General features: G+C 34.1%; 1 long non-coding RNA gene across 1 annotated transcript; it reads right to left on the reverse strand.

Annotated features, from left to right (window-relative positions):
* Window positions 1-24,371: 24,371 nt before the first annotated feature.
* On the reverse strand, window positions 24,372-26,474 carry LOC126659996 (uncharacterized). Its single transcript, XR_007635177.2, has 4 exons — window positions 26,375-26,474; window positions 26,227-26,280; window positions 24,937-25,010; window positions 24,372-24,534 (listed from the first exon to the last, which is right to left on the reverse strand). It is a non-coding gene; the product is annotated as an uncharacterized LOC126659996 (long non-coding RNA).
* Window positions 26,475-72,089: the final 45,615 nt, after the last annotated feature.

Below are 72,089 nucleotides of genomic sequence, written 5' to 3' on the forward strand. Positions count from 1 at the left end.
TATATAAGACAAACGTTTACAAACGCTATGAAAAAAAACCCAAACATTTCACCTTTTTAGTAATTTAAGCCAAACGTTTAAAAACGTTACGAAACACATCCAAACGTTTCCCCATTATAGCAATTTAAGCCAAACGTTTAAAAAGTTAAGGAACAAATCCAAACATTTAATCTCTTTAGCGATTTATGCCAAATATTTACAAACGTTACGAAACAAATCCAAACGTTTCACCTTTTTAGCGATTGAAGACAAACGTTTACAAACGCTACGAAACAAATCCAAACGTTTCACCTTTTTAGCGATTAAAGCCAAACGTTTACAAAGGTTATGAAACAAATCCAAATATTTTACCTTTCTAGCAATTTAAGCCAAACGTTTACAAACGTTACGAAACAAATCCAAGCGCTTCATCTTTTCAGCAATTTAAGCCAAACGTTTACAAACGTTTCGAAACAAATCCAAGCATTTCACCTTTTAAGAGATTTACGCTAAACGTTTACAAACGTTACAAAATAAATCTAAACGTTTCACCTTTTTAGCGATATAAGCCAAACGTTTACAAACGTTAAGAAACAAATCCAAACGTTCCTCCTTTATCTATTTAAGCCAAACGTTTACAAAAGTTACGAAACAAATCCAAGCGTTTCACCTTTTAGCAATTTAAGCCAAACGTTTACAAACGTTACGAAACAAATCCAAGTGTTTCACCTTTTGAGCAATTTTAGTCGAACATTTACAAACGTTACGAAACAAATCCAAGCGTTTCACCTTTTTAGCAATTTTAGCCAAACGTTTACAAGAGTTACGAAAAAAATCCAAATGTTTCACCTTTTTAGCTATATAAGACAAACGTTTACAAACGCTATGAAAAAAAAACCAAACATTTCACCTTTTTAGTAATTTAAGCCAAACGTTTAAAAACGTTACGAAACACATCCAAACGTTTCCCCATTATAGCAATTTAAGCCAAACGTTTAAAAAGTTAAGGAACAAATCCAAACATTTAATCTTTGTAGCGATTTATGCCAAACATTTACAAACGTTACTAAACAAATCCAAACGTTTCACCTTTTTAGTGATTGAAGACAAACGTTTACAAACGCTACGAAACAAATCCAAACGTTTCACCTTTTTAGCGATTAAAGCCAAACGTTTACAAAGGTTATGAAACAAATCCAAATATTTTACCTTTTTAGCAATTTAAGCCAAACGTTTACAAACGTTACGAAACAAATCCAAGCGCTTCATCTTTTCAGCAATTTAAACCAAACGTTTACAAACGTTTCGAAACAAATCCAAGCATTTCACCTTTTAAGAGATTTACGCTAAACGTTTACTAACGTTACGAAATAAATCTAAACGTTTCACCTTTTTAGCGATATAAGCCAAACGTTTACAAACGTTACGAAACAAATCCAAACGTTTCTCCTTTAGCTATTTAAGCCAAACGTTTACAAAAGTTACGAAACAAATCCAAGTGTTTCACCTTTTTAGAAATTTAAGCCAAACGTTTACAAACGTTACGAAACAAATCCAAGTGTTTCACCTTTTGAGCAATTTTAGTCGAACATTTACAAACGTTACGAAACAAATCCAAGCGTTTCACCTTTTTAGCAATTTTAGCCAAAGGTTTACAAGCGTTATGAAACAAATCTAAACGTCTCACATTTTTTGCTTTTTAAGCCAGACCTTAACAAACGTTACGAACAAAACCAAATGCTTAACCTATTTTGTGATTTAAGCCAAATCTTCAAAATATTACGAAATAAATCCAAACTTTTACAAGAACAAAAACAAATGTTTCCCATATTTAGCAATTTAAGCCAAACGTTTACAAACGTTGTGAAACAAATCCAAACGTTTCACCTTTTTAGCTATTGAAGCTAAACGTTTATAAACGTTTCGAAACAAATCCAAACATTCAACTTTTTTAGCGATTTAACCGAAACGTTTACAAACGTTACGAAACAAATCCAAGATTTTCACCTTTTTAGCGATATAAGCCAAACGTTTACAAGAGTTACGAAAAAAATCCAAATGTTTCACCTTTTTAGCTATGTAAGACAAACGTTTACGAAACAAATCCAAAAATTCCACCTTTTTAGCGATTTAAGCCAAACATTAACAATCGTTACGAAACAAATGCAAACGTTTCCCCATTATAGCGATTTAAGCCAAACGTTTAAAAAGTTAAGGAACAAATCCAAACATATAATCTTTTTAGCGATTTATGCCAAACGTTTACAAACGTTACGAAACAAATCCAAACGTTTCACCTTTTTAGCGATTGAAGATAAACGTTTACAAATGCTACGAAACAAATCTAAACGTTTCACCTTTGTAGCGATTAAAGCCAAACGTTTACAAAGGTTATGAAACAAATCCAAATATTTCACCTTTTTAGCAATTTAAGCCAAATGTTTACAAACGTTACGAAACAAAACGAAACGTTTAAAATGTTACGAAACAAATCCAAACGTTTCACATTTTTAACGATTTATGCCAAACCTTAACAAACGTTACAAACAAAACTAAACGCTTAACCTATTTCGTGATTTAAGCCAAATCTTCAAAATATTACGAAATAAATCCAAACTCTTACAAACATTACAGCACAAAAACAAACGTTTCCCATATTTAGCAATTTAAGCCAAACGTTTACAAACGTTACGAAACAAATCCAAACGTTTCTCCTTTTTAGCTATTGAAGCTAAACGTTTATAAACGTTTCGAAACAAATCCAAACATTCAACTTTTTTAGCGATTTATGCCAAACGTTTATAAACATTACGAAACAAATCCAAAGGTTTCAACTTTTTAGGTATTTAAGCCAAAAGTTTACAAATGTTATGAAACAAATCGAAACGTTTCAACTTTTTTTGCGATTTAATCCAAACATTTACAAAGGTTATGAAACAAATCTAAATATTTCATCTTTTTAGCAATTTAAGCCAAACGTTTACAAAGGTTACAAAACAATTCCAAGCATTTCACCTTTTTAAAAATTTAAGCCAAACGTTTACAAACGTAACGAAACAAATCCAAGCATTTCACCTTTTTAGTAATTTAAGCCAAACGTTTACAAACATTGCGAAACAAATCCAAGAGGTTCAACTTTTTAGAAATTTAAGCCAAGAGTTTACAAATGTTACGAAACAAATCCAAACGTTTACAAAGGTTACGAAACAAATCCAAACGTTTCATCTTTTTAGCGATTTAAGCCAAACGTTTACAAACAATACGAAACAAATCCAAAAGTTTCACCTTTTTAGCGATTTAAGCCAAACATTTACAAATGTTACGAAACAAATCCAAATATTTTACCTTTTTGGCGATTTACACCAAACGTTTACAAACGTTACAATATAAATCCAAGCGTTTCGTGTTACATCCCGCATTTTTCTAACTTGTTCCATTAAGCCTATACGGTACCTTGGGTTTGTTTGAGTGGTCCGACCACTTAGAAGTAATATCAGGTTTGGAACGTTTTCGATTTCAATTTCAAAATCTCAAATTTTCATCGGAGGCAGTAGCATCTCGCGGGCGCGACATGCATGAATCACGGGCGCGATTCGTGTTTCGCGGGCGCGAAGGAGGTGTAGCGGGCGCAACGCGTGCACTGTGCAGTTCGCTGATTTCTATTTAAACTCGCCTTAACTCGACCTAAAACAGATTTTAAACACTTTTAACTTCTCTAAAAATCCTAATTCGGCTAAGGCTCTATCTTAGGTCATTCCTCCATCATTTCATCTCAATTTTGATTCTTGGTAAGTGTTCCTAATCAATCCCTTGTAATTTCATCTATAGTTCATAAATTCTAGGATTCTAAATCCTATAGCCTATATGTGTGTCATTGTAGGCTGATTTGGGTTGGTTGATTTCTGAGTTTTATTGTTATTAGCCTAATCAAGAGGCATGTGGTTCAATTTCCTTGTTTTGATTTGTAGAGATTGCTATATATTCAATTGTTTCGATACCTTGGGTGATTTGATTATATTTTCTGTTTTGTATTAATCTAAAATCTTTAAACAATCTTGCTATGTCGTTTTTTGTTTGTGTTTGGTGTTTGTTTCTTGGGTGGATGGGTGTAATCTTTATAATTGAAAGACTAATCAAATTGTCGGAATTGTGATGGAGTATTCTGTTTTTATGATTAAACTAAAATCTGGAAATTTCAAAGAAATGGATCATAGAGTATTAGGTGATAAACAATACATTGGGTGGCTTTGAGAAATTGTTTAAATGTAATAGTGTATCGTTTGGTTAACATTTGAATCAAAATTATGTTTTGAACTTATTACTAAAAGCTGGAATTGTTCTTTGATAATTAAAAGGGTTGTTAGATAATCACTCCTACCTTGGGTGATTTGAGATAAATTAACCAAAGCTAAATCATAGATTAATTAAGGTTTTACGAAGGTTAAATTCGCTATTTTGAATAAGTAACTTTGCTGGAAACTATTTTTAAAATGGTTTAAAACTTGTTAATGGAATGCTAGTTCATCTTAGGTTGTGGTTTAATGTAAATTGAATAATATAAAACATACAAGGTGTTATATGTCATGTGGGGTTTCGGTTGAACTATTTTAGCTTCAAGTTAATACTTGAAAGGTGTTGAATCTTATTGATTCTATTTGAGATGACATAATTAAATGTACTTGGGGTGCTAATTGCTAAGTGTTAGCAAGCTTAATTGTTTATGACATTATTAAGTTACGGTGTGAGTTCTTATTTAAAAGTGACTTTGGTTTCATTTTAGTTTTGATTAAAGACTTTGGTTTTAAACTTGGTTTATGGATGGGTCGGGTTAGACGTGGTCTCCCAACATGTTGTGTTGAGCTATACTGCACTAAGGCTAAAACACTACTTTGAGAGCTGTAATTGTTTTGTAAATACTATTTAAGTATTTAAGTATTTTGGTTTCGTTTTAAAAGATAAGAACTCACCTAAGCTTAACTTGCCTTATTTGTTAATTAGTTATATGGATACTTGGTGGTATTTTGATTACCTTGTTTGAATCTTTGGTTGTGTTGTGAAATGCTAGTCCTATGTGGAGTCTAGTATTCTTAGAGTTAGGTGTTGTTCGGATTTTGACTTATATAATGTTTTAGACCCGTCGACTGCTCGTGCTTCGGAGTCTATGCAGGGTTAGCTATTTGCCAAGATTCACGTGGACAAGCAAGCAGTGAGTTTATAGTGTTATTTACCGCTTTATTAAGTACCGCAAGTTATTTTAGTATATCAAATGTTTGTGAACTGTTTTAAGGATTATGGATCTGGATTGAAATGAGCTACTCGATAGGCTTGTATCGAGACTGTGTGCACCGGTAAGTACTTTGGGATTGGCTTACCAATGTTTGGCCTACTTTGGGAATCGATGAGGATTTGTTCCCATCTACTTTGGGTTAAATACTTTGGGATTTCATTTCAACACTATTTTCAATAACCAAGTATATATATTAGCATAAAAGGATTTGTTTTAAGGGTTTTAAACTTAATAAATGTAAATAGCATTATGCACTCATCTCAGTATATCTGACCCCGTTGTTTTCCAAACTTTCCAGGTTTATGATTTTGAGAGCGTTGGTCATCTCCGATCTTTTGATTCCTCTGAGGTCTTTTATGTTATCAAACTAGTTTACTGTTTTACTTCTTAGACCGCAGTAGAACTAGTTGTCTTTATTATTGCACTTTGGTTTGTCGTAGTGGTACGGCTTTTATATAATTGTACTTTGGTATGTTACATTGGATTATTTATTATATGAGGCATGTTTCATAGTTTCGAATTGCTATCAAGTAATTATATTAGAACTGCTATATAAGTTGTTAGACTTAGGCTAAAGTCTCAATCGCCCCCGAGCATTGGTTTTCTTACAGGTTTATATTGAATATAAGGTTTTCCGCGAGGCTTGCTACGGGTTTCGGTACGACCATACCCATACCCTAGCGCCGGTCGCGATCCATGAAATTTGGTCGTGACAAAGTTGGTATCAGAGCTTTAGTTTCGAACTAAGGCCAAATTTTTGTGTGTTATGTGTTTATCGCTTTAAAGCATGTTAAGTGTTACGGTTGTGTTACATGATCTACTGCGGAATTAGGATTCAAGTCTTGTCTTTTGAAACATTATCGTTCTTTCTACCTTCACCTTTAGGGATGTTTGAGTCGGTCTTATGTGTCACTAAGACAAACGTTTACAAACATTATGAAACAAATCCAAACATTTCCCCTTTTTAGCGATTTAAGCCAAATGTTTACAAACGTTACTAAACAAATCCAAACGTTTCACATTTTTAGCGATTTAACCCAAACATTTACAAACGTTACGAAACAAATCCAAGCTTTTCACCCTTTTAACGATATAAGCCAAACTTTTACAAGAGTTACGAAACAAATGCAAACGTTTTAACTTTTTAGCTATATACGACAAACGTTTACGAAACAAATCCAAAAATTTCACCTTGTTAGAGATATAAACCAAACATTAACAAACGTTACGAAACAAATGCAAGAGTTTCACCTATTTAGCAATTTAAGACAAACGTTTACAAATGGTATGAAACAAATCCAAGCGTTTCAGCTTTTTAACTATTTAATCCAAACGTTTACAAAGGTTACAAAAAGAAATCCAAATGTTTCAAGCCAAACGTTTGACCTTTTTAGCAATTTCAAGCCAAACATTTCAAGCCAAACGTTTGCCTTTTTTAGCAATTTAAGCCAAACGTTTCAAGCCAAACGAAAAAAAATCCAATCGTTTAACCTGTTTAGCAATTTAAGCCAAACGTTTACAAAGGTTACGAAACAAATCCAAACGTTTCAACTTTATAGCAACTTAAGCCAAATGTTAACAAACGTTACAAAAAAATCCAAGCGTTTCACCATTTTAACCATTTAAGCCAAACGTTTACAAAGGTTATGAAACAAATCCAAACGTTTCCCCTTTTTAGCAATTAAAGCCAAACCTTTACAAACAATACGAAACAAATCCAAAAGTTTCACCTTTTTAGCGATTTAAGCCGAACGGTTGCAAATGTTACGAAACAAATCCAAACGTTTCACCTTTTTAGAGACTTAAGCCAAACGTTTACAAACGTTACGAAACAAATCCAAACGTTTTGCCTTTATAGCTAGTTAAGCCAAACGTTTACAAACGTACCGCAACAAATCCAAACGTTCCCCCTTTTTAGCGATTGAAGCCAAATGTTTACAAACTTTACGAAAGAAAACCAAACGTTTAAAACGTTACGAAACAAATCCAAACGTTTCACATTTTTAACGATTTATGCCAAACCTTTACATACGTTACGAAACAAAAAAAAAGCATTGCACATTTTTTGCAATTAAAGCCAAATGTTTATAAACGTTACGAAACAAATCCAAGCATTTCACCTTTTTAGCATTTTACGCCAAATGTTTACAAACATTTCAAAACAAATCCAATCGTTTCTCCTTTTTAGTAATTTAAACAAACGTTTACAAAAGGTACGAAACAAATCCAAGCGTTTCACCTTTTAAGAGATTTAAGCCAAACGTTTACAAACATTACGAAACAAATCCAAGTGTTTCACCTTTTTTGCGATTTAAGCCGTACGTTTACAAACACTACGAAAAAAAAACAAAACATTTCACCTTTTTAGTAATTTAAGCCAAACGTTTACAAACGTTACGAAACAAATCCAAACGTTTCCCCATTATAGCGATTTAAGCCAAACGTTTAAAAAGTTAAGGAACAAATCCAAACATTTCATCTTTTTAGCGATTTATGCCAAACGTTTACAAACATTACGAAACACATCTAAACGTTTCACCTTTTTAGCGAATGAAGACAAACGTTTACAAAGGTTATGAAACAAATCCAAATGTTTCACCTTTTTAGCAATTTAAGCCAAACGTTTACAAACGTTACGAAACAAATCCAAGTGCTTCATCTTTTCAGCAATTTAAGCCAAACGTTTACAAACATTTCGAAACAAATTCAAGCATTTCACCTATTAAGAGATTTAAGCTAAACGTTTACAAACGTTACGAAATAAATCTAAACGTTTCACCTTTTTAGCGATATAAGCCAAACGTTTAAAACGTTACGAAACAAATCCAAGCGTTTCTCCTTTAGCTATTTAAGCCAAACGTTTACAAAAGTTACGAAACAAATCTAAGCGTTTCACCTTTTTAGCAATTTAAGCCAAACGTTTACAAACGTTGCGAAACAAATCCAAGCGTTTCCCCTTTTGAGCAATTTTAGCCAAACGTTTACAAACGTTGCGAAACAAATCCAAGCGTTTCAACTTTTTAGCAATTTTAGTCAAACATTTACAAACGTTACGAAACAAATCCAAACATTTCCACTTTTTAGCGATTAAAGCCAAACTTTTACAAATGTTACGAAACAAAACGAAACGTTTAAAGCGTTACGAAACAAATCCAAACGTCTCATATTGTTAGTGATTTAAGCCAAACCTAAACAAACGTTACGAAACAAAACAAAACGCTTAACCTTTTTCGCGATGTAAGCAAAATCTTCAAAATATTATGAAATAAATGCAAACTTTTACAAACATTACAGAACAAAAACAAACGTTTCCCATATTTAGCAATTTAAGCCAAATGTTTACAAAGGTTACGAAACAAATCCAAACGTTTCATCTTTTTAGCGATTTAAGCCAAACATTTACAAAGGATACGAAACAAATCCAAAAGTTTCACCTTTTTAGCGATTTAAGCCAAACATTTACAAATGTTACGAAACAAATCCAAACATTTTAACTTTTTGGCGATTTAAACCAAACGTTTCGTCTTTATAGCGATTTAAGCCAGACGTTTACAAACATTACGCAACAAATCAAAACGTTTCCCCTTTTTAGCGATTGAAGCCAAACGTTTACAAACGTTGCGAAAGAAAACTAAATGTTTAAAACATTACGAAACAAATCCAAACGTTTCATATTTTTAGCAATTTATGCCAAACCTTTACACACGTTTCGAAATAAAAGAAAGCATTTCACCTTTTTAGCAATTAAAGCCAAATGTCTATAACTGTTACGAAACAAATCCAAGCGTTTCACATTTTTAGTAATTTAAACCAAACGTTTATAAACGTTACGAAACAAATCCAAGTGTTTCACCTTTTTAGCAATTTAAGCCAAACGTTTACAAACGTTACGAAAAGAAATCCAAATATTTGACCTTTTTAGCGATTTAAGCCGAACATTTACAAACGTTACGAAACAAATCCAAGCGTTTTACGTTTTTAGCAATTTAAAACAAACGTTTACAAACGTTACGAAACAAATCCAAACATTTCTCCACTATAACGATTTAATCCAAACGTTTAATACGTTATGGAACAAATTTTAACATATCACCTTTTTAGTGATTTATGCCAAACGTTTACAAACATTACGAAACAAATCTAAACGTTTCACCTATTTATAGATTGAAGCCAAACGTTACGAAACAAATCCAAACGTTTCACCTTTTTAGCGATTTAAGCCAAACGTTTACTGTCACGACCCAAATTATTTTGCCGCGATCGGCGCTAGGGAATGGGAGTGGTAGCTCCAAATCTCGTAGCAAGCCTAAACCATTTTAAATTTTTTGCATTTAAAAATATAATATTATATATAAAACATTTTCGGAGAAACTTAAATGAATAAATACTTCTTTATAACAAATATCATTTATAAATATTATCAGAGTTTATTATACAAAATACTGTTTGAAATTACGTTCTTAATTTAACTCTAATACCTACTTACTAATGCAGCTCTAAGGACTTGGACTTTGTGCAAGTCAGAAGACTTCCAACACAAAGGGGATGGTCTGTCTGATCCGACTCCAATCACCTGAAACAAAACACTGTGAGGGGGTCAGTATTTTGGAAAATACTGAGTGAGTTCATATATTTACTAAAAAGTTTAGAATAAGGCAATAGCATTCAAACCTAATGCAATCAACTAAAGGGTCCGATTGAAATCCTAATCCTCAAGCATGCTAATCAAATATCATTCAATCAAATCATATAATCACAAAATCGTGAGTCCAACTCACTGATGGGTCCAACCCACTAGATACGAAACTTCAGGTTACACCGTAATCGAGCCGTATCGAATTCATTTCTCAAAGTGTGAGTCCAACTCACTGGTGGGTCCAACCCACTAGATACGGGGACTTCAGGTTACACCGTAACCGAGTGCTCACTCGTATCTCATTCATAATCGAATTCATATCAAAATATTGCGTTGAAAGCATTCGATTCAAACACAAAGCAATATCTAATATTTGCTTATATAAATACTTTAAAAGTAAATTGTATAAACTCACAGTGACCGCTTATCCAGAAATACTCTGGTGCTCAGAAACGTCTAGCTTCCCGAGGTCCTTGTCCAGCGGCTCCATGCCTCGCACGATCTAACACTATTTCAAATTGATGTACCCACGTAAGAATCCTATTCTAGGATTGACTCTAAATTCGAGACAGGACACATTACTCATCCCTTATCTAACTCGTTTACGGATCGTATCTATTTCCTAACTCAATTCACGTTTAACCTCATTAGGTTAACGATTTAATCATTCGATAATCAATCGATTTTAACCTCAATATGCGAATACGAAAAGATGTCTCAAATCAAAACGATAGGGCAAGGGAATCTAGGTGAACGTTCGTGCCTTGGGGTGCACGATCGTGCACGTCTTGCTGGTGCACGGTCGTGCACCTTGGTGCACGGTCGTGCACCATATATTGGTGCACGTTCGTGCACCTCGTGTGCACGATCGTGCACTTTCGTGCACGATCCCCGGAATCCGTTTTTCGGGGCTTCCAACGTGCTATCGATATAGAAACGCTCCCAGCACTTTAAAAACACTAAGTTTAAACTCAAAAAATCCAAATACGATTCCAAAACCGTTTAAAATGATAAAATTGTTTCTTGGCCTAAAACTTTATCTCCATATAACTCCAAATATATTCATTTACACGGTAATACGACAAGCTTAACGTGATTGTCTGTTGAAATACGATCAATTCGAGCTATAGAACGTCGGAAACGGACGAGAAAAGGCGAAGCGGCGGTGAAGCGGGATCGTTCGCCATTTCTCTCTTCTCTGTTCTCACTTTCTTTCATCTTCTGGATCATTCATAAGAATGATCAACCTATATATATATTTGGTTAATTTGCCATTTCAATCCTTCATTTCTTTAACTTAAACCATTTCTCTTTTAAACTTTAATAATTAACCAAATGGTTAATTATTCCCTTTAACTCAATTACTTACGTATTATTTATATCCAAATAAATAATACGATTTCAAAAATTATTAATTTCCGCTAAAAATCTTTTAATTGCTATTTTTGAAGCTTAACTGGCTAATTTGCACTTTAGCCCTTAAACTTTTAAAAAATTGCACTGTAGGCCAAAATGCATCCGCGTCCAAATTTTAAAAGGTCTCCGATTGACCTGAAACTTTTACCACAGGTATTATAAAATATTTTGCGGACCTTGGCGAAATAATTTTCACCTCGGGATTTATAGGGCTAAATTACCACATTAGTCCCTGAACTCTAGTTTGGGACTTTTTTTAACATTTTTTCTTTCTACTTCTAATTTCAACTTTAGAACTAAAATATAATATTAAATCTCTCACAATAATCCTTTCGAAACCGCCCCACTAAAATTTTATCTATCTTAATTTCTCGGAAATCCTTCCGATATTGCCATTCCGGCGACTCAATACTGGACACATGGTCCAATTAGATACTTAAATATTTTGGGGTATTACATCATTCCCCCCTTATAAAAATTCGTCCTCGAATTTTCATATAACTTCTTGACTTATCTTAAATTCCTAACCTTTTGAACTTCATTCATAATCGGTATCTCATAATTATCTTACAACACTTGACAGAGCGTGGAATTATTATTCAGTTCTATATCTTCTGTATAATAACGTTAACCGTAGTTGACTATCTTTATATTATTATCTCCTTGATCTTATATACCTGACCTTTTTATATGTCCTTTGTCTGACATTCCATACTATAAACTCGTGTCCTTGCAATTAAACTTTCAGTTCTTTTTAATATCCAATGGTAGTTCGTTCCAATGATGTCTTATCATTATAGATGATATGCTCATCTTTATAATCAAACTTTTAGTTCAATACTGATATCCAAGGGTGATTTGTTCTAGTGATATATTATCACTAGGAACGATGATTCTCATTATTACGCTTCTTCATTTATCGTTGAATGATATAGACTATCCATTAGCTCATACTTCTTAATCCTCTTTGTCTGGTCGTTGTCACGACTTGCTCTTATTCTGAGACATCTTTTCTTATGACAGTATCAGTCATATTTACATATACTTATGATCCTTTGTTTATGATTCTTTCCATTTTTGTCCAATATATTTAATCCCATAATCTTTCCTTGTTGAATGATGTGGACATTCAAATAACTCGTGCTTCACTACTTACGTAGTCTCTTTCGTATTGCTGTTGTCACCACTCGATTGCTTTTCGTCGGGGTGTTGGGAATCGAATCTCATTACCTACCATCCTCTTTTATCTCATTATTCCACTTTTCGTACGAAAATTCTTTTGCTATCGTCACTTTATCTTGGTCCTTCATGAGGTGAATTCTCATGACGTGTCCTCATAAGGGTTTTGCTTTCTTTGTAAGGGTTGCTAAATCTTGTTTTTGCGTCTTTACTTCCCGTATACTCCTTTACTTATTGTATATTCATTAATCAACTTCCTTTTCTTAAGCATGATGCACGGTTCTTAAAACTTCTAGTCTTTTCTTACTTCACTTTGATCTGTTTCTTCTTTCATTCGTTACAATCTTGGATAACTATCTTTGTTATCCCGTCATCTACTTCCTCTTATGATTATTGCTAACATCTTTTAAAGATTATTAGTCTTACATTATGTTTCTTTATACCACAGTTGCCCGTACACTAATGCTTAATATCCTATAGAAAAGAGATATTTAATCTCTTTACAAACTTTCTTGGTTTTGGCGAAGCTATTGCGTATACGATCTTCGTACTAGGGGAACAATGATTGTTGCCGCGTTAAAGTTTTATTTCCGAATTAATCCAATGTACTTCGTTTCCTCATTCCTAATGAATATCCTTGATTCTTTCATCTGTTGTCGTCATGTATTGTCTTTAACAGTGTTATCAATGTAATCATCTTCATTTATCACGTATATCTTCCACTAATTTTCTAATTCGTTAATACATTCTCTTACTTGCCCAATTTCTATTCGCACTTTTGCGAAATCCTTTGCTTATACTTATTACAAACGTAAACAATCCTTTACGATATTCGAATCCTAGTTGCCCTATTTGGCACTTAACGACCATTTTACCCTAATCTTCTTTCGATATCCCTTCCTCCTTTTAGTGAATATCTCACTATCGGCCTCATTGCAGTCCATCTTTTGAAACTTAAATGTTGACCTTAGTATTAACCCTTAGATTATACTCGTCTTTAGCTTCTTATTTACATTTTTATTTCATCTCATCTTATTCTTCCTTTTGTCGTCTTCTTGACATCGTTCATCTTCCAATCCTTTAAAGATGTTTTTAGCATTCATCATCACAATTCACTATTCTTTTCCATTCTTACTTTCTAATATCGTATCCTGGTTTGACTCTTAATTCCCAAACTATTTCTCTTTTTCATATTATAGTGTGAAATTTACCTTTTTACCGTTCAAAGTCTTGTTACTTCTACATCGTTGCTTCTTTCTTTTATCTATACCGTAGATATATTTCTTCATGCTTCTTCTTTGACTTTTTATTCTTAGTCAACCAATAGGATTAATAGTCTTAATGCTATAACCATATGGTACCCTTCTCGTATTCCACACTCATGCTCTTATCATGTTTCTCGATCACTTACGTCTTATCGTGCTTTTACTGACACCTTGACTGTCAGTGAAACCGATCCTATGTTCAAATCGCCTTTATTCCTTTTTTCGTTTCTATGTATCCGCGACCACATAGAGCTCTATTTCTTTTATCTCCTTGTTCGTTCTCCACGCAATTTCTCTTTTCCTTACCTCGATCTCTCTTATAGAATTCCCTGCGACATACGCAAGCTATTCACACTTTCTTAATGCTTATTATCTTAAATGATTTCTTAATATTCTTAATCCCTTCTTTAATTCTCATCGAATGTATGTTTTATACCTTTAGCGTACCTTACTTTCACTTCTTATCTTCTCGTTCGATTTATCTGATATTACTTCCTTTCGTATGGCTCAATTCCAACATTGAGTCTCTTCTTTACATTCTATCACTTATTTCAACATACTAGACTTTAATAGTATATCTGACACTTTCGATGTTATATACCATCTCTTAACCGTTCATATATTATATCTACGCCTTCCTATAAGGGTTACTATTAACCTTCTAGATCAATCGCACTATTCACTTTACTCCTTATTAGTCAAACTCGAAACTTAGGATCCCGTGCTTCACTTACATCTATCATACTTATATTTATTCTGATCTTTTCATTTGCTTTATAATCACAACCTGTGGTGGAGGTTCCAACTTCTAATTCACTTATTGCATCACTTATCGTCTATCTCTTGATCTTTCTTATCGTATACCTCCAACTATTCATTCTCATACAGGGTTGATGTTGGTTGTATTCAGCAAGCCAAATCTTACACTTTAAACTATTTAATCCCATGTAACTCTGACGTTAACTGTACCTAGTTAATCAAATTCTATACTCTGTCTTTCGTATTCTCGTCACACGCCCTCTTGGCTCGTCATCTTAATCCATATATATCTTCCATTGATACTTGTATTAAACTAATTCGAGCTCTTAATTCAACAATCGCAGTGATTAATACTTAGGTAATCGTCTTAAAAACATCATATTCCGATATCAACCTTATCCAACAGCTCAATTTAAAGTCATCGCAGTTTTACTAAACCTTTATAGGTATCTCTTTCTTCACGCTAATATTGTCTTTGTATCCATCGTCTTATTATTGGCACACAATTCCTTATATCAGTTGCTTTACGGCTAACTGATTCACAATGACGTTGGGCTACTCCGGCACTTCTGATGCCTGTATGTTCCCACTTTACTTTGCTAAGTTCCCGTTGACCTTTATCTCGTCTCTGGCCTTTACTGGACAATTGAAGTAGGTTGCATTCGCTTTGGTTACCTCGATCTTCTTCTTGCGCCTCATATACTTGCTGTGCAACAGCACACATTCACGCAGTTCTTTGCTCATAGTAGAGCGATTATATAAAGGAATACTAACAAATTCCTTAAAATATAACACTCACTAATCATCACAATTGATATCTGTCCACATACGTTGGACTTTAGAAACATCTCCTTCCTTTTGACCTTCTATGATTACGTATCTTATTGCTAGTCTTCTGAGTGTTCTACCTCATTGTAGACTTAGAAAATTATGAAAACATATACTCATGTTGTATATGTTATACGCATATTACTATCGTAGCTATATGTAATATCTCGTAAAAGTTTTATTTTATTTTGTTGATCTCCGATAAATAATTCGAGAGTCGTCATTCGCTCGTTTTCTCTCTGAGAATTAACGCTGAAAACATCCTTCAAACTTGCTGCCTTGGTAAGCTTCGTTGTTCTTGTGATTTCAGTTTTGGTATTATGAACGGCGTTCCGTAAATTGATTCGTTCTCCTTCGTTTCTTGATCGAATCCAGTTTCGTTTTGTCCTAGAGATTGTAGACTCACGCCTCTACAATTCTCATCTTTGTTTTTGCCAAAACGGTACGTAATTCTATACGATATAGTCGCTGTCGTTTCATCGTAATTTTACGTGGTGTTGTTCTGTTTTACATTTAAGTTGCTGTTGTCTTCTATGTTATTTTTGGTTATGATATATGTGTCTTATATGATCATGTAACTCATAGTTCATTGAGTGTTAATGGTTTAACCTTGCTTAAGCTCGCGATTGTTTCCGTTTCGTCGCCGTTTCGATTTCGCCGTGACATGTTCTATAGCTGTCGTTTCTTGTACTAGTTGCTACTATATGTTTACTGTTGATAGATAATCGTTTTATTGTTTTGCTTCACGGATGCGACACTGTTTCGTTGTTTAAAATGTTAAATTTCGGCTGCCATTGATTTGCTCCTGATACTGTGATTCGTTTTTGTATAATAGGTTAAGTGGGTGGTTGCTGCATTGGGCAGGTTGGGGTTAGAGCCAATTGGTATCTTTGAATTAAAAGAGATGGTTAATTATCATGTATAGTCACCTAGTTGTTATATTGAAATCAATTGAATCCTTTAAGTTAGTTTTACCTATTGAATTTGGTTTCGATAATAACTTGAACTAGTTTGAATTTAATAGACAATTTGATTACGTTAAATATTTTATAACTTAATTTAATTACTCGGGTAATTATATTTAATTTTAATCGAAATGTCAAAATTGGCTAATTTGCAATTTAGCCCCTAATATTTCTAAAAACTTATTCAAGTTAAGTTTTATCTTTGGATCTTTGTTTTGATTGATAATTTAGTAAATTGAGAATAAATAATTAATTTTAATTTCGAATATCAAATTGGCTAAAGTACAGTTTAATCCCTAATTGGCTAAAGTATAATTTAGTACATAATTTGCTAAAGTACAGTTTAGTCCCTAAACTTTTATAAACTTAAAATGGTTAAGTTTTAGGTGTAACTTGGGTTACTTGGAATCGAAGTTATTGAGTTCTGCTTTTTAAATGGATTATTATTTTATCGAATTATTTTATAAATATAAACTCGGGTTTATATTTGATAAAAGTTTTGAGTCGGGTTAGACTTGGGTCACCCGACAAGTGAGGTTAGCTTGGTAGTTATTGGTAACTCGGCTAACCCACTATTTGGAAATTAATTATTATTTAAATATTATTAAATAATATTTGTAAATCGGATTTTAAGCGAGAACTCAATAGACTTGTAATAATTTTGCATTGTTACCTTTTGGGTATTTTTGTGTTGTTTGGATATTACGACATGTTATTTGTGCTAGTCCTATGTGGTGTCTAGTACTCTCTAGAGTTAGGGTCTGTTTTTAATAATTATTTTATTTGTCTAGACCCGTCTACTGTTCGTGCTTCAGAGGCGAACAGGGATTGGTTGCTTGCCGGTTATCACGTGGAATAGCAAGCAGTGAGTTTGTACTTACTATTTACCGCTTTATTAAGTAAATTGTTATTTTAATATATTAAATATATACTGTATGTATATTTCAAACTATTTTTATATTATGACTCTTAGTTGGAACATGCTACCTAATGGGCATCATTAGGACTGCGTGGGCACCGGTATTGATCTGGGTAAGGTATATATGGAAATGTGGTAACTCGGTGTGAGCATAGCTCTCGGGACCAAATAGAGTAACTCGGTGTAGCACAGCTCTCGGGACTCTGGATATGGTAAAAGTGTGGTCAGTGGTAACTCGGTGTAGCTCAGCTCTCGGGACCAGGCCTATTGGATTATGTTATTATTTAGAATTGTGGATTACGGTTCCAACTATTAAACATAATGTTGTTATTAAATTATTTAGGCGGTTATAAAGGTTTTCTACTTGATAATTGTAAATAGTGGTATAAACTCATCTCAGTATATCTGACCCCGTTGTATTCCCAATTTTCCCAGGGTTATGATCTGAGAGAGTCTGGTGATCTCCGTATTTACTTTCCTCGGAGGTTTCATTTATTTTAGTAAAACTATTAAACTGTTTTATTCTTAGACCGCAGTAGTTGACTAAACGTCTTTATTTTATTACAGTTGTTTGTCTTATTGGTCCGACTGGATATATTGCTTTGGCATGTTTATAATGTTTATTCTGTTTATTTTTATGCCATATTGGAGACTCGTAGTTGAACGAGTATTTTTTTAACTTAGATGTTGAATATTATAACTACTTGAATTAGGCTGAAGTCTCGGTTGCCCCCGAGCATTGGTTTTCCTGCAGGTTTATTATAATTGTATGTTAACTGAAAGGCTAGCTACGGGTTTTGGTACTACATTACCCATACCCTAGCGCCAGTCACGATTCATGAAAATGGGTCGTGACAAACTTGGTATCATAGCTTTTGTTTCAAACCAAGGCCTTATGCGTGTTACATGTTATGTGTTTTTGGCATGATGAGTTGATTTCTTGTCATAGGAACTACTGCAGAATTAGGATTCGTGTCTTGTCTTTTAAAACGTCATCATTTGTTTTCAAACTTTCAGCCTACATCCTATAGGTGATGTCTGTCAGTCTTTATTTTGTATTGATGTTATGTTTGACAATTAAGTTCACTTGGATGTTATGTTACTTGCTGTGTCTTATCATGTTGAGTTTATTTCACTTGGGTGATTTTAATTGCTTCTGATTTCTCGGGAAATCTTTTGTTAATGATGTTTTCTAAACTCATACTTGGGTATGATGTTGTTTGGTAAATTTTGGCATTCAAGCCTGATACGGTTTAGAATATATCGAATGGTTACAGTTATTTTACATGATGCGTTGAACTAATTTTCACTTATTAATAAAGTGCATCTTGGCTTTGGTCGCAATTGTTGACTTTAAATGTGAGCGTATGTTGGGTGTTAGCCTTATTTTTCAATAAAAGAGATTTTGGGTTAACTTTAAAACGTGTTTTGGTGGTCATACATTACTTTGACAACATGTCGTTTAAAAATATTCATTGAGACTAACTGTTTTATCTGATTTGTGTGTAGACACAGAATCATAAGAGAAGTTTGGTTTTAAATTCTTAAAAGTTTGATTTTTGGTTAAGTTACCAGTAAAAAGAAATTCTGGTATTTTGAAATATTATGTTAGGCTTGGTGTTAACAAGCGATGATTTCAAAATAATATTCTTATGTGATAATTCATTGTTTTGAAAATTTTAACGTTGAATTTATTTTACCATGTTGTAGTACATAAACATTTTAATTTTTGGGATTTACGAAATGTAGCTGTGAGATCAAAGATTTCCCACTTGAGATTTTAAATTACCGTTTAGCGGTTGGGTTAAGTTGATCTCTCAATTTTGAAAGGGTGGAAATTTTATAAATTTTTTGTTTCGGTTTTACAAATATTCTGGATACGTTTTATAAAAAGTTGTTTTGGGTTAGACTTGGGTCACCTTTAATTAAGAAATTGGGCTTGGTAGTTGTAATGACTCGGCTATCTCGATGAATTTATGGGTTGAGATACTTGGGTATCCGTTTTTTTTAAAGAAATGGATAAATAGAGAGGCTTTTACAGATAGTGACTTTGTTTTAACCGTGGGGCTCAACTAAAATTTTGGAAGTTCTCGTATTTGACTTTAAAATTTCAAAATAAAATTTTGAAGCGTTTTCTTGAGAGATTAAATATTACAGAATGATTAGCTACGAAAATTCAAGCTTGTTGTGGCACGTCTTGTTTTTGTCTTTTAAGTATGCTTGGGGTAAATTTTTGCTTTATGGCAACGCTTAGGTGGTTGATGATTGTAGCAATCATAATATTTTTGGTTTTGATTTGCGCGGTATAATTCGCTTACATATTGAACTTAGTTAATTGTTTTGTTTCACCTATTCATGCGAAGTAGCACGTGGGATGATTTATTTCATGCAGTTATGGTAAATATCTGATTTTTGGTTTGATGGTGAGTCGAACTTTTGTTCAGACCCTATTTTGATATAATATCAACTGCGGATAAGTTGGGTTTGCCATTTTGTTGTTGGATCGAACTCTTTGGGTTTCGATATCGAGAAAGACGAGGGAGGTATTCCCTTTAGATTGGATGATTATTTTTGATTATCCTAGAACGGATATTGGAAACTCAAAACCAAGAAGATAGATCAGTGTGTTAATACACTGGTGTTTCCATCTAGTCTGATGATGCGATGCGGGAGCTGGCGGTAAGTTTCGTAAGAACGTATTGATGTGTTATTTCTTTGGGAATAAGCTCAGTCTGAATTGAGATTAGTAGGATATCTTATATGATAGAGTTATTGATGTGTTATTTCATCTTTTTAGCAATTTTAGCCAAACGTTTACAAACGTTTCGAAACAAATCAAAACGTTTCACATTTTTAACGATTGAAGCCAAACGTTTACAAATTTGAAAAAATAAATCTAAATGTCACCCATATTTAGCAATTTAAGCGAAACGTATACAATCGTTACGAAACAAAACCAAGCGTTTCACCTTTTTATCAATTTAAGCCAAACGTATACAAACGTTACGAAACAAATCAAAACGTTTCCCCATTTTAGCGATTTAAGGCAAACGTTTAATATGTTACGAAACAATTCCAAACGTTTCGCCTTTTTAGCGATTTAAGCCAAACGTTTACAAACATTACGAAACAAATCCAAACGTTTCACATTCTTAGCGATTGAAGCAAAACGTTTACAAACGTCACGAAACAAATCTAAACGTTTCCCATATTTAGCAATTTAAGCCAAACGTTTATAATCGTTACGAAACAAAACTAAGTGTTTCACCTTTATAGATATTTAGGCCAAACGTTTATAAACGTTACGAAACAAATCCAAACGTTTTCCCTTTTTATCGATTTAGGCTAAACGTTTACAAACGTTTCGCCTTTTTAGCGATTTAAGCCAAACGTCTGCAAACATTTCGAAACAAATCCAAACGTTTCACATTTTTAGCGATTGAAGCCAAACATTTACAAACGTGACGAAATAAATATAAACGTTTCCCATATTTAGCAATTTAAGCAAAACGTATACAATCGTTACGAAAAAAAAACCAAGCGTTTTACATTTTTTATCAATTTAAGCCAAACGTTTACAAACGTTACGAAACAAGTCCAAACATTTCACCTTTTTAGAAATTTAAGCCAAACGTTTACAAACGGTACGAAACAAATCCAAACATTTCACATTTTTAGCGATTTAAGCCAAACATTTACAAACGCTACGAAACAAATCCAAACGTTTCATCTTTTTAGCAATTTAAGCCAAACGTTTACAAACGTTACGAAATAAATCCAAAGGTTTCACCTATTTAGCGATTTAAGGCTAACTTTTGCAAACACTACGAAACAAATCCAAATGTTTCACCTTTTTAGCGATTTAAGCCAAACGTTTACAAACATTACGAAACAAGTCCAAACGTTTCACCTCTTTAGCGATTTAAGTCAAACGTTTGCAAACATTACGAAACAAAAACGAAAAGTTTAAAACGTTACGAAACAAATTCCAACGTTTCACATTTTTAGCAATTTAAGCCAAACGATTACAAACGTTGCGAAACAAAACTAAGCGTTTCACCTTTTAGCAATTTAAGCCAAACGTTTACAAACATTTTAAAACAAATCCCAGTGTTTCACCTTTTCTAGAAATTTAAGCCAAATGTTTACAAACGTTACGAAACAAATGCAAGCGTTTCACCATTTTAGCAATTTAAGCCAAATGTTTACAAACGTTACGAAACAAATCCAATCGTTTCACCTTTTTATCGATTGATGCCAAACGTTTACAAACGCTACGAAACAAATCCAAACGTTTTCACTTTTTAGCTATTTAAACCAAACATTTACAAACGTTACAAAACAAATCAATGTTTCACCTTTTTAGCGATGTAAGCGAAATGTTTACAAACGTTTCGAAACATATCCAAACGTTTCACATTATTAGCGATTGAAGCCAAACGTTTACAAACGTGACAAAATAAATCTAAATGTTTCCCATATTTAGAAATTTAAGCCAAACGTATACAATCGTTACGAAACAAAACCAAGCGTTTGACCTTTTTATTAATTTAAGCCAAACGTTTACAAACGTTACGAATCAAATCCAAATGATTCACCTTTTTAGCGATTTAAGCCAAACGTTTACAAACAGTATGAAACAAATCCAAACGTTTCACCTTTTTAGCGATTTAAGCCAAACGTTTACAAACTCTAAGAAACAAATCCAAACGTTTCACATTTTTAGCGATTTAAGCCAAACGTTTACAAACGCTACGGAACAAATCCAAATGTTTCCCCTTTTAGCGATTTAAGCCAAACGTTTGAAAACGTAACAAAACAAAACCAAACGTTTAAAACGTTACGAAACAAATTCAAACGTTTCACATTTTTAGAGATTTAAGTCAAACGTTTACAAATGTTACGAAAAAAAACCATGAGTTTCACCTTTTTAGCAATTTAAGCCAAACGTTTACAAACATTACAATACAAATCCAAGTGTTTCACCTTTTTAGTAATTTAAGCCAAACGTTACAAACGTTACGAAACAAATCCAAGCGTATTACCTTTTTAGCAATTTAAGCCAAATATTTACAAACGTTACCAAACAAATCCAATCGTTTCACCCTTTTAGCGATTGAAGCCAAATGTTTACAAACCCTACGAAATAAATCCAAACTTTTCACGTTTTTAGCGATGTAAGCCAAACATTTGCGAAGGTTATGAAACAAATCTAAATGTTTCACCTTTTTAGCAATTTAAGCAAAATGTTTACAAACGTTACAAAACAAATCCAAGCGTTTCACCTTTTTGGCAATTTAAGACAAACGTTTACAGAAGTTTAGAAACAAATTCAAACGTTTCACCTTTTTAGCAATATAAGCTAAAAGTATACTAACGTTACGAAACAAATCCAAACGTTTTACCTTTTTAGCGATTTAAGCCAAACGTTTAAAAACGTTACAAAACAAATCCAAACGTTGAACCTTTTTAGTGATTTAAGCCAAACGTTTACAAACGTTACAAAACAAATCCAAACGTTTCACCTCTTTAGCGATTTAAGCCAAACGTTTAAAAATGTTACGAAACAAATCCAAACATTTCCCCTTTTTAGCAATTTAACCCAAGCGTTTATAAATATTACAAAACAAATTTCCCCTTTTTAGAGATTTATGCTAAAATTTTACAAATGTTATAAAACAAATCCAAACGTTTCCCCTTTTTAGTGATTGAAGCCAAACGTTTGCAAACGTTACGAAACAAATCTAAACATTTCACCTTATTAGAGATTAAAGCCAAATGTTTACAAACGTCACAAAACAAATCCAAACGTTTCACCTTTTTAGCGATTTAAGCCAATCGTTTACAAAAGTTACGAAAACAAATCCAAATGTTTCCCCATTTTAGCGATTTAAGCCAAACGTTTAAAACGTTACAAAACAAATCCAAACGTTTCCCCTTGTTAGCGATTTAAGCCAATCGTTTATAAACGTTACGAAAACAAATCCAAACGTTTGGATTTGTTTCGTATCGTTTGTAAACGTTTGGCTTAAATCGCAAAAAAGGGGAAACGTTTGGCTTAAATCGCAAAAAAGATGAAACGTTTGGATTTGTTTCGTAACGTTTGTATATGTTTGACTTAAATTGCTAAGAGGAGAATTGCTTGGATTTGTTTTCTAACGTTTGTAAACGTTTGGCTTAATTTGCTAGAAAGGTGATACATTTGGATTTTTTTTATAGTTTATAAACGTTTGGCTTAAATCGCTAAAAAGGTTAAACATATGGATTTTTTTGTACCGTTTGTAAACGTTTGGCTTAAATCACTAAAAAGGGGAAACATTTGGATTTGTTTCGTAACGTTTGTAAACGTTTGCCTTAAATTTCTAAAAAGGTGAAATGTTCGGATTTGTTTCGTAACATTTACAAACGGTTTGCTTAAATTACTAAAAAGGTGAAATCTTTGGATTTGTTTCGTAACGTTTGTAAACATTTGGCTCAAATTGCTAAAAACGTGAAACATTTCGATTTATTTCATAACCTTTGTAAACGTTTGGCTTAAATCGCTAAAAAGGTGAAACGTTTGGTTTGTTTCGTATCGTTTGTAAACGCTTGGCTTAAATCTCTTAAAAGGTGAAACGTTTAGATTTGTTTCGTAACCTTTCTAAACATTTGGCTTAAATCGCTAAAAAGGTGAAACGCTTTGATTTGTTTCGTAATGTTTGTAAACGTTTGGCTTAAATAGCTAAAAATGTGAAATATTTGGATTTGTTTTGTAACGTTTTAAACGTTTGGTTTTGTTTCGTAACGTTTGTAAACGTTTGGCTCAAATCGCTAAAAAGGTGGTTTGGATTTGTTTTGTACCGTTTGGAAATGTTTGGCTTAAATCACTAAAAAGGTGAAACTTTTTGTCACGACCCAATTTCATGAATCGTGACCGGCGCTAGGGTATGGGTATGGTTGTACCAAAACCCGTAGCAAGCCTCGCAGAAATCAAATAAACATTTAAACCTGCAAAAAACTGCTCGGGGGCAACCGAGACTCCAACCTAGGTCTAGCAATTTATAATACAGTTCAAATATAAATAACTTAAATATCTTAAATGTTCAACAACATGCCTTATATATAACAATATCGTAATCCAGAGTAATCATGCCAAATATAAATAATCGAATATATCGACAATTCCAAAGTGTAATATCAGATGTAATAAATAAACTAGTTCTACTGCGGTCTAAGAGTTCGAAAACAGTAACTAGTTAAATAACATAAAAACCTCCGAAGAATCAAAAGAATCGGAGTGGACCAGCTTTCAAATCATAAACCTGGAAAATTTGGGAAAACAACGGGGTCAGATATACTGAGATGAGCCCGCAATACTATTTATATTTATTAAGTTTAAAACCCGTAAATCAAAACAGTTATACTAATATAGTATGATTATGGAAAACAGTATTGAAATGATCCCAGCGTAAGTATGACATAGCATACCGATAAACCCAGAGTGGACGGGAACAAATCCTCGTCATATATATATACCAGCGTAAGCAAGACTTTAGTCTGCCGTTTTCCAGAGTACTTACCGGTGCACACAGTCTCGATACAAGCCTATCGAGTAGCTCGTTTCAATCCAAATCCATAATCACTTAAAACAGTTCAAAAGCATTTATAATATTAAAAATAAATTGCGGTACTTAATAAAGCGGTAAATAGCACTACAAACTCACTGCTTGCTTATCCACGTAAATCTTGGCAAACAGCTAACCCTGCGTAGACTCCGAAGCACGAGCAGTCGACGGGTCTAAAACAATGTATATGTTAAAATCTGAACAACCCCTAACTCTAAGATTACTAGACACCATATAGGACTAGCATCTTAACACAACCAAAGATCAACATTCGAAACACAGTAATCCCAAAGCCAAAGTACATACATATCCAACCAATACAATAACTAGTTAAGTTTAGGTGAGTTCTCGTTTTCAAAAAACAATCCAGAGTAATATAATTCAGCAACACCTTTTCGAAATCCAACATATCCCAGAGTAGTGTGTTAGCCATATATCAACTATATGATTAACACAACATGTCGGGCGACACAAGTCTAACCCGACCCGACCAGAGTAAAATCCAAAGTTAAATCCTTTAAAATGAAACCAATGTATTTGAAAATAAGGAACTCACTATAAGCTTAACCAAAATTCAAACCAATACCACAAATAGCAACAATAACCAATAGACTGTCAACACTTGACAATTCCACCCGGAGTTCATATTTCTCAATTAAAACACATTAAGTGTAAATAAACATGACTCCAAAACACATTGAAATGATAAACTCAGATCTGAACCGCACACTTAGATAGCCTTTAAAACCATTGTAAAATAATTCTACCTTAAATGCCATAACAACAATTTGTTATCCAAATAACCCAAGGTAAACAAACATCCTTTATATACTCAAATGATTTCCAGTCATATGTAAATATTCTTAAAACAACGTTTTACTCCAATTAAAACAACCTTTAACATATAATCTAGCCTTAGTCAATTATATCCAATCACCCAAAGTAGGAATTTCCCATTAACAATCTTTTAACCTTCAAAATAACATTTTCAGCTTTTAGTTTAAAGTTCAAAACAGAATTTCATTCCACAACTTAACCAAAGTGATACATTATTTCATTTAAACGATTCCTCCAATCACCCAATGTATTGTTAAACATCTAACAACCTATGATTCATTTACTTTGAAATTTCCAGATTTTTAATAAAGGCTTAAAACAGAATTATAAATCAAGAACGACAGCAACTCCATATAAACCTTTAATCAAACAAGTATTCCAATCATCCAATGTATAGCCAACATCAATAAATCACAACCAATACACATAGATTATTTCCAGAATTTCAAATCAAAGCAAAACAGAAAATATAAAGCCAAAACACTCAAGTATAGATTCATACAACAATTTAGCAATCTCTACACCATATAAGAAGGAATTAGAACCACATACCTCTTGATTAGACTAAGAACAATAAAACCCAGAAATCAATCAACCCAAATCAGCCTACAACCACACACATATAGGGATATAGGATTTAGAATTGCTAGAATTGAAGAACTAGAGATAAAACCACAAAGGAAAGATTACAGACACTTACCAAGGATTAAAATTGAGAGGAATGTTGATAGGAATGAGTTAGAATATGACTCCAGCCGTTTTAGGGTTTTAAAAGTCGAAGGAAAAGAGTTTAGGTCGAATAAGGGGTCTTTAAATAGAAAAACAGCAAACTGAACAGTGCAAGTTCGCGCCCGCTAAGTATAGTTCGCACCCGCTAACTTCAACAGCATTAGTTAGCAACCGCTAACTATAGTTCGCGCCCGCGAACGCAATAAAAACACAATCCGACCAACCAGATTTTAGTAAATCCTCTCAGGAACAACATATCCGAACGGCGGTCCGATCCGACGGTGCAATTGGGAGATATGGACATTTTACTAAAGCATATCATATCAGGAAAACACATAAACACTTATTCGATAAGGCTCAGAACCTAATCAAAACAACACACCGAAGGTTATGAAAACCAAATCATGGTTTCAAGGAACCAAACCACCAAGGACCAACCCGAAACACATCGAAAAAATCATCGGAACAAGCCGGAAAAACACGGGGTATTACATTCTCCCCAACTTGTATAAAATTCGTCCTCGAATTTAAAACATAAAAACAACCCACGTAAAACATAACATAATATTACATAAAAGCCGAACAATAAAAAAAACGCACATCACCAACATGAAAATGCATAAACAAGATACCCCAAGTAACCAATGAAGGTAAAATATAACAATTCAACAAAACGAGTTATGTCTCCCAAGTAGATTTCTCAAATGAGTGATCAACCCAACTGGACCATAGCAATACCTTTACTCATCAACTTATGCACTTGCATAAACACAACTTAACAAGTTGTACCTCAAAAGATAACTCAAAACACCACTTACATAAATCAACAAACTCAAATCAACACAACGCACATGTGCGCAAAATTATAAATTTGGCAGTTCGGTGCTCCAAACTATTACTTGATTAAATAAAATATAAACCTCCAAGATTATTTAACTATAAACATTAAACATGCTCACAAAGGAGGTTACCAAAACTCGCTTGAGTTTTAACAGCTATCATAACAACCTTAACAATGTGCAAGGACAAGCTCGAAACTCAAATTGTAATTCTTACAATACTAAAATCTAACACTTCAAAATGGAAATCTTGAAATCCTCATTAATAACATCAAGCAACTCTCGCCACCTACTTAACATGCCTACACCTATTATCCCATATCAAAGCATATAATTAAACTCGTTATATCAAACAAGCGATCTAGTCCAAAACTAATTAGATAAGGTTCTCGCCAAAATATACCAGCAAACTTTAAAACATCATGCGAATCAAGCTGTACACACGACAAGGACTAAACTCGACAAAACCATTAACCTTAACGAATCCATAAACACGTACTATATAATGACATTCCAAGGAGTATATCACTTTAACTAATGATAACAAAATCTTCAAACTACATACAAACCAACTCATTTAGAAAAATTCTTCCACTCATACCATAAGCAAGCATACATCCCGAAGTTACCTAAGGTAATTAAATACCAACATACATACCAATTTTGTACAAACCAAATTTTATTCTGCACACAAAAGGTTTAACAACCAAATGAAACGATATCCCACTTTCAATAGCAAAAATTTACAATCAACAGTATTGATCAATCAACCTTTACTGTCGAAACCTACTCATTAGAATTCACAAATCAACTAACTCATAAATCCGAACCAAACTGAAATTCTCAAAATTGTTTCACCAAATATAAATATAAATTTGCTAACAAGAGATCACCTAAATCACATTCACCAGTAATCGGGTCATTGGTTATGCTCAAAACCAAACTTATAGGGAAATAATTCAAATTACAAAACATTTCCCTCTTCTCTTTAAAAGACAATAATATCTTATAACTCCTTTTATATTTAAAACCAAAATACTTTTACTGTTGGGAAAACTCCAGTTTTGAGAACACATTAAAATTTTAAAACATTCGTATTTGAATTTACAGTTACACGTTACTTTCAAATAAGTTTTCAAATCTATAAAACTGTTCAACTAACAAAATTTTTATTCTCTTTAATTAAAACTTGATAAAATTTTATCCTTTGTCAAAATGGAAAAATAAATTTATATTGAAAATATCCTCGCTCGCACAATATTCTATTTAAGTATATCAAAATGTTTAAACAAAATGGAACATGTAAAAACAAAACTTCTTTTAAAATGACAATATATACACACACGTGGAGCATAACCAAATCCCATAATCCAACAACTCTCAAATTACAACTCGGAAGTTAGCACGTAAGCCTTCTAATCTGACCTCAAAATCCTATCATACATATTACAACAATAACTAGAGTGCAACCTTATATCCAATACTACTTCCTACGAAATACAAAATTATGATACTACAAACCAATCAATCATAACGTAATCATCAATTCAGCACCATCATCACAGAGTATTTGTCTAGCTACATTTCGGTAACAGTTTCAAAATCATTTAAAATACATTTATCCCAAAGTGACTCGCGAGTTTGTTTCAAAATATTTTCCTCAAAACACTTTATTGATAAAATCCATTTTACGTAATTGTGCGCCAGGGTGATGACATCTCTCATCCCCAAAGAGTTGTATCCAACTCTAATCATTTCTATGCACGTGATGCATGTACTATTATGCATGTATCAATTATTAATTTTCTTTTTATTTAGTGAACATACTCAGTGCTCAATGCAATTTCCTATTCGTGACATACAAAAATGCATGTTCATAGTATGTCTGGGCACAATTACGTGATAAAAACATTTCAAATACTTTAGCAAATAAACATTTGAAATCAATTTCTCAATAAACATTTGCTAGACATTACACTCTATGAGATGTGCACTCGATAGCCTCGAAATATTTCACAAATTACATACTTGCAACCACCAAATCATATGATACTAACATAACATATCAAAATGACTACACCACTAAATTTCCTTATGCGAAAATAATTTCCAAATTAACCTCAACCAAACTGAAATTACACTTCAATAAAAACGACACATACCATAATTATCTACGAAACTTACTTTCAGTTTCGGCATCGCGCCGTCCAACATAATATAAGCACCAGTGTGATAATACACCGATATATCTCCCCGGGTCAGAATTTCCAATATCCTTATCTAGGATAATCAGGAACCACCAACCGTTCCAAAGAAATACTTTCCTCATCTTCCATATCAAAACCCAAAGATCTCGACCCATAAACAAAATAATAAAATAAAATATAAGGGCTAAACAAAAGTTCGACTTAAATATCAATACCTGTAATATCCCGTAAAATTTTAAATTTATTTTGTTAATTTCCGACGTGGTTCCGGATGTGTTTTGAGGGGTATTTGAAGTTTCGTAGATTTTCGTGGTTCGATTCGTTTTGGTTCGGTTTTTTTTTTAAAAAAAAAAAAGATTTCTTCTTGGTTTGTGGTTCAACCGTAGTGGTTGAACCACTTCTGGTTAACTCAGGTCTCAATCGAGACCTGAGAATTTAATTTTGGTTCTCGTTCGAGAATCCAAGGATTCTCGAACGAGAATCCATTTGCAGGCCTGGTCTCGTTCGAGACCAGGCCCTTTCTCGAACGGGATCAGGCCAAAAAGGGCCATTCCCGTTCGAGAACAGCTTGTTCTTTTGGACCCCTTCGCCCAGCCCACTTCCAACCTGTTTTCGACCTACTTCCTCTCGTTATATCAGCTCGACTTCTAAACAGAATATCTTCACCACTCATCACTGAAACCCTAGCCGTTTTCCTCTTGTTATTTCGCTGTATATCGAAGCTGTTATCATCTTCCAAAGATCGCTGTTCGGTAAGTTTTCTGGTTCTTCTGATTTCCAGATTTTGCTCTTGAACGACTTTCAGTTAATTGAGTCGTTCTCATTCGTTTCTAGGTCGAAATCAAAACCGTTTGATCTCAGACGTTCTAGACTCAATTCCCTACGTTTCTCTATCTCGGTTTTGCTAAACGGTACGTAATCGATCTCGTTTCAATCGCCGTACGGTTTCCGTTTTAAAGCTTTATATTTTCTGTTTTAGTTTTCTGGTTTCTGCCGAACCATTTTGCTTTCCTTTGGCCATGGATTTGATTGTTGGCTTATATATCTCTTGAGTTATTTGTTAGTTTATGATTTCGTGGAGTTATCAATCCATTTTCCATTTTCGTATTGAGAGTTTGGGGTCGGCAGTAAACGTTTGTTTTGTTCTTCGTGTTTGATGATTATGGGTGTGTAGCAGTTGTGTTATGTTGATTTGGATTGATTTATGGCTATTGGGTTGCTTTGGTTTTGATTAGATTGATGAATGAACTTAGTTTTAGAAACATTAAAATGGTGAATTGGTTGTTTAAGGTTGGCGGGTTTCTTTTGTTTTGAAAGGAGGAAGATGGTGAAAAGACTCCTTTGACCACTCAATTGTTTTGCCTAAATCAAATAAATTCCTTAAGTTAAACTTTACCTATTGATTTGATAATACCTTGGATTTCGTTATAATTTATAAGTGATACTTGTAAACGATATTTTTATAATCTAAATTAACATAATTAGTCGGGTAATATTGTTATGTTCCGAGTTGGTAAAAAAATTGGCTAAATTACAATTTAGCCCTTAAACTTAATTTATAACTTGTTTAAGTGGATTTTAATTAATAGCTTAGTATTTGGTTTTGATTATAAACAAAAGGGATTAAATTGATTTTAAATATCTTTTTGGCAAAAGTACAGTTTAGTGCCTGATTGGCTAAAGTGCAATTTAGTCCCTAATTGGCTAAAGTACGATTTAGTCCCTAAAACTTTTATTCACTTAAAATGATTAAGTTTTGATTTGTAACTTGGGTTACTTAGAATTGAAGTTATTGAGTTCCGTTTTCTAAAATGGATTTTATTTTGCTATTGTTTTATGTATATAAACTCGGGTTTATATTTGATAAACGTTTTGAGTCGGATTAGACTTGGGTCATCCGACAAGTGAAGTTAGCTTGGCAGTTAGTGATAACTCGGCTAACCCACTATTTGGAAATTATTTATTATTTAAAGTTTTTAAATAATATTTATATATTGGATTTTAAGCGGGAACTCAATAGACTTATATTAATTGGGCTTTATTACCTTTTGGATATATTTGTGTTACTTTGGATTGTTTATTTACTACGTGTTAATTGTGCTAGTCTTATGTGGTGTCTAGTACTCTCTAGAGTTAGGGTCTGATTTTAATAGTTATTTTATTTGTCTAGACTCGTCTACTGTTCGTGCTTCAGAGGCGAACCAGAGTTAGTTGCTTGCCGGTATTTCACGCGGATTAGCAAGCAGTGAGTTTATATTTACTATTTACCGCTTTATTAAGTAAATTGTTATTTTAATATTAAATATATATACTGTACGTATATTTCGAACTGTTTTTATATTATGGCTCTTAGTTGGAACATGCTACCTAATGGGCATCATTAAGACTGCGTGCGCACCGGTATTGATCTGGGTAAGGTATACGTGGAAATATGGTAACTCGGTGTGAGCGTAGCTCTCGGGACCAGGAAGAGTAACTCGGTGTAGCTCAGCTCTCGGGACTCTAGTATAAGTGTGGTTAGTGGTAACTCGGTGTAGCTCAGCTCTCGGGACCAGACCTATTGGATTATGATTATTATTTTAGAATTGTGGTTTAGGGTTCCAACTATTATCTGTAATATCGTTATTAAATGTTTTAAACGTTTTAAAGGTTTTCCACTTAATAAATGTAAATAGTGGTATGAACTCATCTCAGTATATCTGACCCCGTTGTTTTCCCTATTTTTCCCAGGGTTATGATCTGAGAGAGTCTGGTGATCTCCGCATTTACTTTTCCTCGGAGGTTCCATTTATTTTGATAAACTGTCAAACTATTTTATTCTTAGACCGCAGTAGTTGACTAGACGTCTTTATTATTATTACAGTTGTTTGTCGGATTGGTCTGACTAGTTATATTGCTCTGGCATGTTATGTAGTTATTTCGGATTATTTATGTTATGCCTATTTTTAGACTCAGAATTGAATAAGCATGTTATATTATCTGTTGAATATTATATCTGCTAGATTTAGGCTGAAGTCTCGGTTGCCCCCGAGCATTGGTTTTCTGCAGGTTTATGTGTTTATGTGTTAAATGATAGGCTAGCTACGGGTTTCGGTACTACATTACCCATACCCTAGCGCCGGTCGCGATTCATGAAAATGGGTCGTGACAAACTTGGTATCAGAGCTTTGGTTTCAAACCAAGGCCATTGCTTGCTATGTGTTTACTCTGTTAAGTATTGTTGTGTCTTAGGAACTACTGCGGATATAGGTTTCTGTCATGTCTTTTAAAACGTCATCTTTTGATTTTAAAAACATTCTGCCTACACCAATAGGATTGCGTCGAGTCAGTCATTGTATGTTGATTTGATGTTGTTAAATGTTCATTTTATTTCACTTGGGTGAACTTTTATTGCTGTTGATTTCTTGGGAAATACTATATGTTGCTTGTTTTGTTCATACTTGGGTATGAAATATCTGTTATTTAAATTGTTGTCGTTCAATCTTAGGATATGGACAACGTTATTCGTACTCGTGCTCGTGCTGCGGCAGAGCAAGAAGCTGTGGCTGATGATGCGATTTCCATGGAAGTCGATCAGAACGTACCACCTGTTCAGGCTAATGCTGGACGTGGTCGAGGTGGAGGTGCTGGCAGAGGTAGAGGTGCTGGTAGAGGCAGAGGAGCTGGTGCTGGTAGAGGTGGAGCTAGAGGACGCGGTGCAGCAGGTGTTCAGGCACCGAATGTGCAGCAGGCACCAGAGGTGCAACAAGCACCAAATATGCAGAACAATCAGGCTGGCGTTGTCGAGATGCAGAACAATCAGGCTCTACTGCAGAATCAGTGTAATATACTGGGTCAGTTAGCGCAGCAACAGCAACCTCAGGTTGGTGCTGTAGCTGGTATTGGTGGACTTGCTGGTGTCGGTCATATTCCAACAGACATAGAGTTGGTGATGACCTACTTGAAGTTGAATCCGACTTCTTTTGATAGTACTGGGGATGCTCTTGACTTTTTGGAGGAATTTGAGTACAACAGTCAGAGGATTCAAGCTTCTGATCGTCAATCAGTGATGCTTGTGGAGATGTCGCTGAAGGGTCCAGCTAAGGACTGGTATCGTGATAACATCAGGCCAGTTATGGATACCTTGTCTTGGGCTGATTTTGTGATCAGGTTCAGAGGTTACTATCTACCCTTCTCTGTTACTGAGAGTTTCAGAGAAAAGCTGCTAAATTTGAAGAAGGGGGATAGATCAGTGACAGACTACACTACTGAGTTTGTACGTTTGGGGCGGTTTGCTACAGATCTACAGGGTGATCAAGAGCGAGTGAACGACCGTTATGTTAGGGGTTTAGGCTCGGAGTTTCTTCCTTTGCTGATAGGGACAAACATGGAGTTTGCCCGGTTAGTGGATAGTGCGCGACGGATGGAGAATTCGATGGTTCAGTTTGGGACGATCTCTGACCCTTTCCAGAATCAAAAGGGGAAGAGTGATCTTCCTAGTGGGGGGCAGAAGGCCCCAGTGCAGCATAGTAGTGGGAATTACTACAGTGGCTCTTCTCAGGCCAACAGGGGGAGTCGACGGACTCACAACAAAGGGAGGCATAGTGCCAGGAGTGCTCCGTACAGTTCCAGTAGCAGTGGGAGCAACCGTGGTTCAGGACGCGGGTACAGTGGTGGATCGAACATTCCGTTCTGCCAGAATTGCAGACGTAGGCATTATGGTCAGTGCCAGTTAGCTCCTGGAGGTTGTTTCACTTGTGGCCAGCCGGGTCATTTTTCTAGGGAGTGTCCGACATCTGGGCAGCAGATGTCTAACTCCAGTGTGGCGCAGTCATCTTATCAGCAGCAGAGACCTGCGTTTACATAGTCTGTAGGGTACTTTCAACCTGCAGCATCTTTTGGTGGCCAGCGGGGCCGTGGTTCTGGTGGCAGAGGCTTTGGTGGCCGTGGTAACGGCGGTAGAGGTTCCAACGGTTATGGTACTGGACAGAGTTCGCAGCAGCAGCCGCAGGGTCAGGCCAGAGTGTTCGCACTTAGTCCTCAGGATGCGCGTGCATCAAATGCTGTGGTGCAAGGTACCATTCCGATTTCTTTTATAGATGCTTTAGTGTTATTTGATGCGGGTGCAACCCATTCGTTTGTATCTACATGTTTTGCTGGGAAATTGGGTATGGCACCATCTGTTTTGAGTGAACCTCTAGCTGTGTCTACACCTATGTCTGAAGGTGTAGTAGTGGACGTTGTTTATCCTTCGTGTCCAGTGGTTATTCAGGGTAGAGAATTATGTGCTGATTTGATTGTACTTGACGTTCTTTCTTTTGATGTTATCTCGGGGATGGACTGGTTGTCACGCCATTATGCTTCTATTGACTGTCGAGGGAAGTCAGTCGAGTTCAAGATTCCAGGTGATCTACCTTTTTCCTTTCAGGGAGAAAAGGCAGAGACACCTAAGAATCTGATTTCCGCCATCAAGGCGAAGCGGATGTTAGGCAAGGGTTGCCAGGGTTTTCTTGCTGTGGTTCGTGATTTGGAGACTAGTAGTGGTGATATGCATAGTGTTCCGATAGTGAATGAGTTCACTGATGTATTTCCAGAGGAATTGCCTGGATTACCACCTAATCGTGATATTGAGTATTGCATTGATGTGGTTTCTGGTACAGCTCCGATTTCGATACCGCCGTATCGGATGGCTCCTGCAGAGCTGAAGGAGTTGAAGGACCAGTTACAAGAGTTGTTGGATAGCGGGTTCATCAGACCGAGTACTTCTCCGTGGGGTGCTCCAGTTCTGTTTGTAAAGAAGAAAGACGGTTCCTTTCGACTGTGTATCGACTACAGACAGTTGAACAAGGCTACTGTCAAGAACAGATATCCTCTTCCTCGCATCGATAATCTGTTTGACCAGTTGCAGGGTGCGAAGTGTTTTTCCAAGATTGATTTGAGGTCGGGGTATCATCAGCTACGGATCCGTGATGCAGATGTGCCTAAGACTGCTTTTCGGACTCGTTATGGACATTTTGAGTTTCTGGTTATGTCCTTTGGTCTGACGAACGCACCAGCAGCGTTTATGGATATGATGAACAGAGTGTTCAAGCCATTTTTGGATCAATTTGTTATCGTCTTCATTGATGACATTTTGATCTATTCTCGGAGTGAGGAGGAGCATGCTTATCATTTGAGGACTATACTACAGACGTTGCGTGAGCATCAGTTGTATGCTAAGTTCTCAAAATGTGAATTCTGGTTGGATCAGGTTACCTTTCTAGGACACGTGGTGTCGAAAGATGGGATCAAGGTTGATCCGAAGAAGATTGAGGCGGTCATGGATTGGCAAAGGCCAAGGTCAGTTACCGAGATCAGAAGTTTTCTGGGTTTAGCTGGCTACTATCGTCGGTTCGTGCAAGATTTCTCCAGAATATCTGCACCTTTGACTAAACTGACACAGAAGGGTGTCAAGTTTGAGTGGACTGACAAGTGCGAGGCGAGCTTTGAGAAGCTCAAAGAGATTTTGACTACAGCACCGGTTTTGGCATTGCCTTCTGGCATTGATGGTTTCACAGTGTATTGTGATGCGTCTCGGATTGGTTTGGGTTGCGTTCTGATGCAACATGGACAGGTGATTGCCTACGCTTCCAGACAGTTGAAGAAGCATGAGGTGAATTACCCTACTCATGATTTAGAGTTGGCAGCTGTGGTTTTTGCGCTGAAAATCTGGAGACATTATTTGTATGGTGCTACTTGTGAGATTTTCACTGATCATAAGAGTCTGAAATATATCTTTGATCAGAGAGAGTTGAACTTGAGACAGAGGAGGTGGTTAGAGTTGCTGAAAGACTACGACTGTACTATTCAGTACCATCCTGGTAAGGCTAATGTGGTAGCCGATGCGTTGAGTCGCAAGTCTTCGGGCAACTTGGCTCATATTTCTGAGATTGGGCGTAGACCCATGGTTAGAGAGTGGCACAGTTTGATAGCTTCGGGCTATGGATTACAGATTTCTCAGGCTGGTTGTTTGTTAGCACAGTTACAAGTGCAACCTGTTTTGATTGATCGGATCAAAGCTTTACAAGCTGAGGATCCACAGTTGAAACGGATTATTGAGGAGGTTCAGCAGGATGGGAATTCTGAGTTTACTTTTGTGGATGGAGTTCTGAGACATGGTTCGAGATTGTGTGTTCCGGATTCAGATGGTTTGAGAGACCAGATTCTGGAAGAAGCGCACAAGTCTGCTTATAGTGTTCATCCGGGTTCTACTAAGATGTACCATGATCATAAGGGTACCTACTGGTGGAGCGGGATGAAGAAGGATGTCGCTGAGTATGTTTTTAAGTGTCTGACTTGCCAGCAGGTGAAGCTGGAACATCAGAGACCTTTTGGCTATCTGCAACCACTACCTATTCCAGAGTGGAAGTGGGAGCGGATTGCTATGGATTTTGTGGTTGGGTTACCACGTACTCGACAGGGATACGATTCCATCTGGGTGATAGTTGACCGTATGACCAAGTCATCTCATTTCCTTCCGATAAAGGTTTCGTATACTGCTTCGAGGTTGGCTCAGTTGTACATCGACAGGATTGTCAGTTTGCATGGTGTACCGGTTTCTATTGTTTTAGACAGAGGTTCTGTGTTTACTTCGAGGTTCTGGAAAGCGTTACAGGAATCCTTGGGTTCTCGGTTGGATTTCAGTACAGCTTTTCATCCTCAGACTGACGGTCAGTCTGAGAGGACTATTCAGACGTTGGAGGATATGCTCAGGATGTGTGTTCTCGATTTTCAGGGTAGCTTGGATACTCATTTGCTGTTGATTGAGTTTTCCTATAACAACAGTTATCATGCGAGTATCGAGATGGCGCCGTATGAGGCTTTGTACGGGCGCAAGTGTAGATCTCCTATCTGTTGGGAGGAGGTCGGAGAGCGTAAACTCTCGGGAGCGGAGATTATTCAGATTACCTCAGAGAAGGTACCGTTGATTAAGCGGAGGTTAGAGACTGCTTTTAGTCGGCATAAGAGTTATGCTGATCCGAAGAGGAAAGACATTGAGTTCCAGGTTGGTGATTTCGTATTTCTTCGGGTTTCGCCTATGAAAGGCGTGGTTCGTTTTGGTGTCAAGGGAAAGTTGGCACCGAGGTACATTGGTCCTTATGAGATTTCGGAGAGGATTGGAGCTGTGGCTTATCGTCTGGTTCTACCGCCAGACATGTCATTAGTACATCCGGTGTCTCACGTTTCTATGTTGAGAAAGTGCATTTCTGATCCTTCACACGTAATTGTGCCTCAGAGTGTTGAGATTGACCAGGAGCTGTCCTATGAGGAACAGCCAGTTGAGATTGTTGATACGCAAGTGCGTAAACTGCGGAACAAGGAGATTCCGATGGTTAAAGTTCTCTGGCGCAATCATTCTGTAGAGGAGTGTACTTGGGAGACCGAGTTGGATATGCGGAATCGCTATCCTTTTCTATTTCCGTGAGGTACAATACCTTGATTTCTGTGACTTTTATGATTTTTACTTGTGTTACGTGTTGTTCTGATGGTAATTGCTTATCGTGTTAAATTCGAGGACGAATTTTTAATTAGTTGGGGAGAATGTAATATCCCGTAAAATTTTAAATTTATTTTGTTAATTTCCGACGTGGTTCCGGATGTGTTTTGAGGGGTATTTGAAGTTTCGTAGATTTTCGTGGTTCGATTCGTTTTGGTTCGGTTTTTTTTTTAAAAAAAAAGATTTCTTCTTGGTTTGTGGTTCAACCGTAGTGGTTGAACCACTTCTGGTTAACTCAGGTCTCAATCGAGACCTGAGAATTTAATTTTGGTTCTCGTTCGAGAATCCAAGGATTCTCGAACGAGAATCCATTTGCAGGCCTGGTCTCGTTCGAGACCAGGCCCTTTCTCGAACGGGATCAGGCCAAAAAGGGCCATTCCCGTTCGAGAACAGCTTGTTCTTTTGGACCCCTTCGCCCAGCCCACTTCCAACCTGTTTTCGACCTACTTCCTCTCGTTATATCAGCTCGACTTCTAAACAGAATATCTTCACCACTCATCACTGAAACCCTAGCCGTTTTCCTCTTGTTATTTCGCTGTATATCGAAGCTGTTATCATCTTCCAAAGATCGTTGTTCGGTAAGTTTTCTGGTTCTTCTGATTTCCAGATTTTGCTCTTGAACGACTTTCAGTTAATTGAGACGTTCTCATTCGTTTCTAGGTCGAAATCAAAACCGTTTGATCTCAGACGTTCTAGACTCAATTCCCTACGTTTCTCTATCTCGGTTTTGCTAAACGGTACATAATCGATCTCGTTTCAATCGCCGTACGGTTTCCGTTTTAAAGCTTTATATTTTCTGTTTTAGTTTTCTGGTTTCTGCCGAACCATTTTGCTTTCCTTTGGCCATGGATTTGATTGTTGGCTTATATATCTCTTGAGTTATTTGTTAGTTTATGATTTCGTGGAGTTATCAATCCATTTTCCATTTTCGTATTGAGAGTTTGGGGTCGGCAGTAAACGTTTGTTTTGTTCTTCGTGTTTGATGATTATGGGTGTGTAGCAGTTGTGTTATGTTGATTTGGATTGATTTATGGCTATTAGGTTGCTTTGGTTTTGATTAGATTGATGAATGAACTTAGTTTCAGAAACATTAAAATGGTGAATTGGTTGTTTAAGGTTGGCGGGTTTCTTTTGTTTTGAAAGGAGGAAGATGGTGAAAAGACTCCTTTGACCACTCAATTGTTTTGCCTAAATCAAATAAATTCCTTAAGTTAAACTTTACCTATTGATTTGATAATACCTTGGATTTCATTATAATTTATAAGTGATACTTGTAAACGATATTTTTATAATCTAAATTAACATAATTACTCGGGTAATTTTGTTATGTTCCGAGTTGGTAAAAAAATTGGCTAAATTACAATTTAGCCCTTAAACTTAATTTATAACTTGTTTTATGTATATAAACTCGGGTTTATACAATTTTGTTATTGTTTTATGTATATAAACTCGGGTTTATATTTGATAAACGTTTTGAGTCGGATTAGACTTGGGTCATCCGACAAGTGAAGTTAGCTTGGCAGTTAGTGATAACTCGGCTAACCCACTATTTGGAAATTATTTATTATTTAAAGTTTTTAAATAATATTTATATATTGGATTTTAAGCGGGAACTCAATAGACTTATATTAATTGGGCTTTATTACCTTTTGGATATATTTGTGTTACTTTGGATTGTTTATTTACTACGTGTTAATTGTGCTAGTCTTATGTGGTGTCTAGTACTCTCTAGAGTTAGGGTCTGATTTTAATAGTTATTTTATTTGTCTAGACTCGTCTACTGTTCGTGCTTCAGAGGCGAACCAGAGTTAGTTGCTTGCCGGTATTTCACGCGGATTAGCAAGCAGTGAGTTTATATTTACTATTTACCGCTTTATTAAGTAAATTGTTATTTTAATATTAAATATATATACTGTACGTATATTTCGAACTGTTTTTATATTATGGCTCTTAGTTGGAACATGCTACCTAATGGGCATCATTAGGACTGCGTGCGCACCGGTATTGATCTGGGTAAGGTATACGTGGAAATATGGTAACTCGGTGTGAGCGTAGCTCTCGGGACCAGGAAGAGTAACTCGGTGTAGCTCAGCTCTCGGGACTCTGGTATAAGTGTGGTTAGTGGTAACTCGGTGTAGCTCAGCTCTCGGGACCAGACCTATTGGATTATGATTATTATTTTAGAATTGTGGTTTAGGGTTCCAACTATTATCTGTAATATCGTTATTAAATGTTTTAAACGTTTTAAAGGTTTTCCACTTAATAAATGTAAATAGTGGTATGAACTCATCTCAGTATATCTGACCCCGTTGTTTTCCCAATTTTTCCCAGGGTTATGATTTGAGAGAGTCTGGTGATCTCCGCATTTACTTTTCCTCGGAGGTTCCATTTATTTTGATAAACTGTCAAACTATTTTATTCTTAGACCGCAGTAGTTGACTAGACGTCTTTATTATTATTACAGTTGTTTGTCGGATTGGTCTGACTAGTTATATTGCTCTGGCATGTTATGTAGTTATTTCGGATTATTTATGTTATGCCTATTTTTAGACTCAGAATTGAATAAGCATGTTATATTATCTGTTGAATATTATATCTGCTAGATTTAGGCTGAAGTCTCGGTTGCCCCCGAGCATTGGTTTTATGCAGGTTTATGTGTTTATGTGTTAAATGATAGGCTAGCTACGGGTTTCGGTACTACATTACCCATACCCTAGCGCCGGTCGCGATTCATGAAAATGGGTCGTGACAATACCAATCATCAATGATAAGCCAAAGCAACACCTATTAGCGACGACCTCATGTGCTATCCGCACAACGAGACAAACAAGATAAAACAACTAACATAGCAAAACTTAACCAATATACGAGACATACTAACACGAACAACACCAACAAGTTATCATTTTCACCTAACCATAAATCACCGAAGCATGCCTCATCCCGCATTTAATCCAAATATCTTTCCATATAACAAATCATAACCATTGAAGGCAACTAACATGTCAGCAAAAGCATTGAGCATGAAACATCCAATTTGATTACTATATAACGACCGACATGGCATACAGAACCCATATAATCTAGTCATATCTCAAATCTCAAAACAAAACATGCGACAACATACTCAGAATCGTTGTTATAAAATCAACATTTGGTATGACATCGATCAAAAGGAAAGCATTTTAAACTCTTTTCAAACCTAAATTAATTCGCAATAGTTTTCGAGTTCTAGTCGAACTCCACAGTTTAAAAATCACTTCTTTAAAAAAAATTATTTACATGAAACAATTGATTAAAATTTCCAAAGTATTTCAATTTAATAAATCACCGAGTTAGCCGAGTCATTACAACTACCAAGCTCAACTCCCACTTTGGGGTGACCCAAGTCAAACCCACAACAACCAATTATAAAACGTATTCAAAGCATTTATAAATTTGGAAAGAAGCATGTAAATAAAATCTCAATTTTCTTTCAAAAATAGGAGCTCACTTAACCCAAGTATTAAACATCAATTCAAAAACTAAAGTGTGAAAAAGGTAAATCACACAACCATTATGTATACACCTAATTCAGCCAACCACAAAAATACCAAACATATGACCAACGACGTTTCAACGTGGACATACCACATCATGGTAAAAAAAATAACAACAACAATATTAAATCCTCAAAATGGTGAATCATCTCATAAAAATTATTATTTAGAAAATAATCTTTGGTCAATACCAAGCCAACCTAAGATTCTGAAATACGTGAAATTTATTTTACTTCGAAAATAACCAAGAATCACATTTTTTTTGAAAGTATTAAAACTAGACTTACCTTCCAATTCTCGTGTCAAAACACCAATCAAATCAAAATTATTTTCTCAATAAAACCAATGCGTGATCAAACAACGCGTAGCCACAAATCATGCTTAAACATTTAACACAAAAAACCTTTGAAAGCAACACAAGGCCAACGCCTAACGTATTCTCTTATGTGTCAACCTATATGGCAACCAATAAATACGGCTAAAGCCAAAGTGTACTCACCAACAAGGAGAGAGCAATCAAATATGCTTGTAATCATTCAAGCATGAAAACAAACAAATAATCACCCAAGGTAAACATCATATAAGGCACAATAACCAATAAAACATCACCCATAGTAAACACCATATAAGGCACAACAGCCAACCAAAACGTCACCCGAAGTAAACACCATATAAGGTACAACAACCAATAAAATATTACCCAAAGTATATCTCATATATGGCACAACGACCAACAAATCACCCAATGATTAAATAATGAACATTCCAAAGTAAAGCATCCGTAACACATAAGACCGACAAACAACACTCCTAAAGGTGAAGGTGGAGAGTTTGAAAACAAATGATGACGTTTCAAAAGACAGGACTTGAATCCTAATTCCGCAGTAGATCCTATGACACAACAACAACTTAACATTCCATAAAACAGTAAACACGTAACATGCAAAATGGCCTTGGTTTGAAACCAAAGCTCTGATACCAACTTTGTCACGACCCAATTTCATGAATCGTGACCGGCGCTAGGGTATGGGTATGGTTGTACCAAAACCCGTAGCAAGCCTCGCAGAAATCAAATAAACATTTAAACCTGCAGAAAACTGCTCGGGGGCAACCGAGACTCCAACCTAGGTCTAGCAATTTATAATACAGTTCAAATATAATTAACTTAAATATCTTAAATGTTCAACAACATGCCTTATATATAACAATATCGTAATCCGGAGTAATCATGCCAAATATAAATAATCGAATATATCGACAATTCCAAAGTGTAATATCAGATGTAATGTAATACCCCGTTTTTTTCCGACGAGTTCCGATGAACTTTCCATTATACCTTGGATTTGTTTGAGCTGGTTTGACTTCTCGAAAACATGGTTTGAAGGTTCATGACCTCTTTAATGATGTTTTAGGATGTTTTGAGTGTGGTTTGGGTCATCGGATCGATTCTGAGCTTAAAGTCAAATTTCACATTTTTCCTTCTTGGGCAGAAAAGTTAGCGGTCGCCAACTACTTTGTGGTCGCCAACTATAGTTCGCGGTCGCCAACTTGCACTGTACAGTTCGCCGTTTTTCTATAAATACCACCTTATTCGACCTAAATCAGTTTTGAACTTTTCTTAAAACCCTATTGCGGCTGTCACTCATAGATTATCATCTCATATTGATTTCTCAACCTATTTTCTTCAATTGTAAGTATTTTAATCAACTATTTCAACATTTGATCCCTTAAAACTCATTCAATCGATTTCTTATTAATTGTTCTCTATTATATGTTGCTATAGGCTGAATTGAGTTATTATTTTTCTGGGTTTTCCCTATTGGATCATTATTAATCTATTTCAAGAGGTTAGTGGTTCTAATCCTTTGCTTTAAATTGTAGAGATTGTTAGATATTGGTTTAGTTTATTACTTTGGGTGAATAGCATGTTGTATGTTTTTTTTTGGCTTGATTGAAATATGAGATTTCATACTTTAGGTGTTGTTGTTGTTAATTGTTGTTGGTCATACTTGATTAGCTTGGAATCATTGTTTAGACTAAGAGCTATGTGATTTGGCATGTGGTTATGAATTAAATTATGTTTCTCCTTTTATAAAAATCTGAAAATACCTATATAAATTGATAATAGGTGGCTAGTTAAGAATCTTACATTGGGTGACTTGAGATCATTGCCTAGACTTAAGTGTGGTACTAAATTGTAGGTTTCCATAAGTAATCCGATGTTTTAAAGGCATATAAATATGGCTGGAAATTATCTTTTCAAAAGGGTTATTTTGATAGTTCTAATACGTTGGGCTAATTGATTGAATTAGAAATTGTTGGACAAATCGTTTATAAGTTGAGATAAGTTACAATTGTTTTGATAGTGGATTAAAAAGGTAATTTCAAATCTGAATTGGTTGGTTTATAAGTTCATAATCATTGTTGTATCTATTTAAAGTGATTTAACACGCTGTGTTTATTTGGGTAATCTTTTGCCAAATGTTGGCTTAAGTGTTGGCATGTTGTTACAATTGGATTATTAGTGATGTTAAGTGTTGAGTTCCTTTGTTTCAAGTTAATATTATTATAAAGATATTCCTGATTTTTAAAGTTGGTTTATACATTGGTTTTGGATGGGTTAGACTTTGGTCGCCCGACATGTGGGAAGAAATTGAGCATAGTGATGACTCAGTTGACTCACTACTTTGGAATCGCTTATTTGAAATAAAGTTGATTTGGACTTTTTCCCACTCCGGTTTATGTTTTAAAGATCGGGAACTCAACTTAACTTGACTTGTTGTTGGCTTGTTATTTTATTGAGTGTTGTGTTTATTTTGATGGGCTTTACCTTGACTTGTCGTTTGTGCTAGTCCTGTGTGGTGTCTAGTACTCTTTAGAGTTAGAGTTTGTTTTTAATTATTATTTATACCTTGTTTAGACCCGTCGACCGTTCGTACTTCGGAGACGAACCATGATTAGATTGCTTGCGAGGTTGTCACGTGGATTAGCAAGCAGTGAGTTTGTACTTACTATTTACCGCTTTATTAAGTAAATTGTTATTTTAATATTAAATATATATACTGTATGTATATTTCGAACTGTTTTTATATTATGGCTCTAAGTTGGAACATGCTACCTAATGGGCATCATTAGGACTGCGTGCGCACCGGTATTGATCTGGGTAAGATATATATGGAAATGTGGTAACTCGGTGTGAGCGTAGCTCTCGGGACCAGGTAGAGTAACTCAGTGTAGCTCGGCTCTCGGGACTCTGGTATAAGTGTGGTCAGTTGTAACTCGGTGTAGCTCAGCTCTCGGGACCAGACCTATTGGATTACGTTTATTATTTAGAATTATGGATTAGGGTTCCAACTATTATTCGTAATATCGTTATTAAATGTTTTAAACGGTTTTAAAGGTTTTCCACTTAATAAATGTAGATAGTGGTATAAACTCATCTCAGTATATATGACCCCGTTGTTTTCCCAATTTTTCCCAGGGTTATGATCTGAGAGAGTCTGGTGATCTCCGCATTTTACTTTTCCTCGAAGGTTCCATTTATTTTTGATAAACTGTAAAACTGTTTTATTCTTAGACCGCAGTAGTAACTAGACGTCTTTATTGTTATTATTATTATATATTTTGTCGGATTGGTTCGACTGGTTATATTTTGTTTGGCATGTTATATCATTTACATTGATTTATGATAAATCTATATTAAACTCGGAATTGGACAAGCATGTTATATTAACTGTTGAATATTATAACTGCGAGATTTAGGCTTAAGTCTCGGTTGCCCCCGATCATTGGTTTCTGCAGGTTTATGTGTTTATATGTTAAATGAAAGGCTAGCTACGGGTTTCGGTACTACATTACCCATACCCTAGCGCCGGTCGCGATTCATGAAAATGGGTCGTGACAAACTTGGTATCAGAGCTTTGGTTTCAAACCAAGGCCAATTGCTTGCTATGTGTTTACTTTGTTAAGTATGGTTGTGTCTTAGGAACTACTGCGGAATTAGGATTCGTGTCTTGTCTTTTAAAATGTCATCATTTGTTTTCAAACCTTCAGCCTGCATCCTATAGGTGATGTCTGTCAGTCCTTATTTGGTATTGATGCTTTGATTGACAATTTATTTCACTTGGATGTTAATTGTTGTGTTTTATCATGTTGAGATTATTTCACTTGGGTGATTAAAATTGCGTCTGATTTCTCGGAAAATCTAGTGTTGATGATATTTTGTAAATCCATACTTGGGTATGATGTTGTTTGAAAAACTTTGACTTTAGGCCATTAATGTTCTAAATAACGATGAATTACAGGGTAGTACATTTTGGCTTTGGCCGTAATTGTTGGGTGCTATATACGCTAGTACCTATGAGGATACATTTGGGTTAGTCTTGTTTTCTAGTAAAGAAATTTGGGGTTAAACTTTAAAACGCGTTTTGTGGGCGTTAGTCTTGTTCTCTTTAAGGATTTTATTGAGAAATTTTTTTATTCGATTTGTGTTTTGACACAGAATTAAAAGAGAAGTTTGTTGTTTAAATATTTTAAAAAAAATTGATTTTTGGTTCAGTTACCAGTAGAAAGAAATTCTTGTATTTTGAAATGTTATGTTTGCTCTGGTGTTAACAAGCGATGATTTCAAAATGATATTTTATGAGATGTGCTATTGATTTAAGAAATTAACGTTGAAGTTATTTTATCATGTTGTAGTATGTCATCATTTTAAATTTTTGGGATTTATGGAATAGATGTTTAAAATCAAAGATTTCTCACTTGAGTTTTAAATTACCGTTTAGCGGTTGGTTTAAGTTGAGCTCCCAAATTTGAAAGGATGGAAATGTTATTAAAATATTTTTTGGATTTACAAATATATTGAATACAGTTTATAAACGATTTTTTTGAGTTCGACTTGAGTCACCCAAATTTAGGAGTTGAGCTTGGTAGTTGTAATGACTCGGCTAGCTCGATGATTTTTATGGTTTGAGATACTTGGGTATCCGTTTTTTTTAAAGCAACTGATAAATAAGAAGAGACTTTTACAGACAGTGATTTTGTTTTAACCGTGGGGCTCAACAAAAATTTAGAAGTTTTCATATTCGACTTTAAATTTCAAAATAAATTTTAAAGCATACTATTGAAGGATGATAAAATTACATGATGATTTTGTAATGAGATTTTAATGGAATATTATGGCATGTCCCGATTTGTCATTTAAGTATATTTGGGTTAATTTTGTTCAATGGCATGCTTACATGATTTATGAGTTGTAAGAATCGTGATATTTTTGGTTTTGATTTGCGTTGTGTAATTCGCTTACCTATTGGACTAAGCTTATGGTTTTGTTTCGTCTCTTCGTGCGAAGTAGCACATGGGATGATTTATTTCATGCAATTATGGTAGATACCTGATGTTTGGTTTGAGTATGAGTCAAACTTTGTTTAGACCCCGTGTTGATATAGTACCAATTAAGGATAAGCTGGGTTTGTTATTTTTTTATATTGAATAGAAATCTTTGGATTTCAATATCGAGGAAGATGAGGGAAATTTTCCCTTGGATTGGTTGATGATTTCTGATTTTCCTAGAATGGATATTGGAAACTCTGAACCGAGAAGATAGATCGGTGCATTAATACACTGGTGTTTCCATCAAGTCTGATGATGCGATGCGAGAGCTGGCAGTAAATTTTTTTGTAGGAACGTATTGATGTGTTATTTCCTTGGGAATGAGTTTCAATTAGGGTTGAAGTTAGTTGAATAATTATGCGGAAGAGTTGAAACGAAATTTTAGGTTGAATTGTTATATAGCATCGAATGTTGTTAGGTTACAAGTTAGAAATTTTGAGGAATACTTTCAGGTTATCGAGTGCACATCTCACAGAGTGTAGCGTCTAGCAAAGGTTTTATTGTGAAGTGAATTTTAAAGGTTGATTTGCTAAAATATTTTAACACGTAATTGTGCCCAGACATATCATGAACATGCATTTTGAATGTCACGAATAGGATTGCATTGAACACTGAGTATGTTCACTAAATAAAAGATAAATTAATAATTGATACATGCATAATTGTACATGCATCGCGTGCATAGAAATGATTTGAGTTAGATGCAACTCTTTAGGGATGAGAGATGTCATCACCCTGGCGCACAATTATGTAAAATGGATTTTACGATAAAGTGTTTGAGAAATATGTTTTGAAACGAGCTCGCGAGTAACACTGTGATAAATGTGTTTGTAAAGTTGTCGAATTTCAAATGATTTTGAAACTGTTACCGAAAGGTAACTAGACAAATACTCTGTGATGATGATGGTGAATTTTGGACGATTACTTAGTTAGGAATCGATCTACGTTTTCAGAATCTTGTGCTTCTTAGAAAGTAATAATGGCTTGAGGTTTGCGCTCGAGATTTGAGTTGTGCTAAAGTGCGGTATAGAGTAATTTAGAATAGAAAGTTTTCGTGATAATTTCCGATTTTTGATTTAAGAATTTATGGTTTAAGGATGTTGGTTATGCTCATGTGTGTATATACACTACGTTTTTAAAGGAAACTTTATCTTTTCAGATTTGAAATTATCCAAGTATTTTGGTATATGGATATAAAGGTATTTTCATAAACAAGGAGATTTGTATTGTTAAATTTTACCCTTCTGAGAAAAGGAAGGAATTTTATCAAATTGGTTTCAAAAGCAATGGTAATTTTGTGGGCTTAACGATTTCTTCAAATCGTGTTTTTATTTACAAATTAAGATTTGTAAGTGACAATAAAATTTTACTGTTTTGAAAAAAAAATCAATGTGTATTTTCAATACGAAGGATGTTCCACTGTTTATGTATTTTTGAAAAGGGGATAATTTGATTTTATCAATTTTGGATTAAAGAGGACATAAATTTTGTCAATTTACTGTTTTATAAATTTACAAACGCATTGAAAAGTAAAGGGAAAATTTTAGATTCAAAATGTGAATATTTTGAAATTTTTTTAAGGGTTCATGAACCGATGGATTTTCAACGGTAAAGGTATTTTGATTTTGAATGCAAAAAGAAGTGTAAGACGTAAAGTTTTTTTAAAGAGAAGTGGAAAATTTGTATATAAAATGTTTTGTATTAAAAGATTTTATACCCCAGAGGCTGGTTTTGAGCATAACTAATAATTCGGTCGTACTAAACTGGTCGTATTAATATTTAGTTGTATACGAGGTTATAGTCAATTGATTGGATAATTTTGAGAATTTGAGTTCAATTTGGTTATATGAGATAGTTGATTTGAGAATTGGGAATCACGGTTAACAGGTTCGACAACTATGATTGGTTGATCGATTTTGTTAATTGATGGAATTATTGTAATGTCTAGTTATCGTTTGGGTCAGTGGTTGCACCCTTGGTGAGAGAGGCAAAATATTTTTTTAAGTTGTGAGGTGTAGTCGAGGTTCAGTTAGTTGGGTTATTATGTTTCCAAAAGATTGGAGGAATCATTGTAGTTGAGATTGTTTATTATTAATCTGAAGTTTTTATTATTATTATTATGAGTTAAATTCACGTTTTCTTGGGAAAAACAGTATGCCGTCTTGTGTTTTTTATGATTCACAAGTTAATGGTATTATCGAGTTGGTATTAATCATTAGGATTGGATGATTAGTATAGTGTTTGATGTGGAACTGAAATATTATCTGAAGTTTACTGGGTTTTGGTATCGATTATTTCGATGTCGAGATGTTATAAGTGAAAGTAAGAAAGTGTTTTAGAACGATAGATTTTTATCAGCTATGTTTGCAGTATCCTTGTTTTGTTTGAGGCAAAAGATCTTGGAATTGTAGAAAAATAGTCGAGCTAAGGGCTTGATCTTGTATTTTGATATTAAGGATTTTATAATTATTAATATTCGACCTAGTTCTTAGACTCAGAATTTTGTGCAAATGTGTGTTGTGACCGTTTAAAGTGCGAATCTGTATCAGATTAAAAAGTCGAGGTCGAATTTTACATAGGTTGTGGAGAATGTAATACCCCATATGTTTTTGGCGTGTTTCGTCTTGTGTTAACTTTCTCTGGGTGGAAATTTTGAATAGAGTTATCATCGAAAGAGATTTGAGGTTTGTTCTTGATTATCCTAAGTATTTCAATCGAGCTTTATGTGGGAGAGTTTGTATTCCTTCGTTTGATTTCACCTAGAAAGGGCGATATCATTTTATGTTAAGTGGAAGTTAGTATTAAGGCTTTTGCGACCTTTTAAGATTGTTTGGTTATGAAAGTGGTGGTTTTGAGTTATCGTTCGAGGAACAACCTGTTGAGTTTTGCTTACGCAAGTGCATTGATCGTTAAGCACAGAGTACTAATGATTTTAGTCGGGTTGGTTTTTGGTTAAAAACTATTCTTAAAAGACAGGGTTCATTAAAGTGTTGTTGATTATTGTTCTTGTTACGTTGGGTATCTTGTTGATACGTTTTCATATCAGTCATGTGCGTTTGTTCTGCTAGACGTGTAGTTTTATGATATGTTGTTCGACGGTTGTTTTTGTTTTAAAAATCGAGGACGATTTTGTTTTAAGTTGGGGAGAATGTAATACCCGTGTTTTTCCGACGAGTTCCGATGAACTTTTCATTATACTTTGAATTTGTTTGAGCTGGTTTGACTTCTCGAAAACATGGTTTGAAGGTTCATGACCTCTTGAATGATGTCTTAGGATGTTTTGAGTGTGGTTTGGGTCATCGGATCGATTCTGAGCTTAAAGTCAAATTTCACATTTTTCCTTCTTGGGCAGAAAAGTTAGCGGTCGCCAACTACTTTGCGGTCGCCAACTATAGTTCGCGGTCGCCAACTTGCACTGTACAGTTCGCCGTTTTTCTATAAATACCACCTTATTCGACCTAAATCAGTTTTGAACTTTTCTTAAAACCCTATTGCGGCTGTCACTCTTAGATTATCATCTCCTATTGATTTCTCAACCTATTTTCTTCAATTGTAAGTATTTTAATCAACTATTTCAACATTTAATCCCTTAAAACTTATTCAATCGATTTCTTATTAATTGTTCTCTATTATATGTTGCTATAGGCTGAATTGAGTTATTATTTTTCTGGGTTTTCCCTATTGGATCATTATTAATCTATTTCAAGAGGTTAGTGGTTCTAATCCTTTGCTTTAAATTGTAGAGATTGTTAGATATTGGTTTAGTTTATTACTTTGGGTGAATAGCATGTTGTATGTTTTTTTTTTGGCTTGATTGAAATATGAGATTTCATACTTTAGGTGTTGTTGTTGTTAATTGTTGTTGGTCATACTTGATTAGCTTGGAATCATTGTTTAGACTAAGAGCTATGTGATTTGGCATGTGGTTATGAATTAAATTATGTTTCTCCTTTTATAAAAATCTGAAAATACCTATATAAATTGATAATAGGTGGCTAGTTAAGAATCTTACATTGGGTGACTTGAGATCATTGCCTAGACTTAAGTGTGGTACTAAATTGTAGGTTTCCATAAGTAATCCGATGTTTTAAAGGCATATAAATATGGCTGGAAATTATCTTTTCAAAAGGGTTATTTTGATAGTTCTAATACGTTGGGCTAATTGATTGAATTAGAAATTGTTGGACAAATCGTTTATAAGTTGAGATAAGTTACAATTGTTTTGATAGTGGATTAAAAAGGTAATTTCAAATCTGAATTGGTTGGTTAATAAGTTCATAATCATTGTTGTATCTATTTAAAGTGATTTAACACGCTGTTTTTATTTGGGTAATCTTTTGCCAAATGTTGGCTTAAGTGTTGGCATGTTGTTACAATTGGATTATTAGTGATGTTAAGTGTTGAGTTCCTTTGTTTCAAGTTAATATTATTATAAAGATATTCCGGATTTTTAAAGTTGGTTTATACATTGGTTTTGGATGGGTTAGACTTTGGTCGCCCGACATGTGGGAAGAAATTGAGCATAGTGATGACTCAGTTGACTCACTACTTTGGAATCGCTTATTTGAAATAAAGTTGATTTGGACTTTTTCCCACTCTGGTTTATGTTTTAAAGATCGGGAACTCAACTTAACTTGACTTGTTGTTGGCTTGTTATTTTATTGAGTGTTGTGTTTATTTTGATGGGCTTTACCTTGACTTGTCGTTTGTGCTAGTCCTGTGTGGTGTCTAGTACTCTTTAGAGTTAGAGTTTGTTTTTAATTATTATTTATACCTTGTTTAGACCCGTCGACCGTTCGTACTTCGGAGACGAACCATGATTAGATTGCTTGCGAGGTTGTCACGTGGATTAGCAAGCAGTGAGTTTGTACTTACTATTTACCGCTTTATTAAGTAAATTGTTATTTTAATATTAAATATATATACTGTATGTATATTTCGAACTGTTTTTATATTATGGCTCTTAGTTGGAACATGCTACCTAATGGGCATCATTAGGACTGCGTGCGCACCGGTATTGATCTGGGTAAGATATATATGGAAATGTGGTAACTCGGTGTGAGCGTAGCTCTCGGGACCAGGTAGAGTAACTCGGTGTAGCTCGGCTCTCGGGATTCTGGTATAAGTGTGGTCAGTGGTAAATCGGTGTAGCTCAGCTCTCGGGACCAGACCTATTGGATTACGTTTATTATTTAGAATTATGGATTAGGGTTCCAACTATTATTCGTAATATCGTTATTAAATGTTTTAAACGGTTTTAAAGGTTTTCCACTTAATAAATGTAGATAGTGGTATAAACTCATCTCAGTATATATGACCCCGTTGTTTTCCCAATTTTTCCCAGGGTTATGATCTGAGAGAGTCTGGTGATCTCCGCATTTTACTTTTCCTCGGAGGTTCCATTTATTTTTGATAAACTGTAAAACTGTTTTATTCTTAGACCGCAGTAGTAACTAGACGTCTTTATTGTTATTATTATTATATATTTTGTCGGATTGGTTCGACTGGTTATATTGCTTTGGCATGTTATATCATTTACATTGATTTATGATAAATCTATATTAAACTCGGAATTGGACAAGCATGTTATATTAACTGTTGAATATTATAACTGCGAGATTTAGGCTTAAGTCTCGGTTGCCCCCGAGCATTGGTTTTCTGCAGGTTTATGTGTTTATATGTTAAATGAAAGGCTAGCTACGGGTTTCGGTACTACATTACCCATACCCTAGCGCCGGTCGCGATTCATGAAAATGGGTCGTGACATGTAATAAATAAACTAGTTCTACTGCGGTCTAAGAGTTTGAAAATAGTAACTAGTTAAATAACATAAAAACCTCCGAAGAATCAAAAGAATCGGAGTGGACCAGCTTTCAAATCATAAACATGGAAAATTTGGGAAAACAACGGGGTCAGATATACTGAGATGAGTCCGCAATACTATTTACATTTATTAAGTTTAAAACCCTTAAATCAAAACAGTTTATACTAATATAGTATGATTATGGAAAACAATATTGAAATGATCCCAGCGTAAGTATGACATAGCATACCGATAAACCCAGAGTGGACGGGAACAAATCCTCGTCATATATATATACCAGCGTAAGCAAGACTTTAGTCTGCCGTTTTCCAGAGTACTTACCGGTGTACACAGTCTCGATGCAAGCCTATCGAGTAGCTCGTTTCAATCCAGATCCATAATCGCTTAAAACAGTTCAAAAGCATTTATAATATTAAAAATAAATTGCGGTACTTAATAAAGCGGTAAATAGCACTACAAACTCACTGCTTGCTTATCCACGTAAATCTTGGCAAACAGCTAACCTGCGTAGACTCCGAAGCACGAGCAGTCGACGGGTCTAAAACAATGTATATGTTAAAATCTGAACAACCCCTAACTCTAAGATTACTAGACACCATATAGGACTAGCATCTTAACACAACCAAAGATCAACATTCGAAACACAGTAATCCCAAAGCCAAAGTACATACATATCCAACCAATACAATAACTAGTTAAGTTTAGGTGAGTTCTCGTTTTCAAAAAACAATCCAGAGTAATATAATTCAGCAACACCTTTTCGAAATCCAACATATCCCAGAGTAGTGTGTTAGCCATATATCAACTATATGATTAACACAACATGTCGGGCGACACAAGTCTAACCCGACCCGACCAGAGTAAAATCCAAAGTTAAATCCTTTAAAATGAAACCAATGTATTTGAAAACAAGGAACTCACTATAAGCTTAACCAAAATTCAAACCAATACCACAAATAGCAACAATAACCAATAGACTGTCAACACTTGACAATTCCACCCGGAGTTCATATTTCTCAATTAAAACACATTAAGTGTAAATAAACATGACTCCAAAACACATTGAAATGATAAACTCAGATCTGAACCGCACACTTAGATAGCCTTTAAAACCATTGTAAAATAATTCTACCTTAAATGCCATAACAACAATTTGTTATCCAAATAACCCAAGGTAAACAAACATCCTTTATATACTCAAATGATTTCCAGTCATATGTAAATATTCTTAAAACAACGTTTTACTCCAATTAAAACAACCTTTAACATATAATCTAGCCTTAGTCAATTATATCCAATCACCCAAAGTAGGAATTTCCCATTAACAATCTTTTAACCTTCAAAATAACATTTTCAGCTTTTAGTTTAAAGTTCAAAACAGAATTCAATTCCACAACTTAACCCAAGTGATACATTATTTCATTTAAACGATTCCTCCAATCACCCAATGTATTGTTAAACGTCTAACAACCTATGATTCATTTACTTTGAAATTTCCAGATTTTTAATAGAGGCTTAAAACAGAATTATAAATCAAGAACGACAGCAACTCCATATAAACCTTCAATCAAACAAGTATTCCAATCATCCAATGTATAGCCAACATCAATAAGTCACAACCAATTCACATAGATTATTTCCAGAATTTCAAATCAAAGCAAAACAGAAAATATAAAGCCAAAACACTCAAGTATAGATTCATACAACAATTGAGCAATCTCTACACCATATAAGAAGGGATTAGAACCACATACCTCTTGATTAGACTAAGAACAATAAAACACAGAAATCAATCAACCCAAATCAGCCTACAACCACACACATATAGGGACATAGGATTTAGAATTGCTAGAATTGAAGAACTAGAGATAAAACCACAAAGGAAAGATTACAGACACTTACCAAGGATTAAAATTGAGAGGAATGTTGATAGGAATGAGTTAGAATATGACTCTAGCCGTTTTAGGGTTTTAAAAGTCAAAGGAAAAGAGTTTAGGTCGAATAAGGGGTCTTTAAATAGAAAAACAGCGAACTGAACAGTGCAAGTTCGCGCCCGCTAAGTATAGTTCGCACCCGCTAACTTCAACAGCATTAGTTAGCGACCGCTAATTATAGTTCGCGCCCGCGAACTCAATAAAAACACGATCCGACCGACCAGATTTTAGTAAATCCTCTCAGGAACAACATATCCGAACGGCGGCCCGATCCGACAGTGCAATTGGCAGATATGGACATTTTACTAAAGCATGTCATATCAGGAAAACACATAAACACTTATTCGATAAGGCTCAGAACCTAATCAAAACAACACACTGAAGGTTATGAAAACCAAATCATGGTTTCAAGGAACCAAACCACCAAGGACCAACCCGAAACACATCGAAAAAATCATTGGAACAAGCCGGAAAAACACGGGGTACTACACTTTTGGACTTGTTTCGTAACGTTTATAAATGTTTGGCTTAAATTGCTAAAAAGATTAAACGTTTGGATTTGTTTTGTAACGTTTGTAAACGTTTGGCTTAATTTGCTAAAAAGGTGATACATTTGGATTTGTTTCGTAGCGTTTATAAACGTTTGGCTTAAAACGCTTAAAATGTGAAACATTTGGATTTGTTTTGTACCGTTTGTAAACGTTTGGCTTAAATCGCTAAAAAGGTGAAACGTTTGGATTTGTTTTGTAAAGTTTGTAAATGTTTTGTTTATATTTCTAAAAATATGAAACGCTTGGATTTGTTTCGTAACATTTGCAAACGTTTTCCTTAAATTGCTAAAAAGCTTAAACGCTTGGATTTGTTTCGTAATGTATGTAAACGTTTGGCTTAAATTGCTAAAAACAAGAAACATTTTGATTCGTTTCATAACCTTTGGAAACATTTGGATTCGTTTCATATCGTTTGTAAACGTTTGACTTAAATCGCTAAAATGGTGAAACGTTTTTATTTGTATCGTAACATTAGTAAACCGTTTGGCTTCAATCGCTAAAAAGGGGAAATATTTGAATTTGTTTCGTAACATTTGTAATAAATCGCTAAAAAGGTGAAATGTTTGGATTTAATTCGTAACGTTTTAAATGTTTGCTTTAAATCGCTAAAATGGGTAAACATTTGTATTTGTTTTGTAACGTTTGTAAACGTTTGGCTTAAATTGCTAAAAAGGTGTAATGTTTGGTTTTGTTTCGTAACATTTGTAAACTTTCGGCTTACATCACTAAAAAGGTGAAACGTTTGGATTTGTTTCGTAACGTTTGTAAACGTTTGGCTTAAATTGCTTAAAAGGTGAAACGCTTGGATTTGTTTCGTAACGTTTGTAAATGTTTGGCTTAAATTACTAAAAAGGTGAAACGCTTGGATTTGTTTCAGAATGTTTGTAAACGTTTGGCTTAAATTGCTAAAATTGTGAAACGCTTGTATTTATTTCGTAACGTTTGACCTAAATTGCTAAAAAGGTGTAACGCTTTGTTTTATTTTGTTATATTTGTAAAGGTTTTGCTTAAATCGCTAAAAATATGAAACGTTTGCATTTGTTTCATAATGTTTTAAACGTTTGGTTTTGTTTCATAACGTTTGTGAACGTTTGGTTATAAATCGCTAAAAAGGTGAAACATTCGGATCTGTTTTGTGACGTTTGTAAACGTTTGACTTAAATAGCTAAAAAGGCGAAACGTTTGGATTTGTTTCGTAATGTTTGTAAATGTTTGGCTTAAATCGCTAAAAAGGTGAAACGTTTGGATTTGTTTAGTAACGTTTCTAAATATTTGGTTTAAATTTTAAAAAAGGTGAAACACTTGGATTTGTTTCGTATCATATGCAAACGTTTTTCTTAAATTGCTAAAAAGATGAAACGCCTGGATTTGTTTCGTAACGTATGTAAACGTTTGGCTTAAATTACTAAAAACGTGAAACATTTGGATTCGTTTCATTAACTTTGGAAACGTTTGGCATAAATCGTTAAAAAGGTGAAACGTTTGGATTCGTTTCGTATCGTTTGTAAACGTTTGACATTAATCGCTAAAAAGGTGAAATATTTTGATTTATTTCGTAACGTTTGTAAACGTTTGGCTTCAATGGCTAAAAAGGTTTGGATTTGTTTCGTAACGTTTGTAAACGTTTGGCATAAATCGTTAAAAAGGTGAAATTTTTGGATTTGTTTCGTAACGTTTTAAATGTTTGGCTTAAATCGCTAAAATGGGGAAACATTTGTATTTGTATTGTAAAGTTTGTAAACGTTTGGCTTAAATTGCTAAAAAAGTGTAATGTTTTGTTTTGTTTCGTAACATTTGTAAACGTTCGGCTTACAACGCTAAAAAGGTGAAACGTTTGGATTTGTTTCGTAACGTTTGTAAACGTTTGTCTTAAATTGCTTAAAAGGTGAAACGTTTGGATTTGTTTCATAACGTTTGTAAACGTTTGGCTTAAATTGCTAAAAAGGTGAAATGCTTAGATTTGTTTCGGAATGTTTGTAAACGTTTCGCTTAAATTGCTAAAAAGCTGAAACTCTTGGATTTGTTTCGTAACATTTGTCAACGTTTGGCCTAAATTGCTAAAAAGGTGAATCGCTTGGTTTTGTTTTGTTACATTTGTAATGGTTTGGCTTAAATCGCTAAAAATGTGAAACGTTTGGATTTGTTTCGCAATGTTTTAAACGTTTGATTTTGTTTCATTACGTTTGTAAAAGTTTGGCTTAAATTGCTATATAGGTGAAATGTTCGGATTTGTTTTGTAACGTTTGTAAACGTTTGGTTTAAATTGCTAGAAAGGCGAAACATTTGGATTTGTTTCGTAATGTTTGTAAACGTTTGGCTTAAATCGCTAAAAAGGTTGTAATACCCCAAGTGATTAAATTGTCTAATTGGACCACGTGCCCAGTGTTGAGTCGCCGGAGTAGCGATATCGGAAGGATTTCCGAGAAATTAAGATAAATATAAAATTTTAGCAGGACGGTTTCGAAAGGATTGTTGCGAGAGATTTAATATTATATTTTAGTTCTAAAGTTGGAAATAGAATTAGAAAGGAAAAATGTCAATAAAAGTCCCAAACTAGAGTTCAGGGACTAAAGTGGTAATTTAACAAGTTAAGTCTCGAATTATTTCGCCAAGGTCCGCGAAATGTTTTGTAGTATTTGTGGTAAATTACCACTTTTGTAGAAGGTGTTGGAGACCAAGATTAAGTCGTGACAACGACCAAACAGAGAAGATTAAGAAGAATGAGTTAATTGATTATCTATATAATTCAACGATGAATGAGGAAGCCTGGTGACGAGAATTATCGTCCCTAGTGATAAAATATCACTAGTGCGAACCACCATTGATTATTAGTATTAAACTGAAAGTTGAATTACAAGACAAGAGTTCATAGTGCTGAATAACAGACAAAGAACAGATGAAAGAGTAATATATCCAAGATATAGGAGAAGAAGATCATATAAGGAAATAATGATATGAAAATTTTCAATAACGACTGACATTATTGTACAAGAAGTACAAAACAAGAATAATAATTCCACGTGCCGATAAGCATCATGGAATGAATATGGAATACTTGTTATGAAGGAAATTCAAGAAGTTAAGAGGTTAAGATAGATCAAGAGTTGTATGAAAATTCGAGGACGAATTTTTATAAGAGGGGGAGAATGTAATACCCCAAATGATTAAATTGTCTAATTGGACCACGTGTCCAGTGTTGAGTCGCAGGAATAGCGATATCGGAAGAGTTACTGAAAAATTATGATAAATATAAAATTTTAGCATGACGGTTTCGAAAGGACTATTGCCAGAGTTTAGGGACTAAAGTGGTAATTTAACCAGTTAAGTCCCGAAAGTGGAATTATTTCGCTAAGTTACGCGAAATGTTTTGTACTATTTATGATAAAAGTTTCGGGTCAATCAGAAACCTTTTAAAATTTGGACGTGGATGCATTTTCGGTTAAAGTGTAATTTTTGAAAAGTTTAAGGACCGAAGTACAAATTAACCGATTAAGCCCCGAGAATAGCAATTGGAAAATTATGGACGGGAAATGATTATTTTAGAATCGTATTATTTATTAGGATATCAATAATACGTAGGTAAGTAAATTAAAGTAAATTATTAATCGTTAAGTTAAAATATAAAGTTTAAACGAAAAATGGTTAAAACAAAAGGAATGACGGATTGAAATGGAACATTAGCATATATATATATATATATACATATATATATCTATATATATATATATATATCTATCTATATATATATATATATATATATCTATATATATATAAAATGAGGTGAGCAAGAAAGCTACATAACCCTCATTACCACTTTCATATCATTTTTCATTTCCTTCGTTAAAAATCGTCGTTCCGTCGCTCGATCTCCATTTCTCGTCCGTTTTCGACATTCCATAGCTCGTATTGATCGTATTTCAACGGAGAATAACGGTAAGCTTGTCGTTTTACCGTTTAAATTGATATATTTGGAGTTATATCGAGATAAATTTTTAGGCCACGAAACGATTTAATCGTTTTAATGGTTTTGAGATTGAATTGTAGAGTTTTGAACCTAGATTAAGTGTTATTAACGCGTTTGGAGCGCTTACACGCCGGAAGCATGTCGGAAAGCTCAGAAAATGGATTTCGGGGGATCGTGCACCATCAATGGTGCACGAACGTGCACCAGCATGTGGTGCACGACCGTGCACCGCAAACCACGAGCGTGCACCCGGACCCTTGTTTTCTCGATCGTGTTCTTTTGATACCATTTTTTGTTCGTACGTCGAGGTTGAATCAATTGATTATCAAATGATTGACTTGTTAACCTAATAAGGTTAAACGTGAATTGAGTTAGAAAGAGATACGATTCATAAACGAGTTAGAAACCGTTTAACGAAATGTACGCGCGAGAAGTATGACGATTAATAAGAGTAATGTTTCGTTTCTCGAGTTTAGAGTCAATCCTAAAATAAGACTTTGACATGAGGCAATTAATTTGATATTTTTTTAGATCCGGCGAGACAAGGAGCCGCTGGACCAAGAGCTCGGGAAGCTAGACGTTTCTGAGCACCAGAGTATTTTTGGATAAGCGGTCGCAGTGAGTTTATATAATTTACCTTTAAAATATTTACATAAGCAAATATTTGATATTGTTTTATATTTGAATCGAATGTTTTTAATTCAATGTTTTGATATGAATATGCATGATACGAGTATGAACATGAATGATTTGATATGCATGATATGAATATGATTATGTTTGAAATCAATTTTGATCTAATATAACTGTGAATTTGATTATGAATGTAAATTTCGAAGTTGGACAATGAATTCGATACGAGTGAGCACTCGGTTATTGTGTAACCTGGAGTCCCCGTATCTAGTGGGTTGAACCCAACAGTGAGTTGGACTCACAACTTTAAGATAGGAATTCAATACGAGTGAGCACTCGGTTACGGTGTAACCTGGAGTCCCCGTATCTAGTGGGTTGGACCCACCAGTGAGTTCGACTCACAACTTTGTGATTATATATGATTTGATTGAATGACATATGTTTGGCATGTTTAAGGATTCGGGTTTCAATCGGACCCTGTACTTGACTGCATGAAGTTTGAATGATATTGCATTGTTTTATGTTTTAACTGAATACTTTTTAGTAAATATATGAACTCACTCATTATTTCCCAAAATACTGACCCCCTCACAGTCTTTTATTTCACGTGATCGGAGTCGGATCAGACAGACCACCTCCTTTGTGTTGGAAGTCTTAGGACTTGCACAAAATCCAAGTCCTTAGAGCTGCAGTAGTCAGTAGTTGTCAGTGTTAAACTAATGACGTAATTTCAAACGGTATTTTGTGTAATAAACTATGATATTATTTTATAAATAAATTGCTTATAACGATGAAATGTTACCCATTTGAAGTCAGTACCAATTGGCTAGAGAGGAATTAATTATAGTTGTGAATAGAAACAGGGCAGTGCTGGATAAGAGTTATCGCGTTGTAAGACCCTGGTTTCTAAGAATTGTTTCGCAAAAGTTTTCAGGAAAAGAATACGGTATTTTGATAATTGCAATGATAATACATAAAGAAAATTTCTGAAAACGTATTTTATATAATGATATATTTTAATCGCGAAAAAAAATTTATAATTGTTTAGGCTTGCTACGAGATTTGTAGCTACCACTCCCATTCCCTAGCGCGGGTCGCGGCTCAATAATTTGGGTTGTGACAAAGGTGAAACGTTTGGATTTGTTTTTTAACGTTTGTAAACGTTTGGCTTAAATTTCTGAAACGGTGAAACGCTTGGATTTGTTTCGTAATATTTGCAAACGTTTTGCTTAAATTGCTAAAAAGATGAAATGCTTGGATTTGTTTCGTAACGTATGTAAACATTTGGCTTAAATTACTAAAAACATGAAACATTTGGATTCGTTTCATAACCTTTGTAAACGTTTGAGTTAAATCGCTAAAAAGGTGAAACGTTTGGATTCGTTTCGTATCGTTTGTAAACGTTTGGCTTAAAGCGCTAAAAAGGTGAAACGTTTGAATTTGTTTCGTAATGTTTGTAAACGTTTGGCATAAATCGCTAAAAAGGTGAAATGTTTGGATTTGTTTCATAACTTTTTAAACGTTTAGCGAAAATTGCTAAATTGGGGAAAGTTTTTTATTTGTTTTGTAACGTTTGTAAAAGTTTGGCTTATATTGCTAAAAAGGTGTAATGTTTGGTTTTGTTTCGTAACATTTGTAAACGTTCGACTTACATCGCTAAAAAGGGGAAACGTTTGAATTTGTTTTGTATCGTTTGTAAACGTTTGGCTTAAATTGCTTAATATATATAATGCTTGGATTAGTTTCATAACGTTTGTAAATGTTTGGCTTAAATTACTAAAAAGGTGAAACGCTTGGATTTGTTTCAGAACATTTTTAAATGATATGTTTAAATTGCTAAAAGGGCGAAACGTTTGGATTTATTTCGTAATGTTTGTAAATGTTTGGCTTAAATCGCTAAAAAGGTTCAATGTTTGGATTTATTTTGTAACGTTTGTAATGATTTGACTTAAATCGCGAAAAAGGTGAAACGTTTGGATTTTTTCGTAACATTTGTAAACGTTTGGCTTAAATCGCTAAAAAGGTGAAACGTTTGGACTTTTTCGTAACGTTTGTAAACGTTTGGCTTAAATCGCTAAAAAGGTGAAATGTTTGGATTTGTTTGGTAAAGTTTGTAAACGTTTGGCTTAAATTGCTAAAAAGGTGAAACGCTTGGATTTGTTTCGTAAGGTTTGTAAATGTTTGGCTTAAATTGCTAAAAAGGTGAAACACTTGGATTTGTTTCGTAACGTTTGTAAACGTTTGGCTTAAATTGCTAAAAAGGTGAAACATTTGGATTGGTTTCAAAACGTTTGTAAAATTTTGGCTTAACTTGTTGAAAAGATAAAACGTTTGGATTTGTTTCGTAACGTTTTTAAACTTTTGGCTTAAATTTCTAAAAAGGTGAAACGCTTGGATTTGTTTCGTATCTTTTGTAAACATTTGGCTTAAATTGCTAAAAAAGTGAAACGTTTGGATTTGTTTCGTAACTTTTGTAAACGTTTCGCTTAAATTGCTAAAAAGGTGAAACGTTTGGTTTTGTTTTGTAACGCTTGTAAACGTTTGGCTTAAATTGCTAAAAAGGTAAAACGTTTTGATTTATTTCGTAATGTTTGTAATCGTTTGGCTTAAATTGCTAAAAAGGAAAAACGTTTGGATTTGTTTCGTAAAGTTTATAAACATTTTGCTTAAATTGCTAAAAAGGGGAAACGTTTGGATTTGTTTTGTAGCGTTTGTAAACGTTTGTCTTAAATTGCTAAAAGGGGTAAAGGTTTTGATTTGTTTTGTAACGCTTGTAAACGTTTGGCTTAATTCACTAAAAAGGGGAAACGTTTGGATTTGTCTCATAACATTTGTAAACGTTTGGCTTAAATCGCTAAAAAGGTGAAACGTTTTTATTTATTGAGTTAATTCCTAAAAAAATCACGAACTTTACACGAAGTTTCATTTTAATCATGATCTTTAAAAGTTGTCATTTAAAGGCACGAACTTTCAGTTTGTTTCAAATCTATGACCAAAGTAAAATTCGATGTATTTTTTCCGACTAAAAATTCCTAATCCTAGAAAATCCAAATGAAAGATAATAAGATTTAATGTCGATTTATAATTTGCATCTTTTATTATTGGTTTAATGAAGAATTTAGTCAAGAAAAATATAGTTAAATGATAGATTTGAAACAAACTGAAAGTTCGTGCTTTTAAATGATAGTTTTTAAAGGTCATGATTAAAATGAAATTTCATGTAAAGTTCGTGATTTTTTATGGAATTAACCCTTATTTATTTCGTAACGTTTGTAAACGTTTGGCTTAAATTGCTAAAAGGGTGAAACACTTGGATTTGTTTCGTAACGTTTGTTAATGTTTGGCTTAAATTGCTAAAATGGGGAAACGTTTAGAAACGTTACAAAACAAATCCAAACGTTTCACCTTTTTAGCAATTTTAGCCAAAAGTTTACAAAGGTTATGAAACAAAACCAAACGTTTCCCCATTTCAGCGAATTAAGCCAAACGCTTACAAATGTTACAATACAAATACAAATGTTTTATCATTTTTGCGATTTATGCCAAATGTTTACAAACGTTACGAAACAAATCCAAGCATTTCACCTTTTTAACAATTTAAGCCAAATGTTTACAAACGTTACGGAACAAAGCCAAACGTTTCACATTTTTTGCGATTCAAGTCAAACATTTACAAATGTTACGAAAAAAATCTAAACGTTTCATAGTTTTAGAGATTTAAACCAAATGTTACGAAACAAATCCAATCCAAACGTTTCCCTATGTTAACGATTTAAGCCAAACGTTTTGTTTCATAACCTTTATAAACGTTTGGCTAAATTCACAAAAAAGGTGAAACATTTAGATTTGTTTCGTAACGTTTGTAAACGTTTGGCTTAAATCGCTAGAAACGTTTGGATTTGTTTCGTAACTTTTAAAACATTTGGCTTAAATCGCTAAAATGGGGAAACGTTTGGATTTGTTTTGTAATGATTGTAAACGTTTTACATAAATCGCTAAAAATAAGTAGCGTTTGGATTAGTTTCGTAACGTTGTAAACGTTTGGCTTAAATAGCTAAAGTGGGGAAACGTTTGGATTTATTTCGTAACGTTTGTAAACATTTGGCTTAAATAACTAAAAAGGTGAAAAGTTAGGATTTGTTTTGTAACGTTTATAAACGTTTGGCTTAAATAACTAAAAAGGTGAAATATTTGGCTTTGTTTCGTAACGTTTGTAAACATTTGGCTTAAATCTCTAAAAAGGTGAAACGTTTTAATTTATTTCATAACGTTTGTAAACGTTCGGCTTATATCGCTAAAAAGGGGAAATGTTTGGATTTGTTTTCCAACGTTTGTAAACATTTGGCTTAAATCGCTAAATAGGCGAAACGTTTGAATTTATTTTGTAACAACGTTTGGCTTAAATTGCTAAAGAGGTGAAACACTTGGATTTGTTTCGTAACGCTTGTAAATGTTTGGCTTTGTTTCGTAACGTTTAAAAAACGTTTGGCTTAAATTGCTAAAAATGCGAAACGTCTGGATTGTTTCGTAACGTTTTAAACGTTTGGTTTTTTTCCGTAACGTTTGTAAACGTTTGGCTTAAATTACTAAAAATGTGAAATGTTTGGATTTGTTTTATAACGTTAATAAACGTTGAGGTTAAATTGCTAAAAAGGTGAAACGTTTGGTTTTGTTTCGTAATGTTTGTAAACGTTTGCCTTAAACTGCTAAAAAGGTGAAACGTTTGGTGCTTCGTAACGTTTATAAACGTTTGGCCTAAATTGCTAAAAAGGGAAAACGTTTGGATTTGTTTCGTAGCGGTTGTAAACTTCAATTGCTAAAAAGGTGAAACGTTTCGATTTGTTTCGTAACGTTTGTAAACGTTTAGCTTAAATCGCTAATAATGTGAAACTCTTGGATTAGTTTCCTAATGTTTATAAATGTTTGGCTTAAATAGCTAAAAAGGTGAAATGTTTGGATTTGTCTCATAACATTTGTAAACGTTTCGCTTAAATCGCTAAAAAGGGGAAACGTTTTGATTTATTTTGCAATGTTTGTAAACGTTTTGCTTAAATTGGTAAAAGGGTGAAATGCTCGGATTTGTTTCGTAATGTTTGTAAACGTTTGGCTTAAATCTCTTAAATGGAGAAGTGTTTACAAACTTTACGAAAAAAATCCAAACGTTTCATCTTTATAGCAGTTTAAGCCAAATGTTTACAAAGGTTATGAAACAAAATCAAATGTTTCCCCATTTTAGCGATTTAAGCCAAACGTTTACAAGAATTACGAAACAAAGCCAAACGTTTAAAAAAATCCATACGTGTTACCTTTTTGCGATTTAATCCAAACGTTTACAAATGTTACGAAACAAATCAAAACGTTTCCCCTGTTTAGCAATTTAAGCCAAACGTTTACAAACTTTACAGAACAAAACCAAATGTTTCACATTTTTATCGATTTAAAACATTTTACAAATGTTACAAAACAAATCCAAATGTTTCACATTTATAGCGATTTAAGCCAAATGTTTACAAACGTTACGAAACAATTCTAATCAAATTGTTTCCCCATTTAAGAGTTTTAAGACAAACATATTGTTTCCTAATCTTTGTAAACGTTTGGCCTAAATCACTAAAAAGGTGAAACATTTGGATTTATTTCGTAACGTTTGCAAACGTTTAGCTTAAATCACTAGAAACGTTTGGATTTGATTTGTAACGTATTAAAGGTTTGGCTTAAATCGCTAAAATGGGTAAATGTTTGGATTTTTTTGTAACGTTTGTAAACGTTTGGCTTAAATCGCTAAAAATGTGAAACGTTTAAATTTGTTTCGTAACGTTTGTAAACGTTTGTTTTAAATCGGTAAAAAGCTGAAACGTTTGTATTTGTTTCCTAGCGTTTGTAAACGTTTGGCTTAAATGGCTAAAAAGGTGAAACGTTTGGTTTTATTTTGTAATGTTTGTAAATGTTTGGCTTAAATCGCTAAATATGTGAAACATTTGGATTTGTTTAGTAATATTTATAAACGTTTGGCTTAAATTGCTAAAATGGGGAAATATTTGGATTTGTTTTGTAACGTTCGTAAATGTTTGGCTTAAATTGCTAAAAAGGTGAAACGTTTGGTTTTGTTTTGTAACGTTTGTAAACGTTTGGCTTAAATCGCTAAAAAGGGGAAACATTTGGATTTGTTTCGTAACGTTTGCAAACGTTTGGCTTAAATTGCTAAAAAGGTGAAACGCATGGATTTGTTTCGTAAAGTTTGTAAACGTTTGGCTTAAATTGCTAAAAAGGCGAAACATTTGGATTTGTTTCATAACGTTTGCAAACGTTTGGCTTAAATTGCTAAAAAGGTGAAACGCTTGGATTTGTTTTGGAACGTTTGTAAACATTTGGCCTAAATTGCTATAAAGGTGAAACGCTTGGATTTGTTTCGTAATGTTTGTAAATGTTTGGCTTAAATTGCTAAAAAGGTGAAACGTTTGGATTTGTTTCTTACGTTTGTAAACATTTCGCTTATATTGCTAAAAAGGTGAAACGTTTGGGTTTGTTTCATACGTTTGTAAATGTTTGGCTTAAATCTCTTAAAACTTGAAAAATTTGGATTTGTTTCGTAACCTTTGTAAACGTTTGGCTTAAATCGCTAAAAAGGTGAAACGTTTGGATTTATTTCATACGTTTGTAAACGTTTGGCTTAAATCTCTAAAAAGGTGAAATGTTTGGATTTGTTTCGTAACGTTTGTAAACGTTTGGCGTAAACTGCTAAAAAGGTGAAACACTTGGATTTGTTTCGTAACGTTTATAAACGTTTGGCTTAAATAGCAAAAAAGCTGAAACGCTTGTGTTTGTTTTGTGACGTTCGTAAACGTATGGGTTAAATCGCTAAAAAGGAGAAATATTTGGATCTGTCGTAATGTTTGCCAACGCTAAGCTTAAATTGCTAAAAATTGGATTTGTTTTGGCTTAAATTGCTAAAAAGGTGAAAATTTTGGATTTGCTTCGTAACCTTTGTAAATGTTTGGCTTAAATCACTAAAAAGGTGAAACGTTTGAATTTGTTTCATACGTTTGTAAACGTTTGGCTTAAATCGCTAAAAATATGAAATATTTGGATTTGTTGCGTAATGTTTGTAAACGTTTGGCGTAAATTGCTAAAAAGGTGAAACACTTGGATTTGTTTCATAGCGTTTATAAATGTTTGGCTTAAATTGCTAAAAAGGTGAAACGCTTGTATTTTTTTCATAACATTTGGTAACATTTTGCTTAAATTGCTAAAAAGGTGAAACGCTTGGATTTATTTCGTAACGTTTGTAAACGTTTGGTTTAAATCACTAAAAAGGTGAAACGTTTGGATTTATTTCGTAACGTTTGTAAACACTTCGCTTAAATCGCTAAAAAGGTGAAACGTTTTTGATTTGTTTCGTAACGTTTGTAAACGTTTGCTTAAATTGATAAAAAGGTGAAACGCTTGGTTTTGTTTCGTAATGTTTGTAAACGTTTGGCTTTAATCGCTAAAAATGTGAAACGTTTCGATTTGTTTCGTAATGTTTTAAACGTTTGGTTTTATTTCGTAACCTTTGTAAACGTTTGGCATAAATCGCTAAAAAGGTGGTTTGGATTGGTCTAGTAACATTTGTAAACGTTTGGCTTAAATCGCTATATAGGTGAAACAGTTGGATTTGTTTCGTAATGTTTGTAAATGTTTTTCTTAAATCGCTAATAAGATGAAACGTTTCAATTTTTTTCGTAACGTTTGTAAACGTTTGGCTTAAATCGCTAAAAAGGTGAAACGATTTGATTTGTTTCGTATCGTATCCTTTGTAAACGTTTGGCTTAAATTGCTAAAAAGTTGAAACGTTGGACTTGTTTCGTAACTGTTCTAAACGTTTGTCTTAAATTGCTAAAAAGGTGAAACGCTTTGATTTGTTTCGTAACTTTTGTATATGTTTGGCCTAAATTGCTAAAAAGAAGAAACTCTTAGATTTGTTTTGTAACGTTTGTAAGCATTTGAATTTGTTTCGTAGCGTTTATAAACATTTGGCTTAAATCGCTAAAAAGGTGAAACATTTGGATTTGTTTCGTACCGTTTGTAAATGTTTGGCTTAAATTGCTAAAAAGATGAAACGTTTGGAATTGTTTCGCACCGTTTGTATACTTATGGCTTAAATTTCTAATAAGACGAAACGCTTGGATTTGATTGGTAACATTTGCAAACGTTTTGCTTAAATTGCTAATAAGGTGAAACGCTTGGATTTGTTTCATAACATTTGCAAACGTTTTGCTTAAATTGCAAAAACGGTGAAACGCTTGGATTTGTTTCGTAACGTTTGTAAATGTTTGGCTTAAATTTCTAATAAACGTGAAACATTTGGATTTATTTCTTAACCTTTGTAAACGTTTGGCTTAAATCGCTAAAAAGGTGAAACGTTTGGATTTGTTTCGTAACGTTTGTAAACATTTGGCTTACATCGAAAAAGGTAAAATGTTTTTGATTTGTTTCGTAACGTTTGTAAACCTTTGGCTTAAATTACTACAAAGGTAAAACACTTGGTTTTATTTTCTAATGTTTGTAAACGTTTGGCTTAAATCGCTAAAAGTGTAAAACGTTTGGATTTGTTTTGTAACGTTTTAAACGTTTGGTTTTGTTTTGTAGCGTTTGTAAACGTTTGGCTTAAATTGCTCAAAAAGTGGTTTGAATTTGTTTCATAACGTTTGTAAACATTTGGCTTAAATCGCTAAAAAGGTGAAACATTTGGATTTGTTTCGTAACGTTTGTAAACGTTTGGCTTAAATCGCTCAAAAGATGAAACATTTGAATTTGTTCGTAGCGTTTGTAAATGTCTAGCTTAAATCGCTAAAAAGGTGAAACGTTTGGATTTGTTTCGTACCGTTTGTAAACGTTTGGCTTAAATCGCTACAAAGGTAAAACACTTGGTTTTATTTTGTAATGTTTGTAAACGTTTGGCTTAAATCGCTAAAAGTGTGAAACGTTTGGATTTGTTTTGTAACGTTTTAAACGTTTGGTTTTGTTTTGTAGCGTTTGTAAACGTTTGGCTTAAATTGCTCAAAAGGTGGTTTGAATTTGTTTCGTAACGTTTGTAAACATTTGGCTTAAATCGCTAAAAAGGTGAAACATTTGGATTTGTTTCGTAACGTTTGTAAACGTTTGGCTTAAATCGCTCAAAAGATGAAACATTTGAATTTGCTCGTAGCGTTTGTAAATGTTTAGCTTAAATCGCTAAAAAGGTGAAACGTTTGGATTTATTTCGTATGGTTTGTAAACGTTTGGCTTAGATTGCTAAAAAGGTGAAACGCTACGATTTGTTTTGTAACCTTTCTAAACATTTGGCTTAAATCTCTAAAAAGGTGAAACACTTTGATTTGTTTCGAAATGTTTGTATATGTTTGGCTTAAATTGCTAAAAAGGAGAAATGCTTGGATTTTTTTGTAACGTTTGTAAACGTTTGACTTAATTTTCTAAAAAGGTGATACGTTTGGATTTGTTTCGTAGCGTTTATAAACGTTTGGCTTAAATCACTTAAAAGGTGAAATATTTTGGATTTATTTCATACCGTTGGTAAACGTTTGGTTTAAATCACTAAATAGGTGAAACGTTTGGATTTGTTTCATAACGTTTGTAAACATTTGGCTTAAATCGCTAAAAAGGTGAAACGTTTGGATTTGTTTCGTAACGTTTGTAAACATTAGGCTTACATCGCGAAAAAGGTGATACGTTTTTGATTTGTTTCGTAACGTTTGTAAACGTTTGGCTTAAATTGTTAAAAAGGTGAAACTCTTGGTTTTTTTTTGTAATGTTTGTAAACATTTGGCTTAAATCGCTAAAAAGGTGAAACGTTTGGATTTTTTTCGTAACGTTTGTGATCATTTGGCTTTCATCGCGAAAAAGGTGAAACGTTTTTGATTTGTTTCGTAACGTTTATAAATGTTTGGCTTAAATTGCTAAAAAGGTGAAACACTTGGTTTTATTTTGTAATGTTCGTAAACGTTTGGCTTAAATCGCTAAAAGTGTGAAACGTTTGGATTTGTTTCGTAACGTTTTAAACATTTCGTTTTGTTTCGTAGCGTTTGCAAACGTTTGTCTTAAATTGCTAAAAAGGTGGTTTGGATTTGTTTCGTAACCTTTGTAAACGTTTGGCTTAAATCGCTCAAAAGATGAAACATTTGAATTGTTCATAGCATTTGTATATGTTTGGCTTAAATCGCTAAAAAGGTGAAACGTTTCGTTTGTTTCGTATCGTTTGTAAACGTTTGGCTTAAATCGCTTAAAAGGTGAAACATTTAGATTTGTTTCCTAGCCTTTCTAAACCTTTGGCTTAAATCACTATAAAGGTGAAACGCTTTGATTTGTTTCGTAATGTTTGTATATGTTTGGCTTAAATTGCTAAAAAGGAGAAACGCTTGGATTTTTTTTGTAACGTTTGTAAACATTTGGCTTAATTTGCTAAAAAGGGGATACGTTTGGATTTGTTTCGTAGCGTTTATAAATGTTTGGCTTAAATCGCTTAAAAGGTGAAACATTTGGATTTGTTTCGTACCGTTTGTAAATGTTTGGTTTAAATCGCTAAATAGATGAAACGTTTGGATTAGATTCGTATCATTTGTAAACGTTTGGCTTAAATCGCTGAAAAGGTGAAACGGTTTGATTTTTTTCATAACATTTGTAAACGTTTGGTTCAATCGCTAAAAAGGTGAAACGCTTGGATTTGTTTCGTAGCGTTTGTAAACGTTTGGCATAAATCGTTAAAAAGGTGAAATGTTTGGATTAACGTTTTAAAGGTTTGGTTTAAATTGCTAAAATATGGAAACATTTGTATTTGTTTTATAACGTTTGCAAACTTTTGGCTTAAATTGCTATAAAGGTGTAATGTTTGGTTTTGTTTCGTAACATTTGTAAACGTTCGGCTTAAATCACTAAAAAGGTGAAACGTCGTAATGTTTGGCTGAAATTGCTAAAAAGGTGTAATGTTTTGTTTCGTAACGTTTGTAAACGTTCTTCTTATATCACTAAAAAGGTGAAACGTTTGGATTTGTTTCGTAACATTTGTAAACGTTTGGCTTATAGTGCTAAAAGGGTGAAACGCTTCGATTGGTTTTGTAACGATTGTAAACGTTGAGCTTAAATTACTTAAAAGGTGAAATTCTTGGATTTGTTTCGAAAAGTTTGTAAACATTTGGCTTAAATTTCTAAAAAGGTGAAACGCTTGGATTTGTTTAGTAACGTTTGGCCTAAATTGCTTAAAAGGTGAAACGTTTGGTTTTGTTTCGGAACATTTGTAAAGGTTTGGCTTAAATCGCTAAAAATGTAAAACATTTTGATTTATCTCGTAACATTTTAAACATTTTATTTTGTTTCATAACATTTGGAAACGTTTGGCTTAAATCGCTAAAAAGGTTAAACGTTCGGATTTGTTTTGCAACGTTTGTAAAATGTAATACCCCAAAATATTTAAGTATTTAATTGGACCACGTGTCCAGTGTTGCATCGCCGGAGTAGCGATATCGGAAGGATTTCCGAGAAAATAAGATAAGTATAAAATTTTAGCAGGACGGTTTTGAGAAAGATTATTGCGAAGAATTTAATATTATATTTCAATTCTAAAGTTGGAATTGGAATTAGAAAAGAAAAATGTTAAGAAAGTCGCAAAATAAAGTACAGGGACTAAAATGGTAATTTAACCATATAAGACCCGAAGGGATATTATTTCGCCAAAGCCCACGAAATATTTTATAGTATATGTGGTAAAAGTTTCGGGTCAATCGGAGACCTTTTGAAATTTGGACGCGGATGTGTTTGGGCTAAATTGCAACTTTTGAGAAGTTTAAGGGCGAAAGTGTAAATTAGCCAATTAAGCCTCGAGAATAGCAATTAAATGATTATTGACGGAAAATAATAATTTTGGGTTAGTATTATTTAATTGAATATAAATAATACATAAGTAATTAAGTTAAAAGGATAATTTAACCATTGGGTAAAATTAGAAAGTTAAAAGGAGAATTGGACAATTAGCCAATTATATATATATGAATTGGTAAGGAATCAGATGATTCCAGATGAAAGGGGAAGGAGCAGAAGGAAAATGGCGATCGATACGTTCCGCCGCCGTTTCGCCGTTTCTCGCTCAAATCGCGAGTTCTTTATATCGATTCGTTCAGAATTTGATTCTCTATCATCGCTAAGCTTCAAATCGAGGTAAGCTTGACGTTTTTATTATGATAATTGATAAATAAGGGTTATTTCGTTTTAACGAATTAAACGAATCGTAATCGCGTTTCTATTGGCGTTTTTGATGATA

The sequence above is a fragment of the Mercurialis annua genome, linkage group LG8 (genome assembly GCF_937616625.2).
Source record: "Mercurialis annua linkage group LG8, ddMerAnnu1.2, whole genome shotgun sequence".
NCBI lineage: Eukaryota > Viridiplantae > Streptophyta > Magnoliopsida > Malpighiales > Euphorbiaceae > Mercurialis > Mercurialis annua.